Genomic DNA, 72089 nt, shown 5'->3' with positions numbered 1-72089 from the left:
TAGTTGCAGATGCGAGACACAAAAATGCACTCTTCGACAAAGTGATTGTCTCTATGCTACCCCATCCAGGGCAATGCCTTGAACAGGCAGCCATGCGACTTTTGCAGATCTAGGTGTACATTCGTTGCCAGATGCCCGTGCTGGTCTTTTTAATGTATTAGGTCTTTTTTCATATATTAGGTTTGCACGTGAGCTTTTTGACTAAATTACAGTGCGGCTTGTTCTATTACCTGTGCCGTTATCACTTTTTCTGTTTATCGAATTTCCCCACATGACATGGGTGGGAGGAAATGAATAAGAGGGTAACGAAAACGTGTTCACTTTCTAACAACTCCTAATATCTTGAAGCAAAACTCCCTCCTATGCCATGATCCATTCTTCATCTGTGACGTCCGGCGAAGCAAAAACAGAAAGCTGGGCAACACTTCGGGAGCCATTTTGAAGAAACGTTACACTGGGCATAAAACATGGCAAATACATTTGCACTATGCTACTTACTGAATACGAAATAGAACAAGCACATTTTGCACCATTTTACAGGAAGCTTTTGCCCCAGAGTAAAAAAAGGAGAGAAAAGCACTTTGACTCCCTTTGTAGCACACACGTTACGTATACATTTTTTGTATAAATAATAGGTTCAAAAAAATTCTAGTCTATGACTAACCCTTTTAAAAATAGAGCAAACTGTTTTTTTCCATTACGTAATGCATGTAGTAGAAAATGGAACAAAGGGCTGTTGCCTCAAACATAACCTCATCTTTCAAATGTAAAAAGTGGAGAAAATGTATTTTATGTAACCATAGTAAAACTGTTTGTAATGTGTTTGTGCCACATTTCCCCTGGTTCAAAAATGTCTTGAGCAGTTCCCCAGGAAAAACGGTTTATGGTTTTGTTCGCACTAATGTATGTAGGCGATGGTAGTTCCGAAAGAAGGAGGGTGTACTTGAACTTCATTTTCGTCACTTCCTAGCTTTTGGCACAGTTCCATTACCAGACACACAGTGTCACCATTCGCATACTTTTTGTTGTAATTGAGAGAATTTTAGAATGAGTACTGAAGTCACATCACTGTCACTAACCCCAGAGATACATGTCTCTCTTCCTGCTGAACTCTCATTAGCAGTCTGCTCTCGATTGTTATATTAATGTTAAAACTATCACTCTTCTAAATATTCTGAACTGATCCATAATCTTGTCATGCATCACAAATACTCCTGGTATTTCTGCAGGACATAAAAGCTACTTTCATTATTACAAATATATGTTCCTGATTACGTTTCATTGTCTCTGTTTAAAGGGAAGCGGAGAAAATCCTCTTTCTTACTGACAGGGGCAAGCCAAAACATTTAAAATTGGAAGGAAAATCCAAGTGGAACATGTGAATCAACTTTCTGAACAATGCAAATGTCACAATTCGGTCAGAAAGTATCTGTCATTTAATCAAAATCATTTTAGGAACGGTCTACAAATAAGCTGGCGCATTCTGCTAAATAGAAAGGTTGTTTAATTAGTTTGCTCATGTCGAGCCTGCTACATTCATGATTTAGTCTTTGCAGCAAATGCTTTTGCCATAAAGCAGAAGTCTACTTAGCTTGTCTTATCTAGTGCTGCTCTGGCAACCATCAGTCTCCAGGCAACTGAGTCAATCTGATCTCTTCGATGAACTCAGTGCACCGCCACTTCATTTTCGCTGCCATAGACAAGAAGAGCACTGCTGTGTGAACATTAAAAGATGCTTTTCAGCCTACGGTCGTATTTCCGGTGATGTGAGAAAACCTCAATATCAATTCTATAAACATATGTACTGAAGTGGGTTCGCTTAAGTAATAATTTGGGATGTACAAGCCAAGAGGTTCAATATGTATGATGCTAAGATGTTCCCGTGACTCCCTGCGTTCCAAACACGAGAACCCCTACAAGAAAACTTCAGTTCATGTAATCTGTGTGCAAACAGTGCCTGGAGTGATATCCAGGCTGAAAAGCACAAAAGCCACAAGCAGTGAAGAACTGCCGGTGCTTGCACATAAACAAACACAAAAAACATGAAGGGGTAGATTTACTAAGGACCTGTGCTGCCCTTGACTGACGCAAATTGTGGCAATCTAAAGTATACTTAAAGTGCTGTATGAAATGTTTGAAATAATCTCAGCCACTGGTAATCACTCGGGTGCATCCCAGTCCACTGTTATTTTGCACATCATGCCACCGCATATGTTAATCAATCTTGACTCTGCTCCAATTGGAACAGTCTAACCAGAACTGCCAGGCCAAGTCCTCCCTGAACTGGAACACAAGCAACCCAGGACCGATTTCGCCCTAGTAAGGGCTCATCAGACAGGTGTAGTTTTGTGCACGTGAGCCACGGCTGGGCATACCTGTCCCCCTTAGGGCAACAAACTAGAGTATACAAAAAGTGATGGATGGAATACTTGAATTAATCTCATCCACTGGTAATTAATCAAGACCGCATCACAGTCCATCATATTTTGCCTCTGAGCCGTTGATCAGTGAATGACAAATTGAATGCAACCAAACCTGAAATGCTCACACATGGTGATTGGAAAAATCAATCAATCACTTAATCAAGGGCTTTTGAAGCACAGTTAATCACCCATGAGGGTCTCAAGGCACTGGGTGGGGGTGGCTACTGGTCCCTTTGGCAAGGAATCATTCAAAGAGCCAGGTCTTGAGGTCCTTCTTGAATTGGGTCAGTGACACTGATTTCCTGAAATTTCAGGTCTTAGGGGCAAGGTAGGAGAAAGTACTAAAACAAACACAGATCAAGACAATGATACACGGGAAAATACTGACGGAGTATCTCAGTGTGAATGCTGCACCCCAGAGCCTCATAGTACACAAGAAGCCCTTTATCTTCCAAAATGATAAGACCTTCAAAAAAGATTGGTCCCTGATATCCTGCACTGCACCAGAGGTTGGCTTGTTTTAATAATACAAACAGCAGAACATCTTTCACAAGAAATGAAGGAGGAAATACACACCATTGAGGTGCAATGCAAAAGAACTGAGGGTAGAGGCTATTAAAGACCGCACCTAACAAATGAAAAGTGTCTTAAGGTGTCATATAGTGCAACAAACCAAGGAGCACTCCCCTCTATGCTCCTTAACTAGGAAGATCCTATGGCAACATTAAACACAAAGAGTTCAGCACTATTCAACAAATTGCAGCAATCCAACAACAATGTATTGAGAGACAGTGAGCACACTGATAGATGTCCAAGTCCAGGATATGAATGTCTTACAAGGATTTCTCTTTGTTTCATGTTTTCATAAGAGTAGAGGATCATAGCCAACACATTTCGTCTCAAAGAGACTTCTTCAGGGCTATTGAAAAAACATACAAGTGTGATTTAAAAAAGTGTCTACATACATACAATAAGACACAAACATTACATTTAAAAAGAACATACATTTTTTACAATAATTACTAAGGAATCAACAGCCTTGTAACAATGCAAGATATATTCATTGAATTTGTGAAAAGGGTCTAGATACGATGTACAATATGTTACATAGGGGACAATTTAAAAGAAGAAGTTCTGTACTGCAATTTACACAGCGATAATTAACTCCCAAGTGAGTCTGAAAGATAACATTATGGATTGACAATCAAGGATGATTCTTCTTTTAAATTGTCCCCTATGTAACATATTGTACAAATTCAATGAATATATCTTGCATTGTTACAAGGCTGTTGATTCCTTAGTAATTATTGTAAACATGTATTTTTTTTTAAAATGTAATGTTTGTGTCTTATTGTATGAATGTAGACACTTTTTTAAATCATACTTGTATGTTTTTTCAATAGCCCTGAAGAAGTCTCTTTGAGATGAAGCGCGTCGGCTATGATCCTCTACTTTTATAAAAACATGGAATAAAGAGAAATCCTTTTAAGACATTCATATCCTGGACTTGGACATCTTTCAGTGTGCTCACTGTCTCTCAATACATTGTTGTTGGATTGCTACAATTTGTTGAATAGTGTTGAACCCTTTGTGTTTAATGACACCATTGAGGTGCTTTTAAAATCCTACCAATCAGTGTCGGAACTCAAAAGAAGACTAGAAGAACTGAACAAAACAATGGGAGATTTTGAAATCTCTCTGAAGGAAACCAAGTTCCAGAAATTCGAAAAGGACGTTAAAACATTCTCACACGAATGTGTATATCCATATACAAGGAATGATTATCATACCTCTGGAAGAAATACAGGTTATAACACTGACACAGACGGTTTGAATTCTGGATCAGATGGCTCAGATGGCTCAGATTCCAATACCAACAGGAGAGGGTCTCAGAGAAATAGGAGGAATTACAATAGAAGAGGTGGACACACTTATGAGCGAGGGGGAGCCTAGCTCACATACAACGGTCCCCCTCCTTTCCCAGTACCATTTTACTATGGTCCCCCATCTTTTCCACCGCACCAACATGTCTACTGGACATCAGCGCAGGCACAACATTTCGGTTATTCAAGACCATCGAAGCCTTCTTTAGAACACGGCAGGGGACAACAGATGGGACAAACGAAGAAAGGGCAACAAGTGCCGTGGTCAGACCCACCACAACAACTCAGGATGACCACCAGGAGCATGGATTCGTCCAATTACTAATTCACGAGCAAACCGCCCAGCCTAGTAGTAAACCCAACCATGAGAATCTTGTCAAAAACACAAAACGATGTTTTGGAGAAAGGCCTAGGCTTCATTCCAACAGCTATGCTGGACAAATTTAAACTGAGTTACGAAATCAACAAATTCATTAGAAAAATCAAGCTTAAATTATTCTTTGCAAACAAATCACCTCAAGATGACAACCAAGGGGACACCAATTTAAGACCTAAGTCCTCTGTCACCCCACTGAGTTCAGGGTTACCAGTGGAAGTCCTGGCCTTTGAAAAGGTTGGTTCTCAAAGATATTGGAGAAATCGAGCCCAGGACCATAAAAGTCTTCCATAATACAACAAGGGAAGATAAAATGGCGATCTATGAACTATCAAATGATCGTAGCCTGGTCATAAAACCTGCAGACAAGGGTGGTGCAATAGTACTACAAACAGCGGTTACTTACTGAAATGAATGCCTATGATTGTTGAGTGATGAAAGAAATTTACCAACGCCTAATGGAGGATCCCACGGAATGCCTAAGAATACAGATAACAAGCATCATAGAGGAAGCTAGGGCACATGACTGGATCACGCAAAAAGAGAGGGATTTTTTAAATAATTCTAAGCCAATCACTTCCTACTTCTACACAATTCCAAAAATCCATAAATCCTTGACTAGTCCTCCAGGATGACCCATCGTGTCTGGTATTGGCTCAATTCTTGAGGCATTATCTAAATTTAAGGATGCCTTCCTCTGGCCTCTCATCCAGAAAACAGATACATATTTAAACGATACCAAGGCAGTACTCTGCCTCCTAAAGGACATTCCCTTCAATCCTGGCACAGACATCTTAATTGGACTTGATGTGGAGAGCCTCTACACCAGTCTACCCCACCAAGAAACTTTTAACATCATAGAAGAGGTATTATTTGAAGCAGACCGGTGTTACCATACACAGAGGAACCGGATTCTAGAATGTTGTAAATGGGCTCTCACAGAAAACGTTTTTCATTTTGAAGATATGCTATTCCTCCAACAATACAGGACCAGCATGGGGAACACCTTTGCCCCCAATGTAGCAGGCCTCTATGTACATCATCTAGAGACAGATAAAATCCTCAATCAAGCAAACCCCTTTTTTCAACAGATCAAACTTTGGAAAAGATATATTGATGACATTCTATGAATCTGGGAGGGCAACGAAACAACAGCCAATGCCTTCCTAGCATGGCTAAATTATCAAAATACGTTTTTGAAGTTCACTCATACCATGAGTAAAAAGGAGTTGGTATTCTTGGATCTGAATATCATTGTAGAAAACGGCACATTGAAGACCAATACACATGAAAAATCAACGGCAAAAAACTGCCTCCATCAATTCGACAATTTCCACCCCAGGCATCTCAAAGAGAATCTACCATTCGGACAGTTCCCGAGGATCAGGAGGAACTGTACCGAACACAAGGATTACAAGAAACAAGCAGCCCAATCAACTGAAAAAATTGGTAGCCAGGAATTGCCCAAGACGAATGGTGGCCCAAGCAAAAAAACAAGCATTAAACACACTATACAGAACGATCAAGAAGCACGACCTATCTGTATCACAACTAGGCCTGGGCCAAAATTCCGTTCAGTTTGCGGTAATTTCGATAATTTGGCATTTTCGCGTTCCGCGGAAAGCGCAAAAATGTCAAAATTTCCGCATTCCGCAGCTTAGCGATGATTTGTTTCTTGCTCGCGCTGTAAAATAATACATTCTCGCGTGCGCGCGATCGCCTTACCTGAATCCCCGCGTTCGCCGACAAGTTTTCCCGATCCGGTCGCGTTCTCCACGAGATGTTGGATTGTTGGTAGCCATTTGCGCTGTCTCGCGACAGTTCGCGCCCGCAGTAACGTCATGCGTCGCGCGATCACGTCTTTCTTTTCGCGATCATGCACCGCGAGACAAGTGAAAACAAGATGGCCGCGCCCGCGAGCAACTGCATGGGTAAGTTGGCGAGCCGCGACCACGCAGAAAATACCGCGAATGGGCGGGAAAAAAACTTCCGCATCTTCGCGATATTTCCGCGTGTTTGCCGAGATTTTTAATATTTTCGCGATAATTTGCGAAAGTGAATTTCGCAAATTCCGCCCACCCCTAATCACAACATATAGTGTAGCTTCCAATCTTGTCTCTACAATCATCCAGGAACACTGGAATATTTTGATTCGTGGAAATTTTTCTGTGCCTAAACCCATGTTCTCCCACAGAAGAGGAAAGAGCCTGAGGGACATGTTAGTACACACTCGGCCACACACTGTGAATGACAGAACTAGGACACTAATTATCACTTCAACTTACCCATGGGCCATTACCCATGTGGTAATTGTAGCATCTGCTGTCTCACAGAGCAACTAAAATGGTGTGCTCTAACAATGAAATGACTTGGCAACTCCGTAACTTAACGAATTGCAATACACCAAGAGTGGTCTAACTGATAACTTGCCCTTTTAATTTGCACTACGTGGGCATGACCACTCGAAAAGTGAGAACAATGATCTGCAAAAATCGCAGCAACATGAGATGCCAACAGACTACTACAAAAATGTCATCCCATCACCTTGAACAAAAGCAAGCACCCAGTGATTTCAAATGGATAGTCCTGGAACTATCAAAGACATAGACAACCTGGAAAGGAGACTTCTCAAAAAAGAACAGAGATGGGTGTTTAAACTTAAGACAGACACTCGGGGCCTCAACGATAACATCCCATGGGGTCAATTCCTTTAGATCTGCAGTTCCACTTTACCCCTTCTCAAAGCTATTTTGCACAATGGAGCTATATAGAGCCAAACTAGAAATTCAAAACACCAACCGAAGAGCTCAAATCTCTCTTTTTTGACCACTGATAATGTATCCTAAATTTAAACCTGTAAGAAAAGTTTTTAAGCCTTACAGTAAGACCCCCGTAGGAGATATCCAAATCAGCCCATTTAAATAGTTTTTTATTTTCTCACTGCCCATAATCAAGTTCCTCCAGTTTTTTATTCCATTCATCTAGTCCATTTCCTTCCAATTGTATTAAGCATACTGTTAGCCAATTGACCTCAATGATGGCCTATTTAACTTCTTTGATTTTCAGAAGATGTTGATAAAATCAATAATCATATAGGCCATTTCCATGTCCAAAATGGATCCCATTTGGAGCCAAGTTTGGTGGCCATTTTTGAAAAACACGAGTGGTCTAGTGTTCCGCTACCTAGAGACGTATGCAAAAGCACTTCGCTGCATGCCAGCACATAAGATCCGGTCTGGGACACGCGCCCGCAAGATGCGGTCCCCGGGTGAGCTGATTCAGGTAAAGTGGCTGAGGGAAGCCTTGACGAAGGTGTAACTACAGGCCCCCTCCTTCCTAGTGGGATCATGACGCACGACTACGGCGTCTTGAATGTATGTTTTTCTATACTTGTGTGTATGTCGTCTTGTTGTTATGTATTTCTTCAGTTTATCAATCATGATTCGGTCATTTCGGGCTAAAGGTTGTTTTCTCACTTTTACGCAGTATAACCACTGTTTTTTGTGCATTTTGAAGCACCAATGTACCATGGGTGTTTCATACATTCATCGCTTTGGTCATTAATTTGTGTCAGCCCCGGCTGATGTTTTTAAACTACGCCTTCTTGTATTACAGAAACGCAGTGACGTTATCCTGAGATTAATACTGTATGTAGGTTGTGTGATTTGCATGGCTTGCAACACAATACGTTCCTATTGAGGAACTTTTGAGGAGCGGTACCAAAAGGACCTAGGTTCCTTAGGTCCTGATGAAGAGCCAATAAGGGCGAGGCTCGAAACATGTTGACCAGACAAGCAAGAAAGAGATTCATTGATATTCGTTTCCTTCTTTCTTCCTCTGATTTTTAATCTTACCATCTAGATGCAGGAATAAAATACGGTGACCTACTAGTCAGGTGTTTTTACACTTGTATAGCACCTTTACCCCACTCCCCTCCCCTCCCATAACTTCGACTTCATCATAGACAAATACCAAAAGATTGCTCCTGCGTATCTCGTCTGGTTGAAGAACACCTCGATCCACAGCAGATCGGGAAGGACCCCAATGATGAAGCATGTCACCAAGGAGCAACCCAGGTGGGTCAGAGAGCTCTAAGAAAAACAGTGTTTTTCTCAAAGTAGAGGGTATGTCCATCACTAGTCTCTCCTACTTTACTTGGTTCCCTGTTTTGCTACAATTGTTCATTTGAGAAGGGTGGACCCAGTTATTCATCTTCCTCCCCCTATTTTTGATAGGAGAAAGAACTACCAAAGGTTCTGGTCTTGTGGATCCTGGGAAAGGAGGCTAGGGCGAGTTGGGTGGAACGGAGTTATCTGGGGGTACGTGGAATGCGTGGCGGTGGTTCAGGTATACTGGCCCATCATCGAGGAGAGCTTTCTAGGCATGTGTGAGGACTTGAAGGTAATTTTCTTGTTGACTGGGAGCTATTGGAGTTGTTGGAGGTGTTGTGTTATGGGGCTGCGGCAGGGGATGTTGAGGACCAGTCTAGCTGCCGCATTTTGAACATTCTGTAGTTTCTTGAACTGTTTCAGGGTGACGCCGTCGTAGAATGCGTTGCCGTAGTCGAGTCTGCTAGTGATTAGTGTGTGGGTGACCGTCTTTCCGGATTCTGTGGGGATCCATCTGAATGTCTTTCGAAGCAGGAGGAGCATGTGGAAGCAGGCTGAGAAAACTGCTTTGATTTGGCGATTCATAGTTAGGGATGAGTCCAGTATGATGCCAAAATTATGACCCACTTTGCGCACGGCCTGATGATCTGGGTCCACCTCCTAAAGTATTGCAGGAAGTAAGAAACCATGGAATGACCATGGACATCAAGCTATAAAATGAGCGCCCATATGGATAAGTTGGCAAGATAAAGCTTCATTACTATGAAAACTCTGTAACGCATCTTCCTCATTTAGGATTTCCACACAAGATCCAAGCTTCTATCTCTCTTGTACTGTCTAAACCTGATTACACCAATTGCCTCTACCATGCATCATCTTTATCAACTATGAAAAAACTACAGCAAATGTAGAACTTTCCTGCCAGACTACTCCTACATGTAAAGCCACAAACTCACATCTCCCCGCCCTTGATTTCCCTGCAGTGCCAGAAGATCCACCTTCAAGCTGCTTTGTATCACCCACAAAGCAATACATGTAACAGGACCACTATTCATCAGGTATAAAATCACTAAATACATACACCAATGGAACCTCCACTCCAGATTGGCACCCTGCCTCAAAATCCCAGCATACAAGAAAAAAAAGCATGGGTTTTACAACTTTCTCTGTTCAAGCAGACAAACTATGAAATTCATTACCTCCAAACATAAGATCCACTGATAACTATCTCATCTTCAGAAGGCTACTCAAGAATTGGCTCATTCCTGCATGACCACCATACTCATAACACAAATGTATAGCATATGCTTGTACATGTAAACATGTATAATTTGATTATATGTATGTCTTCAGAAGATATGTGCATTTCTTCGTATAAATGTATATACTACTTATTGTTTAAAAATATATAGATACTCTTATAGGTCTACTCAACAAATGTATATGTTACTTATCATTCATTTATGTATATATATATATATATATATATATATATATATATATATATATATATATATATATATATATATATATATATCGAACCAGTTCCTTTGGCAGGAAAAATCCACACGCACTCCCTGGTGTGATTATCAATTCAATTTAATCAATTCCATAACATGGCATGGCAAGCAGGTTAACCCAACGCGTTTCAGTCTTCTCCGACCTTGTTCACGGGTAACGGACATTTTCTTTCTTTACCTTTTTGTATATGTCTTGGTCACATGATGTTACATCATATCCTGCTTTGCATTGTGGGCCTTGTAGTGCACAAAAATCTGTTAAGGTTGATTAACTAGTGGTCATTCTCTTTGGCATTTTTGCAACTTTGCATCACCATGTGATAGTTCTGGGGGAACTTTTGGTCAGTCGGTCAAAAAGAAAACTCATGTGTTTTCGTTTGTATGGCGCTCAATTGCCCGCTGGTGGGCAGAGGTGAAGGTCACATAGTTTGTTAATTAATATTCGACCCTCCAGTGGGTATTTTGTGTTGACCGTCTCAGTTCCCCAAGCGCTATAGTATGGATGCAATTTTGCAGTGTGTTTAAAAATTCATAATCTCTACAGATAGTTTACAATATACTTTGTCCTATCTGGATGTTTGAGAGGCAACATTGTAAATAAGACTCGGGTCCATTGTATTTTGGTGTTGCATGTACTTATTGTCCTGTTTCATAGATGTGAGTACATCTCTTCGTCTTTATTCAATCCATACGGAATTAATGTTCTAAAAGCAAGAATGTGTCGCGATTCTTTCTGTCGGAGAGACCTTTCCCGGTTACCACCTCTCACATGGCACCCGACCATTTCCACCGCATAGAAGCTTAGTTTTTTCCAGTCACTTTCATGGTATTTTTCCATGTGTTCCGCAACAGCATAGCTGCGGTCTTTATTGATTGTAGCCCTTACGTGTTCTAAAATGCGCTTCTTGAGTTCACAGATCGTACTCCCCACGTACTTCAGTTTGCATGGGCACTCGATAATGTAGATTACATATTGGCTTTTACAGTTGATCATTTGGTTGATTTTCCATTTTTTTCTGTTAGCCATTGTGATCTCTTTGTATTTCGTGCAATTTGACATACTTTGCATTTAGAACATTTGTAGAATCCCCTTGGTTGTAACCAGGATTGTTGTTGTTTTTTCATCTCAAAGTGACTGTGGACCAGTTCGTCCTTCAGATTCTTTGCTCTTCTGTATGTTATTTTGGGATGGTTACCCACTATTTTGGTCATCGTGGGATCTAAGGTCAATATTTTCCAATGTTTCCGAAATATTTGTTCAATTTGTTTAGATTGTGTAGACAGTGTCGTGATCAGCCGGATTACATTTTCTTCTTGTTCGGCACTTGGATTCTTGTCTTTGATGATATCCACTCTCTTTTGTTTTTCCGTTCTTTTTAGACAATCTGTCAATATTCTTGTACTGTATTTTCGTTTTTTGAATCTCCGTATGGTTTGTTCACTGTGCTTTTTCCATTCATCTTCTTCTGAGCAAATGCGTCGTATTCTTAACAATTCCCCGTAGGGAATATTTTTTATTAGGGATGGTTGGTGGAAACTCTCAGCATGTAACGTTGCATTGCTTGCTGTACTTTTCCGGTGTAGTGTTGTATGTATTTTTTCCTCCTTGATATAAATCTCTGTGTCCAGGAACACAATTTTGTTGTTGCTGATGTTGTACGTGAAGTGTAAGTTGGTATCCGTGTTATTGAGAATGTTGAAGTATGAGTTGAAATCTTCCTCTGATCCATTCCAGATTATTAATAGATCGTCTATGTATCTCATCCAGGAGACTATTTTCTCCACATATTGGTCATTCTCTGTTTTCCACGCCACTTTTTGTTCCCACCAGCCCATTGTTAAACATGCGTAACTTGGACTAAAGGAAAATCCCATAGCAGTACCATCATTTTGTTGATATATTTCTTCTCCAAACATGAAAACGTTTTTTGTAAGACATAACTCAATCATATCTGTAATCATGGTATTGTGATATGTAAAATGAATATTCCGTTCTTTGAGGAAGTATTTACATGCTGTTAACCCAATTTTATTGTTGATGTTGGTGTATAAAGAGATAACATCCATTGTTATCAATTTATAAGTAGGTTCCCATGTGATGTCCTGTAGTATTCTCAAAAGGTCTTTTGTGTCGCGTAGATATGATGTTAATTCTTTAACATATGGGAATAGGAATTTGTCCACAAAATTTGCAATTGGTTCTAAAAGTGATCCCTTAGCAGATACAATTGGTCTCCCTGGTGGTTTAGTGGGATTTTTATGAATTTTGGGGAGGAAGTAGATCGTTGCCATTATAGGATTTTCACTTGTGAGATATTTCAATTCATCTTGATCTATTAGGTTTTTCTCTCTCCATTCCTGCAATTTTTTGTCCAATTCATGTTTGATTTGGGTCGTGGGGTTCTCCTTCAGTCTTTCATAATGCTTCGTATTGTTGAGTTGTGCATGGGCTTCCTCTACATAAAGATTTTTATCTTGTATTATAATATTTCCGCCTTTGTCGGCCAACTTAATCACAATTTCCTCATTTGATTTCAGTTTTTCCAGGGCCTTACGTTCTTCCAGCGTTATATTATATTTGTGTTTTTTGATGTTCAATTGATATAGATCTTTGACTACTGCTTCGTAAAAGATATCTATTTTATTTCCAGTTGGAAATTGTGGATTGTATTTTGATTTGGCTTTCTTTCCGCTGCTCCCTTCACCCAATTGTGCGCAATATAGATCCAGATTGTTCGATGGTTCGCTGTTGTCCTTGTCTAGTTCCATCAGCGTGATGAAATGCTGGGCATCAGCTGCCTTTAATTCCATGGTTGGTAACTCAGGTTGTTGTTTGTTTTCCATTATTTTTGGATTTTCCTCAAAGGTTTTGGCAAGTTTAAGTTTTCTGATATATTTGTATATATCGATTCTTGTTTGGGGTATGTCTATTTCATTTGTAGGACAGAAGGAGAGACCTCTTTTCAGAATCTGGCATTCTGTTTCTGTTATTATTGTTTTTGACAGATTTATTACTTCAAGTTCCTGAGATTCTTCCTGTGTTTGGTCTGTTTCTAGTTCTTTTTCTGTCTCATGCTTCTTGTCCATGTTCCTGTTTTTTTGGGGTCTGTTGGCACGCTTCCCTCTTCTGGTTTGTTTGACTTTGGGCGGCCTCTTCCCCGACCTCTTCCTCTGGTGATTCCTGGTTGTACCCCCATGTTTTTCTCCCAGTTCCGCTGTTGGAGTGCCAGTCTCATTTCCCCTAAAAAATTGCATTTGGGGCGTGCGCCGCCTACTTCCCCTTCGTTTTCACTTACATCAATTGAGGTGAGAGACGACCCACTGCTAGACATGTTTGTCACTAGGTCCAACTTATCCTGTTGTTTTAGGACATCGTATTTTCTTGCATACGTGAAGATCCGTCCTTCCGCGTAATCTTCTTTGTCCCTTTGAAATTTACTCTGTTTGCGCAGTTGTACTGTTTCTTCGTGTTTTTCAATTTCACGTTCTAGATCTTGTTTGAATTTGAGCAGTTCTGTGTTTAATTCAATTTTATCCAATTCTGTTTCTAATTCCTTTAGTTGCGCTGTTGTTCGTTCCAATGCTATCGTTATATGTTTTATTAAAATTTCCATCAAGCCCATAGATGAACCGAGGATGTGTTCTCCCCATTCGTGAAGCAGGTCATTACTTGTGTCTTGGTGGTTTGGCATAAGATTAATCCTGAGCCCCCTTGGTACTCTTTTGACCTCCAGGTACTTTTTCAATGAGGTTACCTCCCACCATTTGTTGATTTCTTTTTTTGATAATCTCTCCCACAGTCTTATTTTGGTTTTGATGTCGATGTTTCTTGGTGTGACTTGGGCTCCATTACCACCGCTCGTGGTCGTTTGTTCTTCAAAAAAAGAGCCCATTATCTCATTACGTTTAGCCTCTCTCTTTTCCATTGTTAAACCTGCTGATGTTGCCATACAAACGAAAACACATGAGTTTTCTTTTTGACCGACTGACCAAAAGTTCCCCCAGAACTATCACATGGTGATGCAAAGTTGCAAAAATGCCAAAGAGAATGACCACTAGTTAATCAACCTTAACAGATTTTTGTGCACTACAAGGCCCACAATGCAAAGCAGGATATGATGTAACATCATGTGACCAAGACATATACAAAAAGGTAAAGAAAAAAATGTCCGTTACCCGTGAACAAGGTCGGAGAAGACTGAAACGCGTTGGGTTAACCTGCTTGCCATGCCATGTTATGGAATTGATTAAATTGAATTGATAATCACACCAGGGAGTGCGTGTGGATTTTTCCTGCCAAAGGAACTGGTTCGATATTAATAACGGCTGACTCCGCCGTTTCCACGCTTTTCGCACCGCCTAGAGCACCGAATGCCGTAAACCCGAGTCAACGCTGTGATATATATATATATATATCAGACAGGTTCTTGGTCCCTTTATTCTTTGGACTAAGAAAGGATTGCACTCACACGTAGTTGTATTCATGGAAAGGTCTTTATTCTTGCCAACCCCAACGCGTTTCGCCTCTGCAAGAAGGCTTGATCACGGGATAGAGTTACATGGCATGTCTCTCTTTTATGTTTAACATGCAAGCACTTCCGGTTTGTTTTTAAACAGTTGCATTATGGTTAGTGTAGTTTTTATATACAGTGAAAAATGAAAAATTATAATAGTGCTCTTTCATAAGTGAATATATAACATTACTTTTGTGTGTGCGGACTCATGATAGTCACTAGTTAGTTCATGATGCCTGTTTACATTTTGTGAATTCCTTCATGGCTCTCTGGTGAGCATTGTTTTTCAAGTTGTTTGTCAACCTGTGTGATTTTCTCCATCTTCCCAAATTTTTTTCCCCAGTCCTCGCAATTTCTTTGGGAGGGAAAGATGACTGGTTTTATCAATTCTTTCATAGCTCTCTGGTGAGCATTACTTTTTAAGTTGTTTTTCAGGGGTGACCGTCCGGTGACTGTACAGTTCTACTTTTTGTTTAATGTTTCTTGGGAAGGGAAAGGGTTACTCATTTTCGTGATTTCTCTTGTTGCTCTTGGGTGAGCATAGTTTTTCTAGTTACATGTCCAAAGTGACAGTCCGGTGATTTTTACAGATGAGTGTACAATTCTTCATTTTGATTCAGACCTCTTGGGTCTAGGGTTCTGAACATGAGGATGTGTTTCGATTCCTTACGTCGTAGATTTTTCAAACGGTCTCCTCCTCTTTCAGAAGCTGGTATTTGTTCCAGAGCCCAGAATCGTAGAGTTTCCCAGTCGCTGTTGTGATGTCTTTCCATGTGTTTTGCGACTGCATTAGTTCGATCTTTGTGAATTGTAGCACGCATGTGCTCCAAGATGCGTTTTTTCACTTCACGTGAGATGTTGCCTTATCTTCCAAGTCTTGCCTTTCTGAATTTGGACTTCTTTCAGAGGTGTCGCAATTTTACAGACTTCACACTGTTTACACGGCCAGAACCCTTCCCTCTGTAACCATGTATATTTCTTTGTGTCTTGGAAGTGGCTGTGGACAATATAGTCCCCGATGTTTTTCGCTCTTCTGTATGTGATTCTGGGCTCTGGAACAAATACCAGCTTCTGAAAGAGGAGGAGACCGTTTGAAAAATCTACGACGTAAGGAATCGAAACACATCCTCATGTTCAGAACCCTAGACCCAAGAGGTCTGAATCAAAATGAAGAATTGTACACTCATCTGTAAAAATCACCGGACTGTCACTTTGGACATGTAACTAGAAAAACTATGCTCACCCAAGAGCAACAAGAGAAATCACGAAAATGAGTAACCCTTTCCCTTCCCAAGAAACATTAAACAAAAAGTAGAACTGTACAGTCACCGGACGGTCACCCCTGAAAAACAACTTAAAAAGTAATGCTCACCAGAGAGCTATGAAAGAATTGATAAAACCAGTCATCTTTCCTCCCAAATAAATTGCGAGGACTGGGGAAAAAAATTTGGGAAGATGGAGAAAATCACACAGGTTGACAAACAACTTGAAAAACAATGCTCACCAGAGAGCCATGAAGGAATTCACAAAATGTAAACAGGCATCATGAACTAACTAGTGACTATCATGAGTCCGCACACGCAAAAGTAATGTTATATATTCACTTATGAAAGAGCACTATTATAATTTTTCATTTTTCACTGTATATAAAAACTACACTAACCATAATGCAACTGTTTAAAAACAAACAGGAAGTGCTTGCATGTTAAACATAAAAGAGAGACATGCCATGTAACTCTATCCCGTGATCAAGCCTTCTTGCAGAGGCGAAACGCGTTGGGGTTGGCAAGAATAAAGACCTTTCCATGAGTACAACTACGAGTGAGTGCAATCCTTTCTTAGTCCAAAGAATAAAGGGACCAAGAACCTGTCTGATAATTATCGGCTGGATCCTGCCGAATGGTTCGTGCACTGCGCTAAAAACGGAGCGCCCACGTCACAAAGGGATCCGTCCTGAATACTCATATATATATATATTTTTTTTTAAGAAAGCCTTACGCTGCTCCAGCATAAGAGAAGAGTCGCACTCAGGATTCAATTTGGCGAGAAAACAATTTTATTGACTCTGACGCGTTTCAACAACAACCGTCTTTGTCAAAGAGTCATTGAGTAACCCGGAAGTGGTCATTGGCTTTAAAGTCCTTCCTCGCAATTCAATAGACATAGAAAGCAGGGTGAGTTACAAAATGAAGCTGCAGTGTAAGTTCAATGAAAAACAGACTATCACAGTAGATAGACGTGAAATCCATACATTGAAGCACATTAATGCAGTACACATATACATAATTCTAAAAAGTAAAATACAATGAATAAACGTATATGTATGACACAAATTAATTGTTAAGTAGAAATAAATGCCAAGTGGCAAAGAAGGCCATCATCGTGAGGTCCGTTGCTATCTTATTTCTAATGAAATGGTATTCTGCTAGTGCAAAAATTACTAATGTCTCACCCAAAGTTGACACAAATTAAGGCAAGTGCCACTCCAAAACACAGAAAAGGATAATTAATCTTTATCGTAGTCATCTACTATGGGGGGAAAACTAAGCCACTCAATCCGACCACCTGGGGGTTACTAATTAAACACAAAAATATACGGGGGCGAAATGCTCCAGCAAGTTAACAACATCATACGATGAAAACTAAAGTCCCAAAAAACCTAGGCCAACCCAGACACACCTCGAGCAGCCGCTCTAGGGGACTATAAAAGGGCCCAGGCATTTGTGCATATATCCATCATGGATACAGGCAATTCAAGACCCAAAGTTGCCAGGGCAGATGTGAGAGAAGGGGAATATGGAGGGGATAGGAGGACACGGAGCTGGGATAGAAAGAAAAGAAGAAGGGAGAGAAAGAGAAAGAAAAAGATGAAGGTAAGGATGACAAGGTGGTAAGGAGGGAATTAGGTTCCAGAGAAAAGTATGTGTATATAAATATACTCTCTAAGAGGCATTGGAAACTGTTATAGGTACGTTATATGCAAAAACACCAAAGTAGGATAGGGAAAGGCCAGGAGTGATAATGCTGGACAAAAAATACCAAGAAAATCTACAATTCCGTTGCAGACACAGGAGGTGATATCATGCTGATCATAAACAACAGAAAATGTAGTCCAGCTATCCAAGATGAATGTGGAGATCCTCCTCCTGATTAAGCCCCCCAGGGAACTTGCTGCATAATTTAATAATATATTCTGATTCTAGGCGTCTCAGTCGCCGTTGCCGGTCGCCACCTCTAGCATTTGCAGGAACCCTGTCAATACCAAAAAGTGCAATCTTAGTATTGATATATTTGATGTTTCCATGCATTAAATGACAATGTTTCGCAATTGCATATGACATATCACCATTTTTCACTGCACGCAGATATTCCAAAATGCGTTTCTTTACAGGGAAGATAGTGCTCCCCACATAGCGTAGGCCACAAATACAGCTGATGACATATACAACATACTCGGTGTTACAGTTGATGAAATACATATATATACATATATTATTGTATGCTTAACATGTATGTAGGTCACTTCATAGTTTACATATAGGTTACTTGATTATAAGCTTCTGGGTCTATGTTTTTATTTTATTGTATCTATCACAATGTGTGATAAGTTATATAAGTTATTTGATTATATGCATATGGGTCTTTCTTTTATTTTATTTTATCTATCACATTGTGTAAATATGATCATAAGATTTATATCTATAAGTGCTTCGCTAATGAAATATTAGTGAAAAATATAAAGTAAAAACAAATATAAATAAGAAAACAATTGAAAAACAACACAATGTAATTAAAAAAAAATCTTTATGTACAGCAACTCTTGAAAGTCTGAGTTTCTAAATATTTATACATACATGTACATATGGGACTTTATATAATACAACTGTATATCTCTTTATTATTTCCATTATACATGTATACCTTTTTATGTAGTTATGTATCTATATATTTATTACTTTACTTCCACTGTAGAAAGAAAACCTTCAACCCTCTCAAACTCACTACTCTAGGTCTAATTCTATTCCATTTTCAATATATCCTATACCTCTACTCTCTGGCTCATTCCAAACCTTATTTTACTACTATGATCTCCAGTGGCGGCTTGTCCTGTTGAGAGGAAAAGCGTTGCCCTGTCTGGTGAGGGGCCAGAAAAAGGGAAAAATAAAAGGGTAATAAAATGACTTTATTAACATTTTACTCATTCTCTGGTTATCCACGCTGGTTCTGAGGGCAGGGCCATTGATGCATACTGGCAGCAGGGGAGAAGGAATGGTGCACAAGTTTAAAGTGCGCATGTCTTTTTGTCCAGGCATCTTGCGACGGCCAGCCTGCCATGCGCATTTTAATCCTCTCCAACCCAGCTGTCTTAGACAGCTGAGTTAAGAGCAGGCACAGGTTTCTAGTGCCTGTTGGAGCACTGAGACAGCCTGTTCCATCCCATCCTGGTGCTTCTCTCCTGCTGGGTAACAGCATGAGAGCAGCGTCTGGACTGGTTAGGGGAGTTGGCTGGGGCCCAAGCTGTACAACGAGAAAAGCAATAGGACCGGAAGACAAGCAGCAAGCAAGGTAAGTCAATGTTTATTTTGCTGTATTTAATGTAAACTGAATTGCCAAAATGTATTACTTTAGCGTTTGAAAGTTAAACATTTTAATTTTAAAACATTAATGTAATGCATGTCAGCTATTTAGTTAGTGTTTGTTTGCCAAGGTTATTTTTTTCTGAGTCAGCATGGCACATTTTCTTTTTTTTTTAAATATCTTTTTATTAACATGAATCGACATAAACATACAGTACAGCAAATATGATGTGTGAAAATACAGTGGAGACAAATATCATTACAAATACAATAGGATATTCCATTGGGGATCAAGGAGAAGGGGCGTCATCAAAATCAATATTGCGAGGAGGGACACAGATATTACCATGATACGTATTCCAGGGGTCCCAGATTTTAGACCATTTACGGGGGCAGCCACGGGAAATGTAAACCGTCTTTTCCCTATGCATACACCAGTCGAGATCTTTCTTCCAGTCTGCTATTTTGGGGGCGTGTGTAGCTCCCCAGAGTTGTGCAATTTTGTTTTGGGCTACCGTGAGTCCGAGTGTGGCCCATTGAGTGGTGTAGGTGTTGAGGTTAGTGGGCTCCCAGATATTTAGGAGGCACCTACGTGCCTCAGGGCGGAAAGCAATTGACAAAACTTCACTAATCACCTTGTGGACCTTGTGCGAGTAGTTTTGAATGAAATCGCAATGCCAAATTATGTGCATGAACGTGCTCAATTGGTTACATCCCCGTCTACAATTCCCATCTGTTGGTCCTCCCATGTGTAATAGCTGAGGTCCTGTGACATAGATTCTATGGAGGATTTTCATCTGTATTAATCAGAGACGTGCTGGGATTGCGACTATTCTGGGGGAGGAAATAGCTATCTGCCAGTCCTCGTCATCCATTTCAATGCCATCTCCCACCCACTTTTCCTGCAATGTGCGGAGAGGATCTTCCATGTTATTTATGAGTTTTTTATATATGAGGGAAATAGCTTTCTCAGTTAAGTATCCGTCGAGGATCCTGTCCTCTAGCGGGGATGCGTCAGGGGGGGAGGATTCCTTAGGCAAGGCCACTCGCAGGGCATGTCGTATTTGCAAATATCGGAACCGCTCTGTATCTGCCAACTCATGCTGGCGTTGGATTTTGGCAAAGGGCAACACGTCGCCCTTGTTCCAGATATCCTTTATACGCGAGATGCCACTTAGCTCCCACTTGTCAAAGCCCTTTGATTTCCACAAATCACCCAGCTTTTGAGAATCCCATAGGGGTGTCACTAGTGTAAGTTTCTGGTCCCATCTGAGCGATTTATTAGGTGAGTGCCAGACATCGACTGCGTGTTTGGTGGGACCCGTGAGTGGGTGTCTGCCTGGTTTGGAGTAGAGTACCCGATTGTATACACCTCCTGGGAGGAGCCATCTATCCATGTTGAATCCTGGGTCATCAAAGCGGCTATAGATGCTGTGATTGATGGCCGCCAGATGCGCAGCCCAGTAGTATTTTTTGATGTCCGGCAAACCGATTGCCCTGTCATACCATTTAAGTGTATGTTTGTGTAAGGCGGTGCGTGGTTTCCCATCCCACAGAAGCTCACGCTGGAGCCCTTCTATCTCTCTGAAGTATGAATTAGGGACAGGGTCAGCCGAGTTCTGCAGCGGATACAAGAAGCGGGGTAGTGATATCATTTTAAATAGGACCGCCTTGCCTAACATTGATAGTGGAAGTGACTTCCAATTTGTGGTGTCCCGTTTGAACCTGAGCAGTGGGTGACAAGGTTGCGGGAATACCGGAGTGCCGGATCAAGTGAGACAAATATTCCCAGGTATTTTAAATCTTCTGTGGCAGTCTGTATTGGGCAGTTTGGAGGTAACGGAGGGGGTCTCTGTGGAGGACGTAGAGGATGGATTTTTGCCAGTTGATCCCAAACCCGGAGTATCTGCCAAAAATGGCTAGGATCTCGAGAACTGCGATCAGCGATTTCTTAGGCGATGTGAGGTATAACAGGATATCATCAGCTTAGAGAGAAATACGGTCTTCCCAATCTGGGGACCAACACGGCACATTTTCTTACCCCACCACTTTTAATTAATGGCAGCCAACATTGATGATCTCCCAAATAACCCTTTCTAGACTATTCTATCCTCTATTCCTCCTTTATCCTATTCAATTCAACTTACAGATTCACATGTCCACCGCTCCAATTAACAACTAATATTTCCCTATACTAATCCACCACTAAACCACTTTGGGTTCTGGAGTAGTGTGCTAGGCACTGAAAAGAGTTTCAACACCTCATCAGGGGTAGTAAGCGCTATATAAATACAATTAAAATTGAAATTCCATGCCACCTCAGTTCCTCAATTTGGGCCCAGCCATTTGCAAATCAGTCTTGGCCCTGCTTCAATGGGAACAGTCAAGCCCAAACTTCCAGGTGAGGTTGTCTCTGAGTCGGAACACAAGCAACCTGTGACAAGTATCACCTAGGGGTGGGTGGAATTTACGTAAACGTGTTACGCAAATCTTCGCAAAAACGTCAAAAATCTCTGCAAACACACGCAAATATCGTGAAGACGCGGAAGAGCTTGTCCCGCCTGTTCGAGATTTTTTTGCGTGATCGCGTTGGAAATGTGTCGCCAACTTGCCCATGCTGTCGCTAATGGGCGCGGCCATCTTGTTTTCACTTGTCCCGCCCGCTAGCGATGCTATTTCCTGTTCCAGGTCGCGCAATGCATGCTCGCGCCCGTTCGCGATGAGTATTTCCTGTTCGGGAACACGTATTACGTGTTCGCGACGCTTTCTGCATACTCGGGGAGGAAAATAGCGTGCGAATTTGCCCATGCGGTCGCAATGGGCGCGGCCATCTTGTTTTTCACTCTATTGCTATGGTTCTGGGGCCTGCTTTTCAATCCTCCCTCTATCTTTTCAATCCTGATTCTATATGTTTTGTTTTTATCTACTTTTTGTGTGTTGTTTAACTACTTTTTCACTCTTTTTCTATTACCTGCTTTTTTATATTTCTTTTACTTACTTTTTTAATTTTTACCTTTTCTTTTCCACCCCCCGCCTACCCCAGAACCATGGCAAAGGGCCACAGGGCGCATCGCAGCCAGAGCTGCGACCGCCTTCCTTGCGCAAGGCGGCGCCCACAAGAGGTGCAGGCACGAGCCTTATTTGGGGAGATGGAGTTGGCCGCACTGGCTTTTTTTGTGCAGCGCCACCTCCCCTTAACCCTAGCAGCAGGCGGCTGGCCTGGATCCGGGTACGGGCTCCGGGAGCGTCAGCAGCGGTGGGGAAAGGTGCGCCGGGCAGTGTTTCGCTGCTCTGGTGTCCGGCGCAGCCAGAACCAGTTGACGTACCGGTGGTCCGATATACTGGACCGGGAGCAGGACCTGCTGGACCTGATAGGAGTGGAGGTCCCGGGTCTTGGTGAGTAGCCATTTAATTATTACTACTTTGTGTCTCTTCTTCTGCTCTGTGTTATATATTGCGAATATATTTTTTTTCCGACCAGCTAAAATGCTGCTGCTTACATTACAGGTAAATTACGTTTAAAAGTCTTCTGTGATTGTAATGACACAGGTGCTTTGCGCTACTAATCTTACTTATTTGCAACTTTACGTTTGCGCTCGTTTTGCGTGATTAGGTAAGAGTTTATTTTAGAGAAGTTAAGTTAGGTAATGATAGAGTGACTCTAGTCCTTCCTTTGTCCTGTCACTAAGAGATAGGGGTGGATTGATACTTAGGTTTAGTTACTTATTATGAGTTTGTAATTTTTTAGTGGTCTGCGTGACACCCCCTCTGTTAAGTCATGTGCTGCTGAGTGCTGCTAGTGCTTACCCCAGTCCTTAGTAGAACCTTTTGTAGTTTGTTCAGTGAGTGGTAATAGGCTTAGCACTAGCAGAACATCAGCATCAACCAACCAACAATTTGGTGTATGCAAAAATGTAGGCATGTGTCCTCCATTTATGCATTTTTGAGGACTAAAAGAAGTGGAAATGTTTACTTAATGTACAATTGGCACGCCTGGAATAGGTGGGCTGGGTCAGGTGGTACGTACTACTTAGGCTTAGTTAGTATTCTGGAATCAGAATGGAACACTGGATTAGTGTTGATAAATAATAACTAGTCGGTCCGCGAATCCCCCGATACTACTTGTCGACCAGATTAGATAGGTCAATTTTATTGCAATTGTTGTTTACATAAATGTTTTTTGGACCATCTTTTAATTATATTTTATTTCTTTCACACCAATCATCAATGTTTGTCTCTTTCTTTCTTATATCTTTCATGATCAGCACCCAGGGGCAAGAAGACGGGGTCAGAGTCGGCGGGAGCAGTAGAACACCAGGGACAGGAGGACCAGGACGAGGGCTCTTCTGCTGGCCCCAGTAAGTCTTCCTGTTTTTAATATTAATAATTCTTATTCACTAACTTTTACTGCACCGTATTTTTTCCGAACTATTGTTTCCGTTTCCTAATGCTATTTTTTATCAACAATTATCCTTCGATCTAGACTATCTGTTTCTAACTTCTTGTTAAACCTGCCTCTAACTGCCTCTGCTATGACTCTCTGTACTACTACTATTAGTCTGTCTGTAGCTAAGCTTGCCCAGTTGGCCACTCTTTATTTAAAAGGTTTTAAATTAAACTCAGATTCACCAGTAGCTCTAGCAATTGAGTCCAGTCCTTTGGGTTGTCCTCTTGTACTACTTCTAGACTTCTTGGTCTTGAGGCTTTATTAATGTTGAGGCTTTTTGACAATTCCCACCAACAAAATGCCCAACCAGATTTTGCTATTTTGATAGGATAGGACATACTACTACTGTTGTAGGGATTTTGCACATACCGAACTTTGCACAAGAAAATAGGATGTTGGTGATGGGAGGTTGGACCTTCCTCACACCTCAATCAGAACCCACCACAATCCCCTGCCCGACTAGTTATAGTAGTGTCTCATAACTATTAGCTCTCCGAACCCCCCCAAGATACCCAATGAGTAGACAACCCAGACCATAACACTCCCGACCTCTCAGTCGTGGAAGCAATGCACATGCACACATTTCCTTTCGCTCGCTCGCTCACTCGTGTAAGTCCATCCACACAAAATACGACTGAGTCCATGTAAGTTCTAAAGTTTTATTTGCAACTGACAAGCTCTGTACGTTGTTCTATAATGCAGCCCCAACAGCAAAATGCATAAGATTAAAACAATAAACATTGTTACACTTAGTTACACTTACAACAACTACTAGTCCATAGAACGAAGAAAAAAAACAGCGAAATCATGATAACTGAACAGTGGTGGAAACACCACCATCCCCTTGGTAGGAATATAGTTCATATAAAATTATAAATGAAGATCTCTGAGCGAATTCTGGGGACCCCTCACCTTAGAAGAACCGAGTACTGGTTACATCATAAGCTCCGCAAAGCTCTGGTTCGTAGAAGGGAATCTTCCGTCTGCCATGAGAAAAATGGTGCGCGTTAGTATAGTGCAAGCATTTCTCATTCGTGCCAAAAAGTGTAGCATTCTTATGGATAAGCAATATGGACTAACACCAGAACTCCATAGCAAAGTGGCTTGTTTTGATTGACCTTGTACGCAGCGCTTAGACAGTAGAAGTATGAGCTCATGTGGGCTCAAAGGTGTATTTATATAACAAGCTGCGAGGTAACGTGTGCAAAAATAAAAGACACAAAGGTAAAATGGTTGCATGGCTCGGGCTAACTAAGCAAAGACTAGAATGACCCTAGGGACCATAACTATAAGTGTCTACTCTACCACTACCTGATTTGTACTAGTGATGTATGTTGTATATGTATGTATGTATGTATTACTATTACCTCATTTTTCAATCTTGCTAGTGAAAAATAGGGGGGCACCTAAAAAATGTGTAATGTTTTTTTAAGGCGCACTACCAACCACCAGTGCCGGGGCCAGCAGCGAAGGCGACACGGCTGGTGACGGAGGAGAGGATGCAGCAGTTGCAGGAGGAGCTGCAGGGGTTGAGCCAGCAGCAGTGGCAGGCGGTGGTAAGTTAGATTCCTAATCCTTACTTATTGACATTACACTCACTGCAAGGGTGTACTCTATACTGTACAGTTGAGACTTACTAAGTAAGAAGTTGTGAACGGTTGAAGACACCCTTTACTTAGCATTAGTAAAAGTATTAGCGACGGGTGTGTTGAGTAACCAATAGCCTCTTCTATCTGATTTCAATTCAGCTATGAAAGTTTTATGGAGAAGACTAAAAGTCAGATCAGATGACCTTGATGGATGGGTTGAACGAAAAGGGAAAGAAGAGTGGAAGGAAGGACGGGCGAGATTTAATATTTATGACTGGCAGAGAAGGATACGTGGGATGCATGCATGCATAGGTGGCTGATAGAAATCAGATGCATGGTTGGTTGAATGCCTGAAACTCCCACAAATGTTAAAGTCCAAGAAAGTGGGAGGATAGATACATACCACAAATGTTATGTACTGTGCTTGCTAGTGCTACCATGCCACTATGTGTAAAATTAATTTGTCTTACTGCTTTGCTAAAAGTATATTTTACAATAGTCTTGTTTTTTCTTCTTGATATTTAGCTACTCCTTCCAAGGGGAAACCTGACAGGAAGGAGTTGGCAGCCAAGGCCCGGCGCCGGAAGCTGGAGGCCATACAGTGTGAATACCATCGGCTGGTGGTTCTGGAAGAGGAGGAGGAGGAGGCAGCAGCAGATGCAGCCTCCTCAAACTCCCTGGGCCCCAGCCACCGCCCTCCAGTGTTACGGCACCACCGTCTGGCAGCCGCCCGCCGCCGCCCCTCCTTTAACATCACTGCTGCCCCCCCGTGGATGCAACTGCCGCGCATTGAAGCGCCGTGTTGCCCGCCTAGAGGAGCAAGTACGTGTCCTCCGGAGTCGAGCCCGCCGAGCATAAGACCCTGTTCATTGCCCCTTTTTTATTTATTTTTTTGGTGGGTGGGAATCGGGCGTTGGGGTTTCTTTGGACAATTGGACATTAGGTTGGACTTTTTCTTTACGGACATTGGTTGGGGTTAGGGAGAGGGGTGGGACAGGTGTTGTGGGATTTTTTTACATAGTTTATTTTTGTTACGGAATTAAATAATATATTTCTACTTTACATACGATGTTGTTAATGTTTTCTGGTAGGGGTTACTGTTTTACATCAAACTGTTTCCTTGCTGGTGAAGGGCCGCCCACAGCCAGTGTTTGATTTAAATAATTGGCTGACTTTGTAAGACATAAACAGATAGATGTGGCACCCCTCACTGAGTGACTTGTCCTACTAGTACTGTCAGGCTCTTCTACTCTATGCATTCTGCAACTGGACTCAAAGGGGTGTGTGAAATTGAATTAATGAAAACATGTCCATTATGTTATGAGAAAAAACTGTTGTGTGTAAGGTCGCTTAGTGAGAGAAGCATAAAGACGTGTTGGCTGCTGCTATAGCACTTCTGCACTTTAAATTACCTGTATATTTAAAACTGTACTGTGTGGGAAACATTAAATTTTATTAAATCAAGGAGCAATTTTAAATAGCGCTACATAATTGAGAAACCCGATCTGGGATTGCCGGTTCTCTTCTCGCGGTGACCGCATGTCAGAGCGGACCCGCTGGTGAAGGTTCACGGTCTAGTTGTTGGGGCCACACGCATTTAAGAACGACGCGATGGCGTGGCCGCGCAGCATGTTATGAGAAAAAACTGTTGTGTGTAAGGTCGCTTAGTGAGAGAAGCGTAAAGACGTGTAGGCTGCTGCTATAGCACTTCTGCACTTTAAATTACCTGTATTTTTAAAACTGTACTGTGTGGGAAACATTAAATTTTATTAAATCAAGGAGCAATTTTAAATAGCGCTACATAATTGAGAAACCCGATCTGGGATTGCCGGTTCTCTTCTCGCGGTGACCGCATGTCAGAGCGGACCCGCTGGTGAAGGTTCGCGGTCTAGTTGTTGGGGCCACACGCATTTAAGAACAACATGATGGCGTGGCTGCGCAGCGGATGCGCGCAGCGGGCGCGCCGAAGGCGCGCAAAAGGCAAGCCCGTCTGCGCCCGTCCACGCTCCGGCCACGCTCAGCGCCAGCCATGCTGCTCCGCTTGGTTGTAGCATTGAGGGCAATGCGAGGCTTGTGTACGCAAGAAACAAGCTGCTAGAACTGGGGGCAGATGGAGACAAGAGAGGTAATATTAAACTGGCAGGGATGGCAGGGCTGAAGGCCGATTTCATAAGGGAGAATGGCTTGAAGTGCGGTCTGCTCAATGTCAGGTCACTACCTCGGCATCATCTGGAAATCCAATTAGTGGTGGAATGGAATGACTTGGATGTATTATTCATGACAGAAACATGGACTCATGCTGATTCTGACATAGAGCTGGCCATGGCCTGCCCACCTGGGTATAAATCCCTTCATAAACCACGTGTGGGTGGTCGGGGAGGAGGGGTTGGAATCATTTTCAAGGATATCTGGGACCTCTCACCTCTTGATATTGAGGAACTGGAAGGCACAGAAATCTTGGGCTTTGTAATTAAAGAGCCCAAGGGACAGCTTCTAAATGGCCTGGTTGGCTATAGACCACCTGGAGCCGCTGACCTTGCTTTCCAACGAGGACTCATTGAGATCCTGAATAATCTGGCTCTGTGCCACTCGAGGCTGCTAGTTGTAGGGGACTTTAACCATGGCCAAATGGGCTATTAGACACTGCCTTCCATATTATTGTTCAATCCTGTGAACTCATTAACTTACAGCAGTGGGTGAAGGGACCCACCCACAAGGGAGGACATACGTTGGATCTGGTGTTCGTTAATGAACAGTTAATGGGACCTCTTGAAGTCCTGCCAGTAAGTTGGTCAGACCATTGTCTGATCTCTTTCCAGCTGTATAATCTGGGATTGAATAAACTACATCAGAAGAATGATCTAACATTTCAAAGCAGGGACTGGAAAGGCCTTTTAAAGAAAGCACGGACCTTGCCGGTTTTTGCATCTATTGAGATATATGATACTGGCAAGACTGTGGAGGAGAATTATACAAATTATTGTAACAATATCAGCTCCCAGTTAGATCAAGTTGCCCCACTCATAAAAAAGTTGGTAGACCATCAGCCCCCTGGTTTACAGACAACCTTAGAACTCTGAAACTCAGCTGCAGACAAGCTGAAAGGAAATGGCGCAGAGAATATACCAAGAGGGATAAGGCCCTCTGGAAGCTAGCCTTAGCGGGATACAGGAAAGAAATTGTGCTAGCAAAGACAGAGTTTTTTGCAAACTGTGTCCTGAAGGCACAACATAGCTGTATGGAAGTCTTTAGGATTGTAGATACCCTGATCAAGCCTGAGTGTGTTAAGAGTGAGATTGTGCCTAGCCAGACATTGTGTGATGGACTGGCCTCCTTTTTTGAGGAGAAGATAAGGAACATTATTAATGACCTTGCTCCACGACACTTGCCTAAGCAATTGTACCCACTGAACCAAGCTGAGAGGGGGATATTGTATCATTTGGATCATTTTAATGTTCTCTCTCTGGGGGACTTTGAAAAAATGGCTATGAGTATCTCCTCGGGATCGCCGCTGGACCCATTACCACATAAAATCTGGAAGGGACTGTCTTCTGAGTTATTTCCGGCATTACGGCAAATTTGTAACCAATCCCTGATGGAGGGCTCAGTACCAGCGTGTTGGAAGCAGGCATCAGTGACGCCGCTGTTAAAGAAGGCGACACTAGACCCAGCATGCATGAAGAACTATAGGCCAATCTCACTGTTACCATTCCCAATAAAAATTCTGGAACGAGTGGTTAGTAGAGCACTTTCACAGTTTCTAGAAAGTAACAACGTCCTAGATTGGGTGCAATTTGGATTCCGTCCAGGCCATGGTACGGAGACGGCTCTGGTGACTGTTATGGATGAAAAAAAATCAAAATCAATATCAAAAGGGGGAGTAGAGAGGTAACTGGATAGAACCTACCTCCTGTATGATTATTAATAAACAAAGTGATTCTACCCTATCTAAATATAAGAATATAATTTTTATTTATTTGTAAGTGGTGATAAGTAAGGTGCATTTAGTGATCCATGAGATGTCACGGGAGTCACTATGTGTTTTTAAAATACCCCTCACACACTATGAGTCCCATAGTGTCATGCTTCATCATGGGGGTCATCCCGTCCCTCTACGGGGCGGGGCGTGCTACTACCTGCGAATACGTGGGAGCACTGTTGTTATGAATGAATAGGCTATGTGTAGTGAAGGGGTGTGAGTGATAGGGTTAAGTGTGAAATACAAAAAAATACTTAAAAATTCCCTGGCTAGTAGAAAAAAACAATTTTATTCAGTTCTCTAGCTGGGAGCATTAAAAATGGGGAAAAGTATAGGAGGTATGTCACAAATTTGTGACTGCCTACTGGGTCAAAAGGACTTGTTGTGGGTTTATCTAGCGGGCTTTTAATTCGCAGCCGTTCATTTTCCACCTTACTCGCTGACTCAGCTATCCAAGTTTTGTACCAGGCAACATCCATTTCTGAAAAAGGAATTAATGTCTTCAGTGCCCATTTTGTCTGTGGATCCAGAATTGTGGCACAAATGTAATGTTTTTGTGACAAAATCTTATTTTGCACCCTTGTATTGTCAGCTAAGCGACAGGCTAAGCTCTCCACCAACTCATATGCTTCTTTTTTTTCCTCTACACCTTTGTATGCTTCAGACACCTCCTTCAGCTGATGCTCTAGCATTTGCAACAATGGGATAGCTTGGCCCATAGTACAGTCCTTCTTGCTGACTTCACGTGTGAAGACCTCGAAAGGAAGAAGCATCTCAGACAAGCATTTAACTAGGCACCATTGGTCTGTACTTCTCAAACAGACGGTCAAGCATCTAATAAGTTGAGTTCCAACGTGTTGCCACCTCCTGGATGAGTGCTTTGATTGACATTCTATAGTCACGTTGAATAATCTTCAGCTGCTTCCGAGCTTTAAAAGAATGGCTGAAATGAGTGCATATTCTTCGGTAGGTGGTCAGTAAGTTGCTGACTATGGTTTCTTTTTTCAGAAAGTCTTGAACTATAATGTTAATGCAGTGCGCCAAACACCGAACCCTGAAATAGGAACCAAGCTCCATGGCCTTAAGTACATTACTGCCATTATCTGTGGAAACAAAACCAATCTTAAGCCCTCTTGGGCACAGCCATTCAAAACCCTTGCTGTGAAGCTCTTCCAATATGTTTACAGCAGTATGGGAATCAGTGGCTAGGCAACTGGTCCACATGTCTGTTGTCAGGTGGATATTGTGAACAGCACTCTGCTGCAAAGCTTGTCCAACCAATTCCAGCACATCATGATGTAGTGCTGGAACAGCAACTCTTGCGAAATAGGACCGGCTGGGAACCTTCCATTTAGGGCAGATGGCTGACACAAATTCAAGGAAACCCACCCCTTCCACAAATGAAAAAGGGAGAAGGTCCAGCACTAACATTTTAGCCAGCTTCACATTGTACAACTGTGCCGTTGGGTGGTTGCGTTGGTACTGCCCCTCCAACCTAAGCATGCTCTCAATGGTAGGCTGGATTATTTTCCTTTGTGGTGCAGTTGTTTTCTTTAACCCAGTTAGGCTCAACAACGCACTTTGTTTCATTGCAGTACTACTTGGTCGCATAGGTGTCTCAGCCTGACTCTGAATCTTACTACGGTGCCACTGAGATGTTGCTGAGGATGTGGGCGGTACCACTACACTACTGGGGACAGGGCTAGAAATTTCTCCCTCTTGTTCACCTTCCACCGCGATAATATCGTCCCCTGATTCTTCATGCCCAACAACAATGGGTGGAGTTTTACTGTGTTCTAAGCGAAGTAGGTGAGCCTCCCACACGATAGTGTGGTGTATTTTGAGATGACTTGTTTGGCCTTCGCTACCATAGTTTGTACCAAACTTACCCCACCAAACAGCATGTCGCCAAATTGAGTATATAGCAATGTTCTCCTCCTTACTGCTAACCGAAAAGAAGTCCCAAACTGGGGAGGAGAACTTTCTGGTGCTGCTGGATGTGCCACTTTCAATACCAGATGAACTGGAGGGTGTGCTTGGAATGTGACTCTGTGCAGCTACACTGTGACTTCTACCACTACCTACTGAGGTGGTAGTTGAGCTGGATGTAGGTCCCTGCCTTTCCTTTGCAAATGCAAATATGGAAGCTGGAGGTTCTGGTGGTGTTACCGGTGTTGGTGGTATCCGTGCTACATCCCTTGCAGCCATTTTGGATAGGGTAATAATGTTGGTCTCCATCTCCTTTGGGCCGGGAGTGATGTCCATGATGGCTGGCTCGTCATCATTATCACTCCCCTCTTGTACATCTACCTCCATAACTCTAAGGCTTTCCGGAACCTTCCTTTTCACTAGCCTTGTCTTGTGGTGTGCATCACTCTCAGACTGAGCTGGTGGCTTCCAAGTGGCATCTCGATCATCAGAAGCGGGGCTTGAAGAAGAAGATGATGGACTAACTCTCCTTTTCCTTGCTGGGGGTCCGGAAGACAATGGATCTTCTGAAACAGTGGTTTGCTCCACTTTGTCTGCAGGAAGCTCGATTTCCTGAAATGCCCCTACTTCAGGAGGAACAACTACTATTGTGGGCTGTGGTTGTGGCTGTTCTTTTGACTGCTGCTGTTCTTGCAGCTGCTGCTATTCTTGCGGCTGCTGCTGTTCTTGCGGCTGTGCCTGCTGCTGCACACTTATCTGCTGAGTCTCCGCCTGCGTTGATTGTGTACTACTTTGCGATAATGACATTTCAACATCGCTGCTCGTTAGTAGACTGGATACCTCTGCGACACTCATGGGTTTGGGCCTAGGTTGGTGGGGTTGGCCGGCTGGTGCGGAGGTGCTGCTCCCAGCTTGGTTCCCGGACAACACTGCTGCAGGCGTAATTTGTTTGTTCCCAAAAAACACATTGGCCGGCACACCAGTCGTGGTTAGTGCCACTTTCTTTTTCTCTTACTTCTTCTTCTCACCGGCAACTTTCTTGGTACTGGAGGACCTGGTACCTTTCTTTTGGGCCATCTTCTTCAGATGTCAGGCAGGACATAGGTGCACAAGTTGCAGAGATGTCTGTGGTCAAACGTGATGTGGTGCGCAGAAGGGCTTCTGTCTGGCAGTACAATGGATGATGTTGATACCTCCTCCTCTATCTTTTTCTGCACCTAAAAGCAAATAAGCCAGGAGCAGAACATCAGTGAAATGTTGCATTTGTTGTTGTGGTTCAATTACTACTAGTACAAACGAACAAATAAAAGATATAGTGTTGCCATTTGTGAGACTTTGGCAACAAGGGCTATGGTATACTACTTTCTTTGTACAGTGTACACACTACACTCTCAGGAAGGATAGGAAAGAATAAGAACAACAACCAAAATACAAATGTAATTGAAGGGAGCGGCTGCTGGCAAAGGAGATGGATGGAAGCAGTAAGCCAATAGGAAAACCATGCAGGCCTATATGGCAAAAGCAGCACACTAATAGCTCCCACCAGAAAAGGCCACCAGCCACATGGACACTCACAAACAAATCACAAGCAACAAGCAGGAGGCCTGGGAAACAATGAACTGACAAAATGCCTATAAAAGACGGGCAAAGGATGCATGCTAAACCACACTGCTTTGCCTTTTAAATGCACTAAAATGCAAAAACAAAAATCCACAGGGCAAAACAAGGTCTGCAGGGTGCACACCAACACACCAGGCACACACAACAAAGGCATTTCTTTAACCCCTTCGATGCTCATGACGGAACGGTTCCGTCATGAGCATCGGTTGAGCTGTGCTCATGACGGAACCGTTCCGTCATGACCACGCCCGCGCTAGAACCCTTCAGCACCGCGGGGGAATCCGCGCAGCGCTGAAGGGGTTAACACACACCCAAAAACAGAAATACCCCCCAAAAACACATTTTCCAACTCAATCCAATGCCATCCATGCCCTAAATGATGTTTAAATTCATCAGAACACACAGAAACACCTGTTTAATGCACCTCTGGCTACCTGCTCTGAGCCTACTGGATGAAAGCAGGCCTGTGGGCAGACAAGGCCACACAAGCTTGCAGGCCTAGGCTTCAAAATGGCCACCAGCCACATGGTGTTAACCTTCACTCACCTGAAAGGCAGGATGTTCAACTTGAGAGATGCGTGGATTGCTCTCGACTTCCCCCAAGAACTTCCCCTGGACTTAACTGAATATGTAACACAGTTCGCCCAAGTTAAATCCTTAAGGGAAGGGGGAATAGGGACAAAATAATAAACAAAAGACACTCCAATTTCAGCGCCCTTCTGTGTTCTCCTGTCTGTCTTCTTTTGAACACTGTTCTATTATAAAACAGAGAACAACACAACTTTAGAAATAAGAACATGAAATTTGCAAGACTTATATCTTATGTGTATATATATAGATATACCTTTGTTTATCTCAGGTTTAAGCTACACCTGAACACAGCGTAGAACGCACATCTGTAATGATAAAGGATGCAACATCAACTGGCGTTATTTGGTTATCCTGACTGTGCAAAGAGTTTGTTGGATGATGACTTACGTTGCCTATAAATACTCACAGCTAAATAGTTCGAAGAATGTCAACAAAATTAGTAATCCCACAATGTCTCTCTTGTCTTTTTCTTTGTGGTATTTAGCACCTTGAATGAGACGAATGCGCTGCGCCTGAGAAAGATCCCACCAGAATTTAGATAAGCAAAGTCTTTCTTTTTATATTTGCATTGTTCTATGCTTCTTTAAATTTGCATTGTCCTATGCTTCTTTAAACTTGCATTGTTCCATGTTTGCTGAAAAATTAGTAAGTCCAATACACTTGGCCAAGTATTACTTTAAGTAAAAATACAACGATGTTCAAGAAACTTACAGTTTGTTTCCTGTAGTAGCCAGCCGGTTACTCACTGTTTTACTGAATGATTTCTCTGTTTGTTTTCCTTTTCTCCGTAGGAATCCTGTTCGTGCAACTCCGGATATGAAGAAAAGAAGCTTGGGATGTCGCCGTGGCAACGAGGGAAGACCTTGGAGACTGGACCGGAAGCTTCACTGGGCCTTGGGAGCCGATGCAGGATCGTGGAAGGGTTTCTGCCTTCAGGTAAGTGTTGGGGAGAAACGAGCGTAAGCGCGTTTGTCAGGGTGCCTTGGGTTTAAATAGAATAACTGGAGGGTGGGGTTGGCATGTGGGGGAACCAGTGATTCACGTGTTGAGCTAATTCCAGTCCGCTTGCAGGGAACGTGATTAACAACGTGATCGCAACTGCCAAAAACTAAACATGTTCTGAAACGTGCATTTCCACAATGCTGCAGAGACAGGAATATGCAACGTGACCCACGTTTCAACAACACAAGTAGAATAAAGCCTCATGTATTTTATACATTAACATGTGAGGAGTTTCCCTTCATGAGGCTGTCTAAATAAGCAACAAGCATTGGCATGAGTTTAATCACATAAGTCTATTGCACATATTATCAACAAGCATTGGCAATGTTATCAAGAAGCATTGGCAATGATTTTAAACATACAGAAGAAAACAATTAACCATCTTCCAGATGAGTTCGAGCATGATTGTTACAACAAACTGTAACAGTCGCTCCCCTCAAAGGCCGCCCCACCGGACGAGGCTTGAGAGGGAAACGTAAATGAAATTGTCTCAAAAGTCGTGGAGCATGAACATATGATGCTGGTTCCCATGAGTTTTCAGTAGCATCAAAACCTTTCCAGGCAATCAAATAGTACAATTTACCTCGCATTCTCTTTGCATCCAAAACCTTCTGAACTTCATATTCTAGATGTCCGTCAACAGGGATAGGAGGGGGTGGAGGTTCTGATCTGGTTTGCGGATTGTAGGGTTTTAATAGGGATACATGAAATACAGGGTGTACAGGATATTCTTGGGGTAAGTCCAATTTAACAGTCACTGGATTGATGATCTTTTCAATTTCAAATGGACCTATGTATCTTGGCATCAGTTTTCTAGGTCCTAACAGCTTCAAATTCTTTGTAGAAAGCCAAACACTATTTCCCACCTGATATGGTGGAGGAGCTATTCTATGTTTATCTGCTTGCTTTTTCATAGAGTCTTTGTATTTATTTAAATGTTTCATAGCTTTTGCTTGTATATCTAGTAAGGAGGTAAGTCGCTCCGTGACCCCTGGTGTAAAAGAGGGAATCACAGAAATAGGTAATGCTTGTGGATGATACCCTTGTAAAAAGTAAAACGGAGTACATTTTATTGCAGAATGCACATTGTTATTATAAATAAATTCTGCAACAGGTAACACCTTATCCCATTCAGTGGGGAATTCTGCCATCAAACATCGTAGAGTCTGCAATAACGTTTGATTAACTCTTTCCGTTTGGCCATCAGTTTCAGGGTGAAAGGCCGTTGAAAGAGCTATATCCATTTTTAGACCTTTTCCTAAGTTGGTCCAAAATTTTGAGGTGAATTGACTCCCCCTGTCCGAAAGGATCTTGGCTGGCAAACCATGTAACCTCACTATTTCCTTAATGAATACATCTGTCAGTTGTGCTTCTGTGGGGAGTTTTACTAAAGGGATAAAATGTGCCATTTTTGACAAATAGTCTACCACCACTAAAATAGTAGTATACATATTTGCCTTAGGTAAATTGACTATGAAATCTAAACTGATTGTATGCCAAGGACTCGGAGGAGTTGGCAATGGTTGTAATAAACCCATGGGGGCTTTGTGAACAGATTTATTTCTTGCACAAATGGGACAGGAATTGACATACCTTTTAACGTCTGTGATCATTGAAGACCACCAAAAATGTTTTTTGCAATTCTCCAGAGTTTTTTGTGATCCTGGATGCCCTGCTAAAAGTGAATCATGATGCCAAGTTAAAATCTTTTCTTGCAAACTCTTAGTGGGCACAAATAACAAAGACTTATGGTACAATAAACCATCCTGTATAGAATTGTGAGGATCTTTTAACCATTCCTGTGTTGTTACGTTTAAATGTTCCTCCCTGAGTTGTTTTAAAAAATCTTGTTGTACAATTGGAGCCAGGATTTTTTGTGGAGGAATTATGGGGGGGCCAATTCCCTCTTTTTTTAAATCGGCTGTGTACCCATATCTAGATCAGACATCTGACTGAATTTGCTGAACACCTGGTCGATATGTAATAACAAAATCAAAGGCACTAAAAAAATTTAACCAACGCATCTGTCGAGGTGTCAATGCTCTTACAGAACTAAAAAACTGTAAATTTTTGTGATCACTAAATATAGTGACAGGGAATTTAGTGCCCATCAAATGGTGTCTCCATTCAGTAAAAGCCAATTTGATTGCCAAAAGCTCTCTCTCTGCCACAGTGTAATTTTGCTCAGCAGGCAGCAGTTTTTTAGAATAATAAGCTACAGGATGTAACTGACCATCCTGGATGTCTCTTTGAGATAGGACCGCTCCCACCGCCACCTGTGAAGCATCAGCCTCCACAAAAAATGGAAGATCTGGATCTGGGTGTTTTAATAGTGGTGCAGAGGTGAACTTTTCTTTAAGCGTTTTGAACGCATGTGCAGTGCATTGTGTCCATACAAACTTTTGTCCTTTATGTAGCAATTGAGTCAGGGGTACAACAGTTTCAGCAAAACAAGGAATAAAACGTCTATAAAAATTGGCAAAACCTAAGACCTTTTGTACTTCCTTAACACTTGTAGGCTCTGGCCACTCTTTTATAGCATTTACCTTCTTTACATCCATCATAATGCCTGCTGGAGACAAACAATACCCAAGAAAATCCACTGTATCTGTATTGAAAATACATTTTTCAAGTTTAGCAAAAAGATGGTTTGTCGGCAATTTCTGCAACACTGCTCTAACTTGCTGTACATGTTCTTCTCTTGTTTTTGAATAGATAAGTATATCATCAATATACACAATTACACACACATCAAGGAATTCATGCAAAACCTCATTGATAAAAAATTGAAATGCTGCAGGTGCATTACATAGTCCGAATGGCATCACTGTGTATTCAAATAAGCCAAATTTAGTTTTAAACGCTGTTTTCCATTCGTCATTTTCCTTGACTCTAACAAGGTGATATGCACCTCTCAAATCTAGTTTTGTGTATATTGTGGAATGCCGTAACTGGTCTAAGAGAACAGGTATTAAGGGCAATGGGTATTTATTCTTTATTGTGGCTTTGTTAAGACCGCGGTAGTCAATACAAGCGCGGAGACTTCCATCAGGTTTAGGAATGAAAAATAGTGGTGAGGATACAGGAGAAGTAGAGTGTCTTATAAACCCTGATGCTAATAACTCATCAAGATAAGTCCTTAAATATTTTGTTTCCTCTTCTGTGAGAGCATAGACTCTCGTGTTAGGCAAAGAAGCTCCAGGTATCAGATCAATGCGACAATCGTATGACCTGTGTGGTGGCAAAGAGCTAGCCTTTACTGGGTCGAAAACATCTTTAAACTCCTGATATTCAACTGGTAAATGAACGGCCTGTGTTTGCGTAGCTGCACAATGTAAAATAGGCATAGATTCAGTGAGTGCTTCCTGATAACAAGACTCACGACAAAAAGTGGAATCTAAAGTTACCGTTCTCAAAACCCAATTAATTCTAGGATTATGCTGAATTAACCATGGTACTCCTAGAATTAATCCAAATGTTGGCGTATCAATTAAGTCAAAGCCTATTCTTTCCGTATGTCCATTCTGACATACCATTATCAAAGGAGTTGTTTTCTTGGTGATCATTCCAGAAGATAAAGCTGACCCATCCACTGCACACACTGACTCAGGCTGAGTTTTCCACTCAGTTGGTATCTGTAATTTTTCTGCCATCTTAATATCCATAAAATTACCTGTGGCTCCACAATCTAATAAGACTGGGACAGAATGCCGTACATGGGTACTAATTATCAAAACTACATGTATCATGAAATGTCGAGGTATTCTTGGTACCACATTAGTGGAAACATTGGAGGTCAATAAAGATTCTTTACTCGTGCAAGAGACCCCCCTCCTTGACGAGTTTTTTAGTTTTCCTGTTCTGTGGTGTTTGTGATTACTGAATTAACCTTCTTTGCCCCTTTAGGTTTTATAGGACATTCTCTTGCAAAATGTCCAGATTTTGCACAATATAGACAAAGGTTCAGTTTTCTCCTTCTATCCTTTTCCTCTACTGATAAGGGTCCTTTAATAGTCCCAATCTGCATAGGTTCAGAATCAGATACCTTGGTATCACTTTCCTTTCTCTCATTCTTCGCTACTGAAAATCTTGGTTCAAATCGATTTTTATCACCCTTTCTTTCACCTAACCGATGGTCTAATTTGACCACCATCTCTACAAAATCTGAATATTCATCAGGAAGATCCACAACGTGTGCCAAGGCATCTTTTAAATCATCACGCAAACCTCTGTAAAAGAGCGAGGTACGCTTTTCCTCTGGCCATTGAGTTTCTGTCAAAAGTCTATTAAACTGGGTTACATACGTTAACAAATCTTGTTTCCCTTGTTTTAAATTTAGTAACTCATTGTCACTGGCTTGCACATATGTATGCTTGTCATGGTGTTTTTGAACAACGGCCAGTTATGTAGAATGGGATCATCTCGGTCGATATATGGTATAGACCAGTTGGCTGCTGTGCCTCCCAAATAGGAAAGCACAAAGGCTACCTTAGTCGCATCCGTGGGAAACAACTGTGGTTTACATGTGAAATGTAATTGACATTGACTAAGAAAAATAGCAAACTTTGCCGAATCGCCAAAAAAGCGTTCTGGGGCTGCCAAAGGGACAACATTAGGAACAGCCACCGTTACTTGTACCGGGGAAGAATTGGAATCAGGACTCGTAACTAATCTGGATACTTTAGACTTACTACCAAATATTGATGAGTCCACATGTTGCGATAAAACAGGATTTTCCCACAAGGAATCTCTCGGTTTATAACGAAGAACTTCCTGCCTTAATGCAGTATTCTCATGTTTCAATTTTTCAATTTCGATTTGCATCTTTTGTAACATCTCTGTTAAGGATTGATTGCGCAAAACATCATCAGCCAGTGCTTGTGCCATTGCTTGTCCATCAATGCCTTCTGTATCAGAATCCATTATCTCTCAAGGAGAACCTAATTTGTTGTGAAGGCTTACGCTTCTGTTAACCTTCACTCACCTGAAAGGCAGGATGTTCAACTTGAGAGATGCGTGGATTGCTCTCGACTTCCCCCAAGAACTTCCCCTGGACTTAACTGAATATGTAACACAGTTCGCCCAAGTTAAATCCTTAAGGGAAGGGGGAATAGGGACAAAATAATAAACAAAAGACACTCCAATTTCAGCGCCCTTCTGTGTTCTCCTGTCTGTCTTCTTTTGAACACTGTTCTATTATAAAACAGAGAACAACACGACTTTAGAAATAAGAACATGAAATTTGCAAGACTTAAATCTTATGTGTATATATATAGATATACCTTTGTTTATCTCAGGTTTAAGCTACACCTGAACACAGCGTAGAACGCACATCTGTAATGATAAAGGATGCAACATCAACTGGCGTTATTTGGTTATCCTGACTGTGCAAAGAGTTTGTTGGATGATGACTTACGTTGCCTATAAATACTCACAGCTAAATAGTTCGAAGAATGTCAACAAAATTAGTAATCCCACAATGTCTCTCTTGTCTTCTTCTTTGTGGTATTTAGCACCTTGAATGAGACGAATGCGCTGCGCCTGAGAAAGATCCCACCAGAATTTAGATAAGCAAAGTCTTTCTTTTTATATTTGCATTGTTCTATGCTTCTTTAAATTTGCAGTGTCCTATGCTTCTTTAAACTTGCATTGTTCCATGTTTGCTGAAAAATTAGTAAGTCCAATACACTTGGCCAAGTATTACTTTAAGTAAAAATACAACAATGTTCAAGAAACTTACAGTTTGTTTCCTGTAGTAGCCAGCCGGTTACTCACTGTTTTACTGAATGATTTCTCTGTTTGTTTTCCTTTTCTCCGTAGGAATCCTGTTCGTGCAACTCCGGATATGAAGAAAAGAAGCTTGGGATGTCGCCGTGGCAACGAGGGAAGACCTTGGAGACCGGACCGGAAGCTTCACTGGGCCTTGGGAGCCGATGCAGGATCGTGGAAGGGTTTCTGCCTTCAGGTAAGTGTTGGGGAGAAACGAGCGTAAGCGCGTTTGTCAGGGTGCCTTGGGTTTAAATAGAATAACTGGAGGGTGGGGTTGGCATGTGGGGGAACCAGTGATTCACGTGTTGAGCTAATTCCAGTCCGCTTGCAGGGAACGTGATTAACAACGTGATCGCAACTGCCAAAAAATAAACATGTTCTGAAACGTGCATTTCCACAATGCTGCAGAGACAGGAATATGCAACGTGACCCACGTTTCAACAACACAAGTAGAATAAAGCCTCATGTATTTTATACATTAACATGTGATGAGTTTCCCTTCATGAGGCTGTCTAAATAAGCAACAAGCATTGGCATGAGTTTAATCACATAAGTCTATTGCACATATTATCAACAAGCATTGGCAATGTTATCAACAAGCATTGGCAATGATTTTAAACATACAGAAGAAAACAATTAACCATCTTCCAGATGAGTTCGAGCATGATTGTTACAACAAACTGTAACACATGGCCAGGCCCACCCAACTATGAAACAATGAACTGACAAAAGGCCTATAAAAGAAGCCAGGCAAAGGATGCATGCTAAACCACACTGCTTTGCCTTTTTAATGCAATAAAATGAAAAAACGAAAATCCACAGGGCAAAACAAGGTCTGCAGGGTGCACACCAACACACCAGACACACACAGCAAAGGAATTTCTTTAACACACACCCAAAAACAGAAATACCCCCCAAAAACACATTTTCCAATTCAATCCAATGCCATCCATGCCCTAAATGATGTTTGAAATACATTCAACACACTCCAAAGGAACAGTTGCTTCATCATGCACCCACCCATGACTAGCTCTGGGCCTACTGGCTACCCACAACAATTTAAAAAAAAAGAATGATAGGTACCAAAATTGTAGTTGCAGCAACTGCAATGCCCCCAATCAGACACAACACCAACTTACTTGTAAAATATCAAATTCAAAAGTCCTCAAATCCAATGATAATGATGCAGCAGACACAAAGAGTGATCCTTCCAGCTCAAAATCCAAAGGCAGAATGAACAGGAGATGGGACAAAGCACTGGGAGGAGCCTGCTGGACAGGAACAGGAAGTTGGAGACTCTGTGGCACTTCCTCCTTCTCCCCCAAAAAGGACTCCTTGCACAAAAAAGGACAGCCAAATGTCAATCTGAGGAGTTTTTTTCATCCAAATTAACATTTACAGAAGGTTTTATGCTGCTAGAGATAATATTCTTCTCCAGATTGAAAATTTGGCGTGCTCGCGATCGCAAGCTTCACCACACTTCCGCCGGATGTCGATGGCGCTTCCAAAATGACGTGTTCGCGATCTCATGCTCTCTGTCACAGTGGAGATTGACGTGTTTGCGACCTCATGCTCTCTCTCGCGGTGGTAAATGATGTGTTCGCGATCTCAGACTCTCACAGTGTCTGATGGCGAGGCGAATGACGTGATCGCGATCGCGAACTCTCGCGGGATAGCGTGACCGGCTATCAACATCTCGTGGAGCACACGAACGGATCGGAAAACTCGTCGGCGAACACAGGGATCCCGGTAAGGCGATCTTACGCACAAGAACGCATTTTCAAAGAGCGAACATGAAAAAAATCTCCACAACGCTGCGAATCGTGGAAATTTTGGCATTTCCATGCTCTCCGGGGAATGCAAAAATGTCAAAATATCACTAATTCCGTGAGCAGAACGGAATTTGACGCCCACCCATAGTATCACCCTAGTTAGGGCTCATCAGCACAAAACCCACAAGAATATTGGCCACAAAAGTGGCTTTTTGTGGCACACTGTCTGTGTGCCTCTTAAGGGTTCGTTTATCTCTGCACCCATATTCGTAATAGGGTGCAGAGGAAATGTGATTCCCTCATTTGCATGCGGCCACCCCCTGAGGCAAATGTGGGAACCCCCTCTCAAGATAGTCCTGGCACTTTATGTGCACCAGCTCTATCAGTATTACAGAAGGGGCCAAACAAGTGTCTGCAGATACTTCTGTATACCATAGTGCCCCGGAGGCACAGAAAGTGGGCACACAAGCTTGTTGCTCCTGAAGCACTACACATAATATAGCCCCTGGTATATTGCCTCAGATGCTAACCTATCACCTCACTAAAACAGAACGTAAATTAGATTATCTCATCCATGATACCATTCCCTTTTCAAGCCTAAATGTTTTCATTCATAGAAATGGCTGATCACTTACACATTTCTTAATTGTCTGTCCAAACCAGCATCAATCATCTTTCACTACACTCCTATAAACTCCATTATTTCCTACCTCCTGATTGCCAAAATCATATCAGCTCAGCATTCCAACAACCACATGCCCAGAGCTGGCATGCCCTTTTAGGAACAGGCACCAATCCTCTTGCAATACATTAACTTAACAAATATCTTCACAAAACGCATAACTCTTTTACTATCACAATTCGCTCCCTGCGCTTTCATGCCCGCCACCAGGGGCCGTATTGTGGGACTTTACAGTATTCTAATAACCTTCCAGACCCCCCTGCATGCATATACTGACTTCCAGCCATTTGGACGCTACGTGGAAATTCCATCCATTCACAATCCATGCCAGGTTTTGTGGAAGCCAGGCTGCTCATGCCTGAAACTTCATTACCTAGAATTCCCAGCTCACTGCTTCATCCCCACCCTTGCAGGCCCAGGATGGGTGGAGGAATTCAAATTATCTGTGGATGGCTGCTGCCAGTCGGCTCACACATGATGCATGAGATTACTGTGAGCTCTTTTATGCCCCAGCTCCTTTCAGTCCAGTGTTTGTCATTGTAGCTGTGTTCCAATGAGAGTGAGCCTTGTTTCCTGAGCTTTTGATATCCTTGTTTCCTGAACTTTTGATATTCCTTGATTCCTGAGCCATAGGTAATCCGTATTCCTGAACTAGCACTACCTTCCGTGTTTCCTTGATTCCTGTTCCTGAGCTATAGCTATTCTTGCTCCTGAACTAGCACTGCCCTCATTGTTCCCTTGATTCCTTAATTCCTGAGCTATAGCTATCCTTGTTTATGAATTAGCAACTGCCTGTAGTGTTACCTTGATTCCTTTTCTTGAGCTATAGCATTCCTTGTTCCTGAATTAGCAGTGTCTTCAGTGCTATTTTGAATCCTGATCTTTAGCTATTCGTTGTTTCCTTGATTCCTGAACTAGTACTAATTATTGCACCATTGAACCCACTCCTGTATTTCCCTTGTTCCAGTACCTGCTTTTTTTCCCAGGACCTCCGCTTCAGTCCCTAGTTTGCTGTCTTCCTGTTCTACTCTCTTGCTTCTACTTTCCTTGTATGTTTGTTACTTTCTTTCTACCAAGTGTGTCCTTGTTTCCCTACTCTCCTGTTAAGGACTCCTCTTTCCTAGCTCCTTGTCTATTGTGGCTGTGTATTTAGTTCTATGCCCTTAGTGTTATTGCCTTACGTGTTCCTGTTTTGTCGCCAGGATCCGAGGGCATAGCTAAAAACTTAGGTGGTGTTTCTTGTCTACTGTGAATATTGTCTTTGAGTTACATTTATAACATCAGCATAGGTATCAGTTCCATAAACCCTGCTTTTGCATACATATCCTATATGTGAGTATTTACTGCCAGTATCTGTAACAGTAAATGTGGGTGAGTTACTTACTGAGCTTCAGTCTTACCGTGCGGCGGAGCTCCTGAGTGCTTTACCCCACATTCCCTTTCTTGATAAAGTTCTTATATATGTGTGTATATATATTCACTGAAAAAACCATAGGTTTCAGGGGTGTTATAGTTAGCTGGACTTTTCACTTGTACAAAACCATTGAAATTCCCCCGTTATAGTTAGTTCAGCTAACTATAAATCGCGCGCCCGCAATGCACTGCTGATGACGTCACATATTACATCACTCATGACATGGTCAGTGACATCACTCATGACATCACTGATGACATCTCAAATGACATCACTGATGACATCACTGATGACATCATCCAGTGAATGTGTGTTTTTCTGAAAATTAAATATGTTTTATATATGTATATCTCAAGGTCGATGGAAGAATAAATGGGTATATAAGTATCTAAATGGATGATTTGTTTTTGAAAAATTGATTGTGTAACTGACTGATTAAGTGTATCATAGTGAATACATGGCTTAGTGAGTAATGTTTAAATATGTAAATATCTGTATCAGTCTCTCACTTTGTGTATAAGTGGCTGCATGGGTTGGTGAGTAGCTACATGGGTGTCTATATAGGTTATTAGTTGTTTTTTTGAGTATCAGTCTGAGTGTCTGCATGGTTCGGTGGGGGGTATTACGTAGGGCATAGTTGCATGAATGAGTGACTCACTGTTTGTATGTGTTGAAGACAGCATGTGTGCAGGACTGTATGGGTGGATGAGTGTGTGTATGGGTGTGTTAGTGAGTGAATGACTGTCTCTATAGTGTCTTTATGAGTAACTACATATGTTTTAAACTAGTATATGTGACTGTTGGTGTATATAAGTGAGTATATGTGAGAGTGAGAGATTGAAAGAGTTCCTGTATGAATAAGTATGTGTTTCTATAAGTGATTGTTTAAAAGACTAAGTATGTGTAAGTTTCCGTAGAAGTAAGTGTGGTGGTGTGTGTATAACTGTATATGCAAGTAAATGTATGTTTGATTCTTTATTAGCATGAGTGACTATGTGTGTGAGTAACTCTATGGATGAGTGGCATTGTGTAACAGGATGTATAGGTGTATGAGTACATATGATGAGTGAGTACATGTATGAGTGACTGTATAGGACTGTTGGTGAATGAGTGGATGTGTATGTGGATCTTAGAATTACTGAAGAGGTTGTTGTAACTGGTATTGGTATGTCCATTGTTTTGAAAATTGTAGTCTCTATTTTTGAATGTGTGTATCAAAGGTTATATTAGGGTGAGAGGAGGTCTGCCACTCTATCACAAGGATGATATCCTCAGTGATGTCATCAGTGATGTCATCAGTGATGTCATTTGAGATGTCATCAGTGATGTCACGAGTGATGTCACTGACCATGTCATGAGTGATGTAATATGTGACGTCATCAGCAGTGCATTGCGGGCGCGCGAGTTATAGTTAGCTGAACTAACTATAACGGGGGAATTTCAATGGTTTTGTACAAGTGAAAAGTCCAGCTAACTATAACACCCCTGAAACCTATGGTTTTTTCAGTGAATTTCTGAGGTTTTTTAAATGCTAATTCCTAACTATAACGTGCCTGAAACCTAAGGTTTTTTCTGTGAATTTCAAAGGTTTTTTAAATGCTAATTTCTAACTATGCCTACAGAGATAGGACATGTGAAGAAAGAAGAAAAAATGCACAGAAAGAAAAAAAAGAAGTGCAGAAAGAAGCAACAGAAGTCCTCAAAGACGAAGAAAAGTGCAGGAAGAAGGATAACGTGCAGAAAGAACAAAAAGAAGAACAGAAAGAAGCCTTGTTGCAAAATCATCCTGTACCCTCAACTTTTTCAGACGGATACTGGTGGTAACTGAGTCTGACTAACCAGTCCTAGAGCCAGTGCTATGTTAAAAGACACTCAGAATACAGTGAAAACACCTACATACACTAGGGAACACTATGTGTTGGGGTCCCCCTGTGATTTGCATGACCTCCTCTGTAAGCCCCTAGTATATAATAGGGCAGGGGGATTAAAACTACCTCTTAAAAAAGGCCACAGGGCGTTTTTGCACACGTTAACTCAGGCCCCATCCCCTCCCTTCACCACTGTGTAAACACGCCCTGTGTCCGTTTTTAGTTGGGAGATTAAGTTCATTTGAATCCTGAGGGTCCCTAGGGTCCAACTAGCCCACTAGGTACCTCCAGTAAGTGCCACAGAGCTGCGTTGCAGAGAGGTGTAAAAAGTGGCACGGCCTGGACCACCTCTCTGCAATGCAGCTCAGTGGCGCTTACTGGAAGCACTTGGTGGGCTAGTTAGCCCCCAGGGGCCCTCAGTATTGAAGGGAAATTATATCCCCAATTTAAAACGTGCCATAGTGCGTGTTTGCACACGTCACCTCAGGCCCCGTCCCCTCCCTTCACCACTGTGTAAACGCGCCCTGTGGCTGTTCTAAGTTGAGAGATTAAGTCCCCTTGAATCCTAAGGGTCCCTAGCGTCAAAGTAGACCACTAGGTACCTCCAGTAAGCGCCACAGAGCTGCGTTGCAGAGAGGTGTAAAAAGGGGCTTGGCCTCAGAACACCTGTCTGCAGCACAGCTCCCTGGCGCATACTGGAGATGCCTGTTGGGCTAGTTGGCCCTCAGGGACCCTCAGTATTGAAGAGGAATTAATTCCCCAACTTACAACTCGCCAGGGGGCGCGTTTGCAGAGTGCTGCAAGGAGGGGGCGTCGCCTCCGGCACGATGCCAGTCTTTTATTTATTTTAATTTTTTAAGAAGGGGGGCTGTGTGGTTCCCCTTCTTCTAATTTATTGGCCCTGATGACCCCATCCCCCAGGGCCTGTCTCCTAATTATATTTTTTTGACCCCAATCCCCAGGGCCGGCCACTGTTTTTTATTATTTAAAAAAAATATATATTTATAGACACACCTAGGACATGCTGGACAAACCGTACGTACCTATCACCATGACGATTTGCGTGATATTCATTAAAAGGCGACTATGCATACAATGAATCCACGTGGAATGTATTTACACCACTAGTGAAGCTCTGACATGTGTGATGCCCTACCGTGCCTAATCCCGGTAGACACCCTTGTCGTTTATTTATACAAACATGGGTAGCTATTGACGGGCACATTTAATACACATGCACACCAAGCCATTCAAAGGGGATTCGACAAAAATTCGACCAAAACTATGCAAGAAACCCCCCTCACGATTAATAAAACACACATCCACTGCCGGATGTGTAATACTTTTTATTTTACTCTCTGGAAAGGGGACGAATATCACTTGAGAGTCACAGCGCGCTCCTGGCAGAGCCCAATGCTGTGTTACACCCACCATTGCCTGCTGAGTGCCACACACCTCTGTGTTGTATTCCACTAGCTAGTGCATATGCTATGACACTCTCTAGCCCATGTGCACTGTAACACCACCCCGTGAATATGTCATGCCACACTTGTCTTCGCACGGGTTATATTGCCCCATCTAACGTGCCTTCCTCGATGCCTATGTTATAACGCACAGTGCTATGCCATACATATTACAATCTGGGATCCATATCTTTGTCACAGTGCATATGCAACGTTACACTCCCCAGTACATATTTTATATTACAACTTTAGAGACTAGTTAGGTTATACAACACTGCCCTGTGCATATTACACTCCAAGGCGCATATCGCATAGCACGCGCTAGTGCCTGTGCTATCTCGCGCTCTCCAATGAATCTGTCATTGCGCACAATGTATTGCATATTATATTTCACGCCCGGTTCATCTTATATCACACTTTTTGGTGCATAGTTTATACCATACACTATATCTAGTTTTCATTTTCAATCTTGCTCTCAGGACTATGTTCTATATAACACTGTGTTCACCTACCCTTTTCACGGGCATTACATTTTGCGATAGGGGGTGGAGGGTCAGGGGGTGTTTCTGCCAAGTGAGCCCGGAGTCACAGTCACAAACGTCCTCTTCTTCCTGAATAAAAGTGAGATTATGCTGCATACTTGTTCATATTTTAAGTAGTTCGCACAGACACACGTTTTAAAAACAATAAAGTTCCTAATACCCGCCTTCTCTGAACAGTTAGCTTGCTGCCCCATCCCCCTCCTCCCTATCCTCTGTTGTGTGAATCCATGGACTAGCCTCCTCCCTCCTGCCATGCATGGTCTGATGTGCTGCCACTGCCCTCAATTTAGTATGATGTACCAGTCCACTCCTCCTGCCCTCCATTGCCCAATTCTATGTCCCATCGTTGACCTCCTGCTTAAACTCTGTGCTTAGCTTGCTGCCCCTATTCTCCTTCTCCCTGCCCTCCGATGTCTTTGTGCATGCCCCTGCTCCATCCTTTTTGCTCACCATGTTCCATGGACCTGCCACTCCTATCTACTCTGAGTGTTCTGTTGAGCTGCCACTCCCCTCCCACCTGCCTAGCATTGTCAGATGACTGTAACCTGTCCCTGCCACCTCCACCCTGCCTGTCCACATGCCATGCCCCTATCCTCTTCCTCCTGTCCACATGGTCCATTGTACTGCCACACCCTTCTGCCCTCCCTGGTCTGTTGTGCTGCAACTGCTCCTCCTGCCTTCCCCGTGCGGTCTGTTGTGAGGCCCCTTCCCCTGAACTTTCTTGTCTGTGCACAGGTCCTGACCCTCCCTTCTATCCTCCATCGTCCTTTGTGCATGCCCCTGCACCCTCCTTCTTGCCCATCATAGCCATTGTGCTGCCACTAACCCTCCCACTTGCCATGCATGGTCTTCTGTGCTGCCATGGGCCCTCCCACCTCCCCTGTGTGGTCAGTTAGCTGCCCCTGACCCCCTCCCACCTTCCCTCCATGGTCTGTGTGTATGCCATCACAGTCTCACTGTTGCTCTTCATGGTGTGTCTTGCTTCTAGTGCCCATCCTGCCTGACCTCCATGGCTATCTTGCTGCTCCTGCCCTGCCCCCTTGCCCCCAGCCCTCTATTTACATGTGCAGACCCCTACTCCCTCCCTCCTGGCTCGTCTGTTCTATTGTAATGCCCCTGATCCGTCCCTCCTGCCCTTTATGGTCTGTTATGCTGCAGCTTTCTCTCCTGTCTGTCCATTATGGTCAGCTAGCTACCATTGCCTCTTGCCCCTCTGTTCTCTGTTGTCCATGTGCATGGTCCTGTCCCCTTCCTCTTGCTTTCTATGGATTGTTGTGCTGCACTCCCGTCCCGCATGCCCTGTGTGGTGTATTGTGCTGCTGCAAACCCTGATGCCTGCCCTGCAGGGTCAGTTTGGTGCACCTCTCCATGTCCCTCCTGTCCTCTGTTATCCAAGTCCATGTCCCTACCCCATTTCCTTCCATGATCCAATGTACCATACTTGCGAACATTTTGAACTTGGTAAGAGGGAGATTTTGAAAAAAAAAACTGGGTATTGATTTTCCCCTTTGAGTTACATTGAAAAAGAGGAGATTGTAGACAGGAGACAGATCAAATAAAGCCCATTTGAGCTTAAAAACATTGGACGTTTCCTGGCTGAATCGGGTCTGTTGGCATGTATGGTTGTACTACCATTGCCTCTTCCTTCTGCCCACAATGGTCTATTACATTGCCACAGCCTCTCTTGCAAGTCCTGTATTGTTGGTTTGTTGCCCCTGCCCCCCTTTCCACTTCCCTCCATAGTCTGTTGTGCTGCCACGGCCCTTCCTGCCTGCTCAGTGTGGTTAAATTGTTGCCTTTGCGCCCTCCTACCTGCCTTCAATTTTCAGAGTCTGTGCCCCTGGCCTCTGCCTCTCAACAGTATCCTAATGAACAACTAGATTGCTAACATTCTATATTTATTACAAAAGTGTGGAACGCCTGACGTCATCTTGATGTAATCAAAACTGTAATACCTAGAGCATTTCCTTTAGAAATTACATGTATGAGAGGGTCTTATTGGCATCAAAATTATGGTTAGTGCTCTAAAAGACTAAAATAAGGACATATTTTCTGAGTTTTCAAATAGCGACAAAGCACTTTTAAATTATTTGTTATCTTTATGTTTTTGTATCCAGTTGACCACTTGATTAAATGTTGCACTTAGGGGAGAGGATGTGGTGTTACTTCCAGAACTGCAGACTTTGCAACTGGGGACCAGGTTGGAGTTTCTGCTTCAGCTCGACATTCTGTGATTCTGGTCAAATCACTTAGTCTCCCCATGTCTACAACCAAAATGAATTTGTTCTTGTGTGATGTAACCAATGCTCATGTAAAGCACTCCAATACCTGACAAGTCTGCACTATATAACACTGCAAAAACACAAAATAATAAGTGTTTTGCACACTTCTGTCATTGGGCTATATTTGGGCTACATCTGGGTGATTTTGGGCTACATTTGGGCTCTTTTGTCTCCGGTGGCCATTTTGGGAGATTTATTTGTTATGAAGTTTCCTAATTTCCTCATGTACTGCAGTCCCCTCAGTAGGAAATGCTTTCAGTTTTTTACTTTGATTCCATCATGAAGGTATTCAGATATGTCACACATTTGCCATAAATTCTGAATGTTAGCACTCTAGTTGCTCATTAGATCACTGTAGGAAAACTACCGTTCACCATGGAAGTCTGCTCCTGGTATTAAAAGTGCATGTTTCGGTCTGCATGTCAGAATTTTTTAATGAAATAGAAGAAGATTTGAGAAGTCACTCAAAATGTGCCCTCATTTTCTTTCTTCAGCATTAATCATAATTTCTATGGCAAAATGAACCCCCTCATTGTGTTCCTTTTTAAATTAAATGTTTTATTGTTACCAGTATATTCCAATCAAGATGGCTTCGGGTGTGCCATACTTTTGTCATAATGAAGACAGTAAGCACTCTAGTTGTTTTTAAGACCACTCTGGGACATTCTGTCATTGGGCTAGACTTGGGCTACATCTGGGTGATATTTGGGCTACATTTGGGCTCTTTTGTCTCTGGTGGCCATCTTGGGAGACTTATTTGTTATGAAGTTTCCTAATTTCCTCATTTACTGCAGTCTCCTCAGTAGGAAATACTTTCAGTTTTTTACTTTGATTCCATCAAGAAGGCATTCAGATGTGTCACACATTTGCCATAAATTCAGAATGTTAACACTCTTTTTGCTCATTAGATCACTGTAGTAAAGCTACTGCTCACCAGGGAAAACTGCTGCTGGTATGGAAAGTGCATGTTTCAGTCTGCATGTCAGAATTGTTTAATGAAATAGAAGAGGATTTGAGAAGTCACTCAAAATGTGCCCTAATTTTTCTTTCTGCAGCCCTAATCATACTTTTTATGGAAAAATGAACCCCCTCATTTTGTTCCTTTTTAAATTAAATGTTTTAAGAGTTACCACTTTAATCCAAGCAAGATGGCTTCAGGTGTGCCATACGTTTATCATAAGTAGGACTGTTAGCGCTCTAGTTGTTCTTTGGAACACTCTGGGAAGCTGCAGTAGAACACAAAGGAATCAACTGACAGTCTCTGCCCTTGTTGGATGTACATGTTTTACTGAGAATGTCAGACTTCATTCTCACATGACTGAGAAAGATAATGTGAATTTACAGAAAATATGTTCTCAGTTTAGCTTATAGATCACCTTCCAAACCTCTGTGGGAAAAGCATGAGAAAATATTTTTCTCTCAATCATGATATCCCAGCAGAAGGCTTTTTCACATGGTGAAATCACCTTAGAACATACCACAATTCCTAAAATGAGTATGGTACCATCAACAAATGATTTATAATGTAACTAATGTCTTGAAACCTTCTATTAACTGCAATGATTTTTAATGAGGTGCTATCATGTATATTGGTCCCAAGATGGCTGCCAACACTTCTTGGATGAAGTGCTGACAGCCAATCAGATCTCAGGATGAGATGTGTGGTTAGGCTCCGCCCACATATATATATATGATTTTACTTTTGATTTTCTCAGGAACTACTGAACAGATTGACACCAGACCTGCAAAAGGCACTTCCCTGACCTGAGGACTACCTCTCTGCCAAATTTCAAGTAATTCTGTTCAGCCGTTCGGGCTGTACCTTGGACTAAAGGTCCCTATGGAAAAATGCATGGGGAAAACGTGTTTTGGGACCACCCTTTTTTCTCGGCCCCCGCTTGACGAATCACCCCGAGACTTTCAGGGTAGGAGCGGAGCGGAGCGCCCCACCTATTTTGAAAATTTTGCGAGGATTCGTTAACCAGCGCCAAAGTTATTCCAAATAGAATGTTGCGGATTTCCTATGGAAACACGGTCCTAACTATAACTATCTACTATATATATATATCTTGCACGTCTGTCCTGGGTGTATTTATTCTGAATGCTAAATCGCCTCTTGAGTGCCTATCTTTTCTGAGTCTTATCCATCTTGTTCCCTAGTGCAGGCTTCTCCTTTGGATTCCTTTTCTCCTCTGACTTCCTGTGTGATCCTGGGCAGCACTGTACTCTTCTTTCTGCTTACATTTTTTACCCAGTCACCTATTCTTGCCCAAGTCCCTGACTGTGTCCCAGACAGAGTCCAGGACAGTCCCCGCCAAAATGACCAACTTACATTTCCAGGGTCACTTGTGAGGTTTCTTTGCAATCAGTTAGCTAACATTTTTCTGTTAGATGTGTGTGTGAAATTAGTGAAGATGTGTCATAATGAAAGGTTTTAGAAAGAAAAGCACCAGTGCTTTATTTAAGTTTGTGCAGGGCAGTTCCACAGTGCCCAACAATGAAAGGCATTTAATGTCTACTTTAAAATTTGAGGATGTTAATCTTAGTCCTGAAACAAAGAACCTTCTTATGAGAAATGGACATTTACATTCTTATTGGCTCTTAAACACCTCTTTGCCAGATCCTATCTTAATCTTCTGTTCTGTTCCCGATTCAATGAATGTGTCAGCATTGCAAAAGGACAAAGATACCTTACTCTGTTTGCGGAACAAGAGTTCTGATTCTCGCATGTCTGCTGGAAGTGGCTATAAAATAGCATGTTTAACCACATAACAGACAAAGAAAGAGCAGATGGATTTCATAACCTCTGTTTTCCATTCGAATGATATAGCCCAGTCTTGTGACCCAGTAAAGATCACAGTCCCTGATACTGAAGAGGCAATGTTTAATACTACTTTGAAAGTAAACAATAATCAGTTAACAAAAGAGAGAAAAGACCTACTAGAACAGAGGCGGCTAATAGCCAGTTTGAACAACATCCAAGGTTTAGTTCTGTTGCTTGTTGGGAAGTTGCCAAGCCTACCACTGTCCTTGTAGAGAAAGATCTACAATCTTCACAGAATATAATTAAATCTAAGATTCTGGAATTACAAGAGAATACAATGTTTCAGACTCTGTTAAAATGCTATAACCCAGAGTTCAAGTGGGAATTTTAAACCCCTGTACAGGACTACTTTCCCGCCTCTAGGTTAGCCTCTTTGGAAATGGAGAATGAAACCTTGCACTCTCTTTTGTGGTCCCCTCAGATCTGTTCTAGTGAACGTGTGAATAATACCGTGGCTCACCACCCAGATTCCACTCACAATAGCCATGGTACTTTGTTACAAAGTGTAGTTAATAAAAGTATTTGTTTGAATTCAGAATTTTCTAATTCGTCTGATGGTTTGTCTTCTAGTGCTTAATGCATATAGGCACTACATTTGTGATGTGTCCATCTACTTTTAAGAAACCCCAGATGCCAGGAAAAGCACTAACTATTCTCTTCCAGGTAGTAAGGTCAGTTCTACCCCAGAGGTATCACATACACAGAAAATTGACGTTCAGAAAAAGCTGAACCAGTGTTCCACATAATCCCTGTTGTGACAACATCCTGTGGCTCAGTCCATTCTCTAGATCTAACTGCTGTGACTGAAGCCAACCTCCTCCCTGAGAAGAAACAAAATCCTGACCCCTTGTTTACTTTATCACCTTCAAGCACACTACATATTGAAAAATCTGGAAATATCTGTACTCTATATACTAATGAATTTGTACCACCTTGTAATGCAAAGGAATTTAAGAAGATCTCCCATGATCAAGTAATCTCTGACCTATTTCCTCTGAATAAGAAATGTGAACTTCCAAATGGTAAAGGAAGTGGTCTTCAAAGACTCTAAGATAAGCACTATCCTTAGCCATTCCAAAGAAAGAGCTTCATTGTGTTTTAATATGCCATGGAACTGTGCAGATTTCACTACTGACAACAGGGAATCTATTGTTCATGAGCTACTAACAGTCTCAGATTTTAAAGACTGTCAACCTTGTGTCTCTCTGCTTTCAGCTTGCCTTCTTGCAGAGTCTTCAGAGTCCTCAGCCGGCTTACTGCCGTGAAAGCCAGAGTCCTCAACCGGCTGTCTGCCGTCGGAGCCATTGCCTCCAACCTGTCTACTGTGAGAAAGAGTGGGACTCTAATATGGCCGACATTCCAGCCCAAGCCATGAAAGAGGAAAGTGTTGCAGCTTTTCCAGAGGACAGGGCATGTGGAAGGCTACACCCCCTTTTTGACGGTAGAGAACGCGAGAAGGAGCCGCTGCGCGTGAGTCAAGATATAGGCAAAGACGACGTCGCATGGGAAGCCGAAATGAAAGAAGACGCAGGGACAGAGAAGGTGGTGACGAAAACAGAGGAGTGCCCCACTGGAGTTCCACCCCGAATGGGAAGCGTGGCTGAGGAGGCGTCCGAGTTCCTTGAGAAAAACAGAGTAGAGGACCCCAAGGAGGAGCTGACCTGCAGCATTACCTGTGGTATCAGTGGACCCGGAAGTGAAACCAACGTCATAGTACCAACCACCACGACCCAGGAGATGGGTTGTGGTCCAAGGCAAGTACCGCAACATAGATGGTGCTTTTGACTGGATTGGTGGGGCGCCACAGAATAGAGAGCACTCTAGTGACAGGTGGCAAGCAGAGATTGATGCACGAAAGGTCGGGGCACACTGCTCAATCCCTCCACCACAAATTCCCAGCTGTGAACTACCTACCCTGCCTGGTGACAGTGGCACATAAGTGAAGCGCCCCTTCACGAATTAACCCATTCTAATTGCTTATTTCAAAATCTTTTTTATTTTTTACAACGACCTGCGAGGTCTGAAGCTTCCTGAAAAGGGAGACCCCTGAAGGCCCACCTGTGAACCTGAGAGACTACTAGGGACTTATTTTTACTCTGAATTCTCTTGACTGCTTTTTGTTTCTCAATTAAAAAGAAAAGAGTAGCAATACGCTTCAAGAACCAGACTGCTTGTGTCCCTGCTTTGTCTATTACTAAATCTACCATCGGAGCCAAAGCCTCCAGCCTATCTGCCTTCAGAGCAAGAGCCTCCAGCTTGTCTGCCTTCTGATCCAGAGCCTCCAATCTGCCTGCCTTCAGGGCCCACGCCCTCAACTCACTTGCCTACTGAGCCAGAGCCTCCAAGAGCCTGCCTACAGAGCCAGAACCTCCAACCAGCCTACTTACAGAGCCAGAGCCAGAGCTTCCAGCCTCCCTGCCTTCTGACACCAAGCTTCTAGCTTGCATACCTTCTGACCCTGAGCCTCTATTTTGTCTGCTTTTTGACCCTGTGCTTCCAGTTTGCCGGCATTCAGGGGTCTCAGCATGTATACTTTCAGAGTCTGAACCTCCTGCCTCAGAGATAAAACTCTCAGCATGTAAGCCTCCAGGCCCTGGGTTTCCTGCATACCTGAGTGCAGAGTCTTCTGCATGTGAGTCTTCTCTATGTTTTACTCCAGGGCCAGAGCTTTAGGTCTGCTTCCAGTCTCCTCCTTTGTCTTTAGCCAGCTTGCCTTTGACCTCTGTGCCTCCTGCCAATCCGTTATCTGCTTTTGACCCTACCATCAATCTGCCTTTGTTTTCAGAGTACTACTGTAGTCTGCCATCTGAACTTAAAACATCTTTGATTCTCGCTTCTAAGCCCACGTTATTAGATTTGGAGTCTTCAGGTTCTACCTCCAATCCTGTTATTAATTTACAGCCTATTATTCTACCCTTCAGAAAATCACAGTTTTTCCACAGTCCTCTGGTATCTTGCACTACATCTCTGATGGAAATTTACTTATTTCTCAGGAGCAAACACTTTGAATCCAGTTCCAGATTCCAGGAGCCGGTCATTGAAGGGGGTGTACTGTCACGATTCTCTCCCTGCGCTCTAATGCCCACCACAAGGAGACCAAATTGTGGGACTTTCCAGTGTTCTAATAAGCTTCCAGACCCGCCCCCTTCGCATGCATATACTGACTTCCAGCTGTTTGGATGCTACTTGGAAATTGCCATCCATTCCCTATCCTATACAGTGTTGATGGTAAAGTTAGGTACAATTGTGCCCTATTAGCATATAGAGATGCAATAATTGTAGCTAAAAGTGCATTCTACGCGATCAAGATCAAGGACGTAGAGAATTCAGCCAAGGAGCTTTTTAAGACAATAATCGCTCTTTCTAAGCCACCTCAGGACAACACTTACCGGCCAGATCAAGAAACATGTCAAAAGCTTGCCGGGTTCTTTCAAGATAAGGTGCAGGTAATTTATAAAGATTTTAAGAATCTGCACCCAAGTCTGGAGAGTCGGGGGCAGCTTTGGACAACTAGCACTAAGAGCCATCCTGGCCTTAGGAATTTCTCCCCCATCACAAGAGAGGAAACCTGTAGACTGGTTACCCTAACTAAATCAGGTTCACCTAAGGATCCTTGCCCCCCTTCAATTATGCATCTTGCTGCAGATTTGATTGCTGGAGAACTATCCTCTCTAATTAATCAAGTAATTGAGTCTGGTAGCTATCCTTTAAGTTGGAAGATTGCAACAATCAGACCACTGTAAAAAAAAAACGCACTGAACCCCCACATACTAAAGAATTACCGCCCAATTGCCGCACTGCCTATTGCAGCCAAAATTTTGGAGAGGGAGTTAAACAGATCATTGACAGAATACCTAAGCTCCCACAATTTGCTTGACTCAACTCAACACGGTTTCCGTGCACAACACTCTACGGAGTCAGCACTTCTTGTGGCAGCAGAGAAAATTCGCAATATAGTGGATAAGGGAGGCAAGGCAATCCTTGTGATGTTGGACCTGTCGGCGGCCTTCGACACCGTAAACCATGCGGTGTTGATTCAAAGGCTTCAGGAAATTGGCATTCAGGGGTCTGCGCTGTCCCTTCTCTCCTCTATTCTGGAAAGTAGGGAGCAAAGTCTGCTGTGGGATGGGTTACAGTCGGACAGCTTCCATCTGCCATGTGGTGTTCCGCAGGGCTCAGCGTTGTCACCTAAGCTGTTCAATATTTATGTGACCCCTCTGGCTAAACTCATCAGGAAGCATGGCTTCACGATAGTCTCTTATGCTGATGATTCCCAGCTCATAATTTCCGCGGTTAAACAATCTAATGACATGGTTTTTAAATTCCATAGCTGCCTGTCTGAAATTATGAGTTGGATGCAGGAGAGCTTCTTGAAGATCAACACCGAGAAGACTGAGATTATTGAGTATGGCCAGGGGAGTCCCCTGTGGAACGGATCATGGTGGCCGGTAGGGGCCGGGGATAGTCCCTGTCCCGTGCCCAAAGTAAGAAACCTGGGCGTGCTGTTCGACAACCAGCTAAATTTTTCAGCTCATGTCAACAGTCTTTCGTCATCTTGTTCCTATTTAATAAGGACTCTGCGTAAGATTTTCCCTTTCATCAAACTAGAGCTGCGTAAGACCATTGTAGTTGCTCTTGTGCTGTCCAGACTGGACTATTGCAACGCCTTACTGTTAGGGATAAATAAGATGCAGATAAAGAGGTTGCAGACTCTCCAGAATGCTGCGGCGAGGCTATTACAGGACGTCCCAAGAGATCAATCGATCTCAGGGGGAATTAAAACATCACATTTGCTCCCTGTCCAACAGCGTATAGACTTCAAGTCTATATGCTTAGTACATAAGGCTGTCTTCGGAGGGGGAGCCAAGGATGTTCAGAAATTATTCATCCCCTATACCTCTGGCCGTGTGCTAAGGTCCAGCACTCGGAGTCTTATCAAGGTCAAGCGGATCAGGAAAGTTAGATGGGGCGGTAGAGCTTTTTCAGTCCGTGCTGCTGGACTCTGGAACAAGCTTCCCTGTTCCTTAAAATTAACAGAAAATCATCAAGCTTTCAGAAAACTGTTAAAGACACGTCTCTTTCAAGAGGATCGTATTTGAGGACTACGTCTCCCTCTGTGCTTACTAGCGCCAAGACGCTTCGGCATGCGCGTGCTATATAAAATCCTATCCTATCCTATCCATGATGGGTTTTCTGAAAACCAGCCTGCTCATGCCTGAAACTCCATTTCCTTGAATTTCCTGCTCACTGCTTCGTCTCCAACCCTGCAGGCCAAGGATGGGTAGAGGAATTCAGCTTACCTGAGGCTGGCTGCTGTTAGCCTGCTCACACCTGATGCATGAGATTACTGTGAGCTTCTTTAAGCCCCAGCTCCTTTTAATCCAGTGTTGGCCACTGTAGCAGTGTTACAGTGAGACCGATTCTTTTTTCCTGAGCTTTTGATATCCCTGTTTCCTGAGCCTTTGATATTCCTAGATACTTGAGGCATAGTTGATCCTTGTTCCTGAACTAGCACTACCTTCAGTGTTTCCTCGATTCCTGTTCCTGAGCTATAGTTATCATTGTTCCTGAATTAGCACTGCCCTCATTGTTCCCTTGATTCCTGAGCTTTAGCTATCCTTGTTTATTAATTAGGAACTGCCTGTAGAGCTACCTGTTCTTGAGCTATATCATTCCTTGTTCCTGAATTAGCACTGTCTTCAAAGCTATCTTGACTCCTGATCCTTAGTGATTCATTGTTTCCTTGATTCCTGAACTAGTACTAAATATTGCACCATGGAATCCACTTCTGCATTTCCCTTGTTCCAGTTCCTGCTTTTCTTCCCATTACCTCTGTTTCAGTCCCTAGTTTGCTGTCTTCCTGTCCTACTGTCTTGCTTCTAGTTTGCTTGTATGTTTGTTACTTTCTTTCTGCCAAGTCCTTGTTTCCCTACTTTACTCTTAAGGACTCCTTTTTTGCTAGCTCCTTGTCTATTGTGGCTGTGTATTTAGTTCTACACCCTTGCTGTTACTGCCTTGTGTGCTTCTGTTTGGTCACCAGGATCTGTGGGCATAGATGACAACAGAGTGCTTTACTCCACATTCCCTTTATTGATAAAGTTCTTATATATGTAAATATAAATGACTTGCATGTCTGTCTGGGGTGTAATTATTCTGAATGCTAAATCGCCTCTTGAGTGCCTATCCTTTCGGAGTTTTATCCATCTTGTTCCCTTGTGCAGGCCTTTGGATTCTTTTCCTCCTCTGACTTCTTTTGTGATCCTGGGCAGAGCTTTACTCCTCTTTCTGCTTACGTTTTAACCCAGTCACCAGTCCTTGCCCAAGTCCCTGACCAGAGTCCCGGACGGTCCCTGCCAGAATGACCAACCCACATTTCCAGGGTCACTTGTGAGGTTTCTTTACAATCAGTTAGCTAACATTTTTCTGTCAGATGTGTGTGTGAAATGAGTGAAGGTGTGTCATAATGAAAGGTTGAAGAAAGAAAAGCACCTCATTTCAGTTTGTACAGGGCAGTTCCCCAATGCCCAAAAATGAAAGGCATTGAGGGCCAGATGCATCAATACACCATTTTGCAATTCCCTAATTGTGAATCATTGCGATTCGCAATTAAGAAATCGCAAAATGGCATGTATGAAAGTGTGGTGAGCACTTTCTACAATTCCTAGGGGATCGCAAATGACCTTCCTCATGAATATTAATGAGGTTGGTTGCAATTTGCAACCTCCTAGGCATTGCAAAAATCACAGAGATTGTGGCCTGCTGGGGTCAGCAGACAACCATGTCCGTGATTGCTTTTCAATAAAGCAATATTTTTTTTTTGTAAAGCAGCCCGTTTTCCTTAAAGGAAAACGGGATGCTTTACAAAAATAAAAATGAAAAGTTTTCCTTTCAGTTTTTAAGAACAGGCAGTGGTCCGTGGGACCACTGTCTGCTCTTAAAAAATGCTTTCACAAACATTCACAAACATTCACAAAGGGGAAGGGATCCCTTGGGGACCCCTTCCCATTTGCGAATGGGTTACCACCTACTTAAAGTAGGTGGTGAAATGCGAATGTTTTGCGACTGCATTTTAGTCACAAAACAGTCTACATACCGATGCGATTCGGTATCAGGAAGGGACGCCCTAAACTAGCCCCTTCCTAATAGTGAATCTCAAACCCATTTTGCAATTTGGTAACAGGTTACCGAATCGCAAAATATGTTTGCTACACCTGGAAAGCATTTTTTGTGTTTGCAAACGAGCCGATTCTTCGTATCGGCCCGTTTGCGCAGACAAAAATGCTTGATGCATGTGCCCCTATATGTCTACTTTAAAATTTGAGGATGTTAACCGTAGTCCTGAAACGAATCTTCTTATGACAAATGGACATGTACGTTCTGAATATTTTGCTTATTGGCTCTCAAACACCTCTTTGTCAGAGCCTGACATAATCTTCTGTTCTGATCCCGATTCAATGAATGTGTCAGCATTGCAAAAGGACAACGATACCTAACTCTGTTTGCTGAACAAGAGTTCTGATTCTCGCATGTCTGCTGGAAGTGGTTATAGAATAGCATGTACAGACAATGAAAGAGCAGATGCGTTTAATAACCTCTGTTTTCCATTTGAATGATATAGCCAAGTCTTGTGACCCAGTAAAGATCACAGTCTCTGATACTAAAGAGACAATGTTTATTACTTCTTTGAAAGTAAACAGTTATCAGTTTAACAAAAGAGAGAAAAGGCCTACTAGAACAGAGGTGGCTAATAGCCAGTTTGAACAACATCCAAGGTTTAGTTCTGTTGCTTGTTGTGAAGTTGCCAAGTCTGAAACTGTCCTTGTAGAGAAAGATCTACAATCTTCACAGGATATTATTAAATCTAAGATTCTGGAATTACAATGAGAGAATAAAATGTTTCAGAACCTGTTAAAACGCTATAACCCAGAGTTCAAGTGGGAATTTAAAACCCCTGTACAGGACTACTTTTCCACCTCTTTGTTAGCCTCTTTGGAAATGGAAAATGAAACCTTGCACTCTCTTTTGCGGTCCCCTCAGATCTGGCCTAGTGAATGTGTGAATAATACTGTGGCTCACTACCCAGATTCCACTCTGAATAGCCACAGTATCTTGTCACAAAGTGTAGTTAATGAAAGTATTTGTTTGAATTCTGAATTTTCCAATTCTTCTTTCGGGTTGTCTTCTAGTGCTAAATTGCAGATAGGCTCTACATCTGAGATGTGTCTGTCTACTTTTAACGAACCCCAGATGTCAGGAAATCAATCAATCAATCAGGGATTTGTAAAGCGCACTACTCACCCGTGAGAGTCTTAAGGCGCTGGGGGGAAGGGGGAAATTAAGGCAGCTCTGATTCAGCTGAAGAGCCAGGTCTTGAGGCTCTTACTGAATGCTTGCAGTGTGGGGATTCGCCAGATGCTGAGGGGGAGTTTGTTCCAGGTCTTGGCTGCGATGTAGGAGAAGGCTCTTCCTCCTGTTCTAGCTCTGCGAATGCGAGGGATTTTGGCCAGGGCAAGGTCGGCAGAGCGGAGGTTTCTTTTGGGGGCATAGAAGAAGATTCTTTTGCTGCGGTATTGAGGTCCGGTGTTGTGGATGGATTTGTAGGCGTGAGTGTGCAGCTTGAAAGTCAGTCTCCTTTCGACGGAGAGCCAGTGGAGGTCTCGTAGGTGATGGGTGATGTGGTCTTGTCGTGAGATGCTGAGGACGAGTCTGGCTGCGGCGTTCTGAATTGTCTAGAGTTTGTGGAGCAGAGATTTGTTGATTCCGGCATATAGGGCGTTCCCATAGTCCAGTCTGCTGGTTATGAGTGCATGGGTGATGGTCTTTCTGGATCCGGGGGGAGGGAGTACTAAATATTTAATTGCTTTCTCGTCCAGGTAGTGAGGTCAGTCCTACCCTGGAGGTATCACATACACAGGCCATTGACGTACAGGACAAACCTGAACCAGTGTCCCATATAATCCCTGAAGTGACAACAAACAGTGATTCAGTCCAGTCTCTCACACCACATATTGAAAGTCAGGAAATATCTGTACTCTAAGTACTGATAAATCTTTACCACATTGTAATGCAGAGGAATTTGAGAAAATCTCCCATGACCAAGTAATCACTGACCTATTTCCTCTGAATAGGAAATGTGAACTGCCAAATGTTAAAAGAATGTTGTCATCAGAGATTCTAAGATAAGCACTATTCTAAGCCATTCCGAAGAAAGAGTTTCAGAGTGTTTTAATGTGCTAAGGAACTGTGAAGATTTCACTACTGACAACGGGGAATCTACTGTTCATGAGCAACTACCATTCCCAGAGTTTAAAGACTGTCAACATTGTGCCTCTCTTCTTTCAGCTTGCCTTCTTGCAGAGTCCTCAGAGTCCTCAGCCGGCTTGCTACCTTCAGAGCCAAAGTCTTCAGCCAGCTGTCTGTCTTCAGAGCCATTGCCTGCAGCCTGTCTGCCTTCAGAGCCAGAGCATCCAGCCTGTCTGCCTTCAGGGCCTCCTGCTTCTATGCCTTCAGAGTCAGAGTCTCCAAACTGCCTGCCGTCAGAGTCCAAGCCCTCAACTCACCTGCCTACCGAGCCAGAGTCTCCAAAGAGCCTGCCTAGAGAGCCAAAACCTTCAACCAGCCTGCTTAAAGAGCTGGAGCCTCCAGCCTGTCTGCCTTCATCCCCAGATCTTCCAGCCTCCCTGCCTTCTGACACCAAGCTTCTAGCTTGCCTGCCTTCTGACCTTCTATCCTGCCTGCTTTTTGACCCTGTGCTTCACGTTTGCCAGCCTTTAGAGTTCTCAGCATGTATACTTTCAGAGACTGAACCTCCAGCCTCACGAGACAAAACTCTCAGAATGTAAGCCTCTAGGGCCTGGGTCTCCTGCATACATGCTTCCAGAGTCACCTGCATGTGAGTCTTCTCTTTGTTTTTCTCCATGGCCAGAGCTTTGGGTCTACTTCCAGTCACCTCCTTTGTCTTCAGCCAGCTTGCCTTTGACCTCTGTGCCTCCTGCCAATCCGTTATCTGCTTTTGACCCTACAGTCAATATGCCTTCGTTTTCAGAGTACTGCTCTAGTCCTCCATCAGAACTTCAAACACCTTTGATTCAGGCTTGTCACCCCTTTATTAGATTTGAACTCTTCAGATTTTACCTCAAATACTTCTGTTAGTTCACAGCCTATTATTCTGCCCTTCAGAACATCACAGTTTTCCCGCAGTTCTCTGGTATCTTGCACTACATCTCTAATGGAAATGGACTTTGAATCCAGTTCCAGATTCTGGGATCCTGTCATTGAAGGGGGTGTATTGTCATGATTCACTCCATGCGCTCTAATGCCAACCACCAGGGGACCGAATTGTGGGACTTACCAGGGTTCTAATAAGCTTCGAGACCCGCCCCCGCATGCATACACTAACTTCAAGCCATTTGAACGCTTCTTGGAAAGTGCCATCCATTCCCTCTCCATGCTGGGTTTTGTGGAAGCCAGCCTGCTCATGCCTGAAACTCCATTACCTAGAATTTCCTATTCACGGCTTCATCAACACCCCTGCAGGCCAAGGATGGGTAGAAGAATTCAGCTTACCTGTGGCTGGTTGCTGCTAGCCAGCTCACACCTGAAGCATGAGACCAATCCTTGTTTCCTGAACTTTTAATAGCCCTTGATTCCTGAGCCATAGTTAATTCTTGTTCCTGAACTAGCTCTGCCTTCAGTGTTTACTTGATTCCTGTTCCTGAGCTATAGCTATCCTTGTTCCTGAACTAGCGCTGCCTTCCGTGTTACTTTGGTTCCTGAGCTATAGCTATCCTTGTTTCTGAATTAGCAACTGCCTGTAGTGTTACCTTGATTCCTGTTCCTGAGCTATAGCATTCCTTATTCCTGAATTAGCACTGTTTTCAGTGCTATCTTGACTCCTGATCCTTAGATATTCCTTGTTTCCTTGATTCCAGAGCTAGTACTAATTATTTATTGTCTACTGTGACTATTGTCTTTGAGTTACATTTATAACATCAGCATAGGTATCAGTTCCACAGACCCTGCTTTTGCATGTATATCCTATATGTGGGTATTTGCTGTCAGTATCTGTAACAGCAATTGTGGGTGAGGAACTTACTGAGCTTCAGTCTTACCGTGTGTAGCTCAGCTCCCAAGTGCTTTACCCCACAATCCCCTTATGATAAAGTTCTTATATATGGGTGTGTGTGTATATATATATATATATATATATATATTCAAAACACAGAGTTGTCCTCAGGAAGAACGCCACACACAGAGGGTTCCGCACAACACCTCGCAAGCGGCAGCATGGTGGCAGGCTACTTCTCTTCCTTATGGCCATACGCGTTTCGAGCTTCCATGAGCTCTTGATCACTGGCGGCGTGAAGCAGGACACAGGCGATGTATGAACAGCTGAATTTTATTAAATACGAAGTCCCGCCCCTGTGGGCGCGATGGCATGCTGGTACAGGTGGTTCCATATACTGCCAAACAGACTCCATTGTTCTTTAACCAAGTGGATGCTGTTCCCACTTCACATAAAATTAAATCCCTGTAGGGTAGGAAAGCAACGCCAGCACTGTCTTCCAGCTGTCAAGTTTCCAAGCGGATGAGGCACCCTCTGTCCGACGCGCAATCGTGGTTACGATCACACAGGAACCGCTGTTCGCAGCAAGGGCATTCTTGCGGCTGGACCAACCGCATAAATTCAAAACACAGAGTTGTCCTCAGTAAGAACGCCACACACAGAGGGTTCCGCACAACACCTCGCAAGCGGCAGCATGGTGGCAGGCTACTTGTCTTCCTTATGGCCATACGCGTTTCGAGCTCCCATGAGCTCTTGATCACTGGCGGCGTGAAGCAGGACACAGGCGATGTATGAACAGCTGAATTTTATTAAATACGAAGTTCCGCCCCTGTGGGCGCGATGGCATGCTGGTACAGGTAGTTCCATATACTGCCAAACAGACTCCATTGTTCTTTAACCAAGTGGATGCTGTTCCCACTTCACATAAAATTAAATCCCTGTATGGTAGGAAAGCAACGCCAGCACTGCCTTCCAGCTGTCAAGTTTCCAAGCGGATGAGGCACCCTCTGTCCGACGCGCAATCGTGGTTACGATCACACAGGAACCGCTGTTCGCAGCCAGGGCATTCTTGCGGCTGGACCATCCGCATAAATTCAAAACACAGAGTTGTCCTCAGTAAGAACGCCACACACAGAAGGTTCCGCACAACACCTCACAAGCGGCAGCATGGTGGCAGGCTACTTGTCTTCCTTATGGCCATACGCGTTTCGAGCTCCCATGAGCTCTTGATCACTGGCGGCGTGAAGCAGGACACAGGCGATGTATGAACAGCTGAATTTTATTAAATACGAAGTCCCGCCCCTGTGGGCGCGATGGCATGCTGGTACAGGTAGTTCCATATACTGCCAAACAGACTCCATTGTTCTTTAACCAAGTGGATGCTGTTCCCACTTCACAAAAAATTAAATCCCTGTATGGTAGGAAAGCAACGCCAGCACTGCCTTCCAGCTGTCAAGTTTCCAAGCGGATGAGGCACCCTCTGTCCGACGCGCAATCGTGGTTACGATCACACAGGAACCGCTGTTCGCAGCCAGGGCATTCTTGCGGCTGGACCAACCGCATAAATTCAAAACACAGAGTTGTCCTCAGTAAGAACGCCACACACAGAAGGTTCCGCACAACACCTCGCAAGCGGCAGCATGGTGGCAGGCTACTTGTCTTCCTTATGGCCATACGCGTTTCGAGCTCCCATGAGCTCTTGATCACTGGCGGCGTGAAGCAGGACACAGGCGATGTATGAACAGCTGAATTTTATTAAATACGAAGTCCCGCCCCTGTGGGCACGATGGCATGCAGGTGCAGGTAGTTCCATATACTGCCAAACAGACTCCATTGTTCTTTAGCCAAGTGGATGCTGTTCCCACTTCACATAAAATTAAATCCCTGTAGGGTAGGAAAGTAACGCCAGCACTGCCTTCCAGCTGTCAAGTTACCAAGCGGATGAGGCACCCTCTGTCCGACGCGCAATCGTGGTTACGATCACACAGGAACCGCTGTTCGCAGCCAGGGCATTCTTGCGGCCGGACCAACCGCATAAATTCAAAACACAGAGTTGTCCTCAGTAAGAACGCCACACACAGAAGGTTCCGCACAACACCTCGCAAGCGGCAGCATGGTGGCAGGCTACTTGTCTTCCTTATGGCCATACGCGTTTCGAGCTCCCATGAGCTCTTGATCACTGGCGGCGTGAAGCAGGACACAGGCGATGTATGAACAGCTGAATTTTATTAAATACGAAGTCCCGCCCCTGTGGGCACGATGGCATGCAGGTGCAGGTAGTTCCATATACTGCCAAACAGACTCCATTGTTCTTTAGCCAAGTGGATGCTCTTCCCACTTCACATAAAATTAAATCCCTGTAGGGTAGGAAAGTAACGCCAGCACTGCCTTCCAACTGTCAAGTTACCAAGCGGATGAGGCACCCTCTGTCCGACGCGCAATCGTGGTTACGATCACACAGGAACCGCTGTTCGCAGCCAGGGCATTCTTGCGGCCGGACCAACCGCATAAATTCAAAACACAGAGTTGTCCTCAGTAAGAACGCCACACACAGAGGGTTCCGCACAACACCTCGCAAGCGGCAGCATGGTGGCAGGCTACTTGTCTTCCTTATGGCCATACGCGTTTCGAGCTCCCATGAGCTCTTGATCACTGGCGGCGTGAAGCAGGACACAGGCGATGTATGAACAGCTGAATTTTATTAAATACGAAGTCCCGCCCCTGTGGGCGCGATGGCATGCTGGTACAGGTAGTTCCATATACTGCCAAACAGACTCCATTGTTCTTTAATCAAGTGGATGCTGTTCCCACTTCACATAAAATTAAATCCCTGTATGGTAGGAAAGCAACGCCAGCACTGCCTTCCAGCTGTCAAGTTTCCAAGCGGATGAGGCACCCTCTGTCCGACGCGCAATCGTGGTTACGATCACACAGGAACCGCTGTTCGCAGCCAGGGCATTCTTGCGGCTGGACCAACCGCATAAATTCAAAACACAGAGTTGTCCTCAGTAAGAACGCCACACACAGAAGGTTCCGCACAACACCTCGCAAGCGGCAGCATGGTGGCAGGCTACTTGTCTTCCTTATGGCCATACGCGTTTCGAGCTCCCATGAGCTCTTGATCACTGGCGGCGTGAAGCAGGACACAGGCGATGTATGAACAGCTGAATTTTATTAAATACGAAGTCCCGCCCCTGTGGCGCGATGGCATGCAGGTGCAGGTAGTTCCATATACTGCCAAACAGACTCCATTGTTCTTTAACCAAGTGGATGCTGTTCCCACTTCACATACAATTAAATCCCTGTAGAGGAGGAAAGCAACGCCAGCACTGCCTTCCAGCTGTCAGGTTTCCAAGCGGATGAGGCACCCTCTGTCCGACGCGCAATCGTGGTTATGATCACACAAGAACCGCTGTTCGCAGCCAGGGCATTCTTGCGGCTGGACCAACCGCATAAATTCAAAACACAGAGTTGTCCTCAGTAAGAACGCCACACACAGAGGGTTCCGCACAACACCTCGCAAGCGGCAGCATGGTGGCAGGCTACTTGTCTTCCTTATGGCCATACGCGTTTCGAGCTCCCATGAGCTCTTGATCACTGGCGGCGTGAAGCAGGACACAGGCGATGTATGAGCAGCTGGATTTTATTAAATACGAAGTCCCGCCCCTGTGGGCGCGATGGCATGCTGGTACAGGTAGTTCCATATACTGCCAAACAGACTCCATTGTTCTTTAACCAAGTGGATGCTGTTCCCAGTTCACATAAAATTAAATCCCTGTAGGGTAGGAAAGCAACGCCAGCACTGCCTTCCAGCTGTCACGTTTCCAAGCGGATGAGGCACCCTCTGTCCGACGCGCAATCGTGGTTACGATCACACACGAACCGCTGTTCGCAGCCAGGGAATTCTTGCGGCTGGACCAACCGCATAAATTCAAAACACAGAGTTGTCCTCAGTAAGAACACCACACACAGAGGGTTCCGCAGAACACCTCGCAAGCGGCAGCATGGTGGCAGGCTACTTGTCATCCTTATGGCCATACGCGTTTCGAGCTCCCATGAGCTCTTGATCACTGGCGGCGTGAAGCAGGACACAGGCGATATATGAACAGCTGAATTTTATTAAATACGAAGTCACGCCCCTGTGGGCGCGATGGCATGCTGGTACAGGTAGTTCCATATACTGCCAAACAGACTCCATTGTTCTTTAACCAAGTGGATGCTGTTCCCACTTCACATAAAATTAAATCCCTGTAGGGTAGGAAAGCAACGCCAGCACTGCCTTCCAGCTGTCAAGTTTCCAAGCGGATGAGGCACCTGTGTCCTGCTTCACGCCGCCAGTGATCAAGAGCTCATGGGAGCTCGAAACACGTATGGCCATAAGGAAGACAAGTAGCCTGCCACCATGCTGCCGCTTGCGAGGTGTGTGGCGTTCTTACTGAAGAAAACTCTGTGTTTTGAATATATATATATATATATATATATATATATATATATATATATATATATATATATATATATATATATATATATGTGTGTGTGTGTGTGTGTGTGTGTGTGTGTGTGTGTGTGTGTGTGTGTGTGTGTGTGTGTGTGTGTGTGTGTGTCTTGCACGTCCATCCTGGGTGTAGGGTGTAGTTATTCTGAATGCTAAATCGCCTCTTGAGTGCCTATTCTTTCTGAGTCTTAGCCATTTTGTTCCCTAGTGCAGGCTTACTTTTGGATTCCTTGTTTCCTATGACTTCCTGTGAGATCCTGTACAGCACTGTACTGCTCTTTCTGCTTACGTTTTGTACCCAGTCACCAGTCCTTGCCCAAGTCCCTGACTGTGTCCCAGACAGAGTCCCGAACAGTCCCTGACATTTACCAACCCAGCATTGACAAAGCTCAGGCTGATCTAATGTGAAAGCAAAAAAAGTAGAGATGGAGATAATGATTATTTTTTGCCACACAATATGCACCAAAACAAGCCTGTATTATGGCTCTTTTTCTAATAAGACAGAGATGACCACTCAAGAAAACATATTGTAGGGGAGGGAGGGATGGGTCAAGACAGCACCTCAGGTGCGGACAAAAAAGCAGAAAAGAAAACCTTCCCCAGTCCACCTTACAAAAGAAAACCTAACACCACAGCTTATAGCCAGAGGAGCATTCTGACAAAACTGTCCATGGGGAAATTAGCCAGCTCAAACACTCCCCAAGGCCGCCATAGGGTGAGACAGCACAATCCCAATAAACTCTGCTAGTCTCCTAAAGGTTGTTTCAATGTGCGTCAAGCTGTCCTCGTGCAGAAAATAAATGAAGTGTCCATCAACTCTTCCTTAATACTTCCCCTTGCCTATCTGCCTCCCATTGTCCTCCCTTTATAATCTGCATTCTGATCATGTTGCACTTATCAGCTCAACATCCCCCATAACCCAATTGCAGCCCTCTTCTAGTTGGCTTGTTCATCAACCAATAAAGGCCAAGCCTTCCAATACACCATAACTTTACAAACATGTCTGCATGCAGAACAATCCTCTACCAAGGAGTTTTCCTATACCACCCCCCTCTAAAGCAAATTCCATTTAAAATGTTCAAGTTTCAAGAGAACCACTAGTAATACAAATGCGCAGTACCGCCATGGCCACAAAAAGAAAGTATTGTGACGGGCATTGCTTATTTTCACTGTTTATCCCCAGTATTATTACAGATGGCGTGAGAGAAATCTTAATTTCTAGAGTTCCATCAAGAAATGCTTCTATAGCACACTGCAAGACCTGTAGCTGAGGGCAGGATGCGAAAATGTGTACTATGTCAGCATCCGTACTGTCACAACGTGGGCATCTAGTACCCGCTTGAAGCCCTGCAGAGCATAAAATAGTCTGACCTAATTCTAATGAATCTTGGAAACAATCTTGATCTATCCCAAGTTTATCTGCCCATTTGTTTCCATATTTTTCAAGATCATCATTTTTCAATGCAGATAGCTCGGTATAGAACCTTGGTATAGTGCAGTCTTCACCACCCATAATAACCTCCATTGTTCTTTTTTTATCGAAACCAGAGGGCCCCCCCCCTTTTTCTTTCCTAGGAAACTCAGAATTTGGAGATACTTAAAAAAATTCCTTTTGCCAATGCCATAACAAATCTGTATATATGCGAACTGCCGAATTCCGTTCGGCCCCAACAGATCACCTAGTTTCCGGATTCCACACCTTCCCCATTCTAGCATTACTGAGTCTGCAAAGATTTCCCCCGGGAGGGTTGGATTCCTACATAACTGAGTACAAGCATTCAGCCTTCCAAGACCACTTTTTTTCCGAAACGATGTCCACACCTTATAAGCAGCCATCAAGGTTTTAAACCTGGTTCTTTTAAAATAACTAGGGTCGGTGTATTTTAAAAAACAGTTCTCCGCTTCCCCACCAATCAATATAGAATACATGTCTACAGATCCCAACTTGACCTGCGGATCAGACGCATCCGCCCCTAACAATTCACACATATACTGAAAGGCTGCTGCCCAATAATACATTTTGAAGTCGGGAACGGCCCATCCTCCACTTGCCCTAGGTAAAGACATGAAATGTAATGCCCTCCTGGTTTTCCCATGTGCCCAGATAAATCTGTTGACCAAGTGCTCCAATGCCATAAACCATTTGCCCTCAAATTCAAGTGGAATCGCACTGAAGAGATAGAGAACTTTGGGCAAAAGGATCATTTTCACTATATTACAACGCCCTACTAGGGACAAATGCGAATTATGCATTCTATTCAGATCTTTTTTAGCTTTAGCTATTATTGGCTCAATGTTCCTGTCCACAGTCTTGCCCAGATCCGCCAAGATGGTGATCTCTAGATAGACAGCGGAGTCCACAACACGTATGTCGTTGCACACGCCCCTGTCAGGAGTGTCAAATCGGTACTAAACTGCAAGCTTCCAGTGAGACACAAATTCCCCAAGAGGCGCTATCACCTAAGAACTAGGCATCAATAGATAATACAATCCAAGATGGCCGCTGGAGTTGCCATTTGAGCAGTAGGTTAGCGTTCTAGTGTTTGGGGCGAATTAGATAAGATCCAGGTGTTAGGTCTGAGGAGAGGCGCACTTCACTGAAGTTTCCTGAGGAGAGAAGTCAGAAGTTTTGAGCGTCGCGTAGTTGTGAGGGAATTTATTCGTCGTGCTTTTCCCGAGTTATTCCTGTCATGAATCCTTGACATCCAAGTAAGACCGTTACTATCTTGTGACCTGAAGAAAAGTGGAGCAGCGCTAGAAAAATAAATGTATCCAGTCAACTCTTAGTCGTGATACCCGAAAGGCTAAGAAGTATTTTGCACAGCGCATTTATTTCTTGTTGGTGGACATAGCGTCGGAACTTAATCATTAAGACGCGCACCATTGTATATAAATATATATATATGATATTCCGAATGTAAATATGCAAAGAAGGATAGGTCCGCAAACGAAAATTCTAGTCAGTTTGGGGTCCTACAAAGAAAAATTGAGGAGAGGAGTAGTGTAAATATACTTCCAGAGAAAATGCAACGCTGAGTCGCTTTTTCACTTGAGCTTACATAAGGCTTAGTCATACAAAGTAAAAACTTTGTGAGCAGATGTGAAGAAGCACACTTACCTTAAGGCATTCGATAAAAGACATCCTTCAAGATAGGCTGGTGAGGAGAACATAGACAGACAAGATAGAGAACATAAGACTTAGATAAATGCGAGTGAAGAATTAACACATGTCAAAATCTTCAGTTACAGCACCAGAAGGAGTACAATACATTACACACCAAATTACAAGAAGAGAGGCATCGATCACTCAGAGACTGGGTAGGTTTATTAGATGAAACTCATAATTGACAGAGT

General features: G+C 43.2%; 1 protein-coding gene across 1 annotated transcript; it reads left to right on the top strand.

Moving 5' to 3' along the window:
• Positions 1-34450: 34450 nt before the first annotated feature.
• Positions 34451-55341, top strand: LOC146789507 (uncharacterized). Its single transcript, XM_085630101.1, has 3 exons — positions 34451-34493; positions 40380-40524; positions 54391-55341. Exons 1-3 carry the CDS (start codon positions 34462-34464, stop codon positions 54958-54960), a joined length of 747 nt encoding a protein of 248 aa, XP_085486227.1. The 5' UTR covers positions 34451-34461; the 3' UTR covers positions 54961-55341.
• Positions 55342-72089: the final 16748 nt, after the last annotated feature.

Source organism: Triturus cristatus, chromosome 10, assembly GCF_964204655.1.
Source record: "Triturus cristatus chromosome 10, aTriCri1.1, whole genome shotgun sequence".
In the NCBI taxonomy this organism is placed as follows: domain Eukaryota; kingdom Metazoa; phylum Chordata; class Amphibia; order Caudata; family Salamandridae; genus Triturus; species Triturus cristatus.
Note: the sequence above shows the minus strand (reverse complement) of the source record. Positions and strands in the feature narration are given on the sequence as shown.

Bases quoted from the DNA above. Each gene is read 5' to 3' on its own strand.
- LOC146789507 (XM_085630101.1), top strand. From the start codon at position 34,462: ATGCAGGATCGTGGAAGGGTTTCTGCCTTCAG. The intron at 34,494-40,379 runs GTAAGTGTTGGG...TTTTCTCCGTAG, and splicing joins GGAAGGGTTTCTGCCTTCAG to GAATCCTGTTCGTGCAACTC. The intron at 40,525-54,390 runs GTAAGTGTTGGG...CTCTGCTTTCAG, and splicing joins GGAAGGGTTTCTGCCTTCAG to CTTGCCTTCTTGCAGAGTCT.